General features: G+C 37.2%; 2 protein-coding genes across 2 annotated transcripts; both read right to left on the bottom strand.

Moving 5' to 3' along the window:
- Positions 1-20670: 20670 nt before the first annotated feature.
- LOC134750302 (uncharacterized) lies at positions 20671-24507 on the bottom strand. Its single transcript, XM_063685464.1, has 5 exons — positions 24439-24507; positions 23610-23678; positions 22863-22936; positions 21801-21987; positions 20671-20772 (listed from the first exon to the last, which is right to left on the bottom strand). Exons 1-5 carry the CDS (start codon positions 24499-24501, stop codon positions 20671-20673), a joined length of 495 nt encoding a protein of 164 aa, XP_063541534.1. The 5' UTR covers positions 24502-24507.
- A 4670-nt stretch (positions 24508-29177) lies between these two features.
- LOC134749871 (potassium channel subfamily K member 18) lies at positions 29178-60057 on the bottom strand. Its single transcript, XM_063684869.1, has 11 exons — positions 59917-60057; positions 58808-58908; positions 50918-51062; positions 45651-45787; positions 44125-44226; positions 42966-43066; positions 40640-40767; positions 36082-36267; positions 30327-30416; positions 29983-30112; positions 29178-29316 (listed from the first exon to the last, which is right to left on the bottom strand). Exons 1-11 carry the CDS (start codon positions 59931-59933, stop codon positions 29248-29250), a joined length of 1206 nt encoding a protein of 401 aa, XP_063540939.1. The 5' UTR covers positions 59934-60057; the 3' UTR covers positions 29178-29247.
- Between the last annotated feature and the right edge of the window lie 12032 nt (positions 60058-72089).

Genomic DNA, 72089 nt, shown 5'->3' with positions numbered 1-72089 from the left:
GGTTCTTCAAAAAAGGCGTGTACAGGTTTTTAAAGGGTCGGCAACACGCATGTAATATCTCTGGTGTTGCAGGCGTCCACAGGCTACGGTGACTGCTTATGGCGGGCCGTATGCTTGTTTGCCACCGACGTGGTATTAAAAAAATAAGGTTTGCAGAGATATACTGAAGATACAATATTACTACATAGTTTTAATGCAAGCTTTCATAGGTCCACACGCCATCCTGACGTCGAGTGGCGGGCTGGTGAACTTGTTTTAAATAGCTCGCTTTGGGTAGTGTATCCTGGTTTCGAACTATTAAAGGTACACTAAGGTACACAGCAGGGTACAATTGTATATAAATATTTCGCTGAGATCCACCCGCCACCCTGACGTTCACAATCATTAGGCTGCGTTTCGAACAGAGAGCTGTGCGAGAATGCGTTGCGAGGGATGTGTTTGTTAAGAGCCAATAGAATCAATTGATTTATATTCCTCGCTCAGCATGCAGTGATTCTATTGGTTCTTCATAACACATCACTCGCTGCGCATCACCTCACACCTCTGGTCGAAATGCACCCTAATACCAAAGATTTATGAAGATTTATGTAACTCCGTATATAAGATGGATACAGTCTAAGGAAAAAACGTGCCTCGGAAATCAAGAAAATTTGATGATACCAGTGAAAGAATATGGGTCAAAATTATATAAAAATAATAAATGCAATAATTTATCATTATACATTATTATGGTATTTTTAAACATCTTCATTTTTAGTTTTAATCGTGTGTCGATAGATGGCAGTGAATTTACTGTAGCTACAAAATTTACTATGACAGTACTCCTCGATCCTATATTATGCTCTTTGCTAGTACCATTAGCTAATACACTATCTGAATAATATATCCAACTTTCAGTTTACTATACACGATGTAATAAAAAAAGAGTGGGTATTCGGATAACCAGTTATTAAGAGGCCGGTGTCGATTTTAGTCGCAAAAATGTAAAATTGATAGATTTAGTCGGTGAAATTGTACACCTTTTATTACCTAATTGAAATAACGTATACTTGTTATTGTGGTTTCTAGTAGTACGTCTTCTTATCTTGCCTTTTATCAGATCAATTTTTTAAAAACAGACTCACTAAATTAGTAATGATTTTTTTTCTGATGGACGTTTAGGTAAATGCGCGTAAAGCACTGATTTTGTCGCTCTTATTTGTAAATTTCGTAAAGTTTGGACGGCTAAAAATGGTAAATTTGTATTACACATGTTCTGTTCTTAACCTTTATCAGATTACATTTTTGTTATATGACTTAGAGTTCGAGGAAATGAAAGTTAAACGAATTCAATTTTCTCCAGAAATTACTTCAAAACAAGTGACAATTTCTCTGAAAATCGACTTAACTTCAACGTAATTTTAATACTTAAATAATCTACAACATTTGCTGAAACTATTCTTATACATCAATTTGTATAATTTACCACCATAATTTTTTGATGTTTTGTTAAAAACTGCCCCTTCTCTTCATATATTACCGGTGAAGCACGCTCGCGACCTCATTATTAAAAGGCAAGATGAGAAGACGTGCTAATGCTAATAGAAACCAATACTTGTTATTTAGATATTACGTAACAAAACGTGTATAGTTTCAACGACTAAATCTATCAATTTTACATTTTTGCTCCAAAATCGACTACGGCCTCTTAAAATCAGAATACGCCTGTAACCTACTCGTAAAATTCATAGTTTAATTTTTTTCTTTGTTTTAAACAACTAACGCGATCGTTGTTGATTAAAATTTCAGTAAAATTACTACAGAGGAAGCAACGCTTTGGCAATTTTAATCAAAACTAGACTGACTCGTTTTACGCCATGTTTCAAGTTTTTTAACAAAGAGTGATCCGCGCAACGTATTATTTTTAAGCTGGCGAAATTTCAGTCGGTGACTAATTTCAGCGACCTTTTGCAGTCGAAAATGTCGGTTTTAGCAAAGTTACGTTTAACTTGACTTTTAAAGTATTCAGTAGTATTTAACACATTTTTGAATAAGTACTAACAATAAACTGAAAAAAAGATAAAGTGACCAAGAATAAGAATTAGTTTATTGTTTACCGTGTCAAACATGATGTTAAAATGATACATAGTAAACGGCTACCCTCTTCGGGTATACAATATTTTACATAATTACAATTTATTTCCATTCAAGTCTACCAAGTGAAGTCAAGTGCAGTTAAGTGAGTGATGTTGTAATTTTATTATTAATTTATAACATTATTTTATGATTATTAACTTGAACCAATAACTGACATACTGAAATTGTATTTAATTATATCTATCGTACATTTAAGTCTAATCTTAAAGCACCTGGAAATATGACGTGTAAAAAAATTGTATTATTTTTACCAATAAATAATCTGAATCTGAATCTGTGTCAAGTGAAGTATACTTATAGTAGTGTGGCTTACTACTCAAATAAACAAATCAAAAAATATTTTATTAAATAAGTTGTTTCGTTCCCTATTAGTTAAGAAGGTACTAAACCACTAAACAGTCTTGAGAAAAAAAAATGTTAGGCACATAGTGTTACAAATAATGCCACTGGTAGGTATAACCCTCTGAAAAGCTTCTGTAAAAGTTAAAAATAATTTGTGTCATGTCGATGACAAATCTATTAAACTTGAGTACATCAATAATAGTAAGTAACGCGCTATGCCAATGGGTTCCTGAAGACCTGATCGTCCTTAGCGACGAGTCCACCGAGGGGCTGATTGGACTCAATTTGTATTTTATTTTATTTTCTTCATTGGGGAAAAAACAGATACAGGCCAGTGACAATACACAGATAAACTTATATTGACCGGGATATAGACCGTGATTACCTTTTGTATTATTTGCTCCCGATATTTTGACGCAGTTACATGCATCATGTTCACGGGTGATGCATGTAACTGCGTCGAAATATCGGGAGCTCACAAATAATACAAAAGGTAATCACGGTCTATATCCCGGTCAATATAAGTCTAGTGAAACTAACCGTGAATCATTCAAAACTCTAATACACAGATAAGAGTATAATATGATAGGTTGAGCATGCATCCTAACACAATTCCCACTAGGAGTTCAGGCATTAATTTTAAGACAGCGTTGTAATCAGAACTTAAACAGATATCCTTACTTATACTAAAACTTAACAATAACGACAATTATATTGTCTTCGGTTACCGCGATAGTTACTCATGAAATAAAACTATGACCCGTCACCCGTTGACCACGAACGCTGTAAAGAGTTCGAAACGTCGGGATGTATTATAAATTCAATATACGCGATATAATCCGTTTTCATAGTTTTATTTCATGAATAACGACAATTACTCGTAACACAACTTAAGCAGCTAAACTTACATAAACACAAAAATAATTATGTTTATCGAGTTCGGCCCAAATTACAGTAAACTTTATTGTGTGTATTTATAACTATTTTCTGTTTATCATACTATGCCATACGATTAAATAAATAGTAAGTATTATATTTTCTCGTATATCTAAAGCGAGATAAAATTCTTTTTAATACAGTTGCTCAAAAAGTGGTACTTTTTGTGGCTGCGTAGCGTGCGAGAAGCTCAATTTCTCGAACTAGTGCTTTTTACTTTTTAGTTCCAAACTATACTTTCGAAACGCAGTTAAAATGTAATTTAGCTTGAGCAGGTACCAGGGCCTCATTAGTTATGAGGATGTGTCGTTGACCAACCCGCGCCGGGCCCGCGGCGGCCGCGGCCGGGGCGCGCACGAGTATGAAGGTATCGCGGGCTGCGGCAGCTCAAGTATCGCGGGCTGTATAGGTACTTTTGGTTTTGGTTTGGTTTGGTGGTATGATTCTACTAATGATATATTAATTTATTATTTTTTCGCAATTGTATTAAAAAACGTCGTTTACAACACGTGTGAAATGTCTTTTTACCACTCGTACCTTAGACATTCTTTTCACACTAGTTGTAAAATGTACTATAAAATACTTATACAAGATGCTTTTAAAAAGCCGTAATCCGAGAGATACGAACCGACCTGAATACATTAATCTTGATAATGCTACTTGAAATCCCGAGGCCACGGATGAGGGGCGGACTTTTTGAGGTTACACATACAACTAGGGGTAATTATTTAATACTTTGTGCTATTTAGTATGCTGCAGGGCGAAGTGGGATACAGGGTGCTTTTACAACAATAAATAGGTCGTACTGAGCAACTTTTACTCTAAGAGTAATCCTGATATAATGTTTGGCTCTCCCATAGAAAATGTTTTAAATAGTTATGGCGTCAGAACCCCAGAAGAATAGTGTGAAGCAGAATAGTGTAAGAATAATCAGAATAGTGTAAATTTCATTCGATAGTAAATTAGAAACTGTAATAGACGTCATATGTGGTATCCATATCCATACTAATATTATAAATGCGAAAGTCTGTCTGTCTATCTGTCTGTCTGTCTGTGTGCTCCCTCTTCACGCTTAAACCGCTGAACCGATTTAGATGAAATTTGGCATAGAGATAGGTTGAGTCCCTTAGAAGGACATAGGATAGTTTTTATCCCGAAAATCATCCCTTAAGAAAGTAAAAAGCGGGGTGGAATTGAGATAGTTAACGAAGTGCCTGCTAATTTGTGTGCATAATGTGCTCAAACTTAGATTGCTATGAGAATTTTTCCAGGCACTATTCTTACTCTAGCTGCGGTTACTAAGTCCACGCAGACGAAGTCGCGGGCAAAAGCTAGTTTTCTATAAAAAGGGACCTTATTGTCGATGGCGCTTACGCCATTATTAACGATGCTCCGATATAAATACAATGCCGCGTGGCGCCTTGCGGCGTAAGTGCCATCGACAATAAGGTCCCTTTTCATAGAAAATGCCCCATATATTAAAGAAAAGTGACGAAGCCCTCCAGTGGTGAAGGCCGGATTCGAACCGGCGTCTTTAGCTATCGCGGATAACGCCATGAACCCCTAGGCCACCCCGCCACGGCGGTACCCGTCCCAATTTCTCGACTATATGCCATCTTAGCAAGACTAGGCGTCTTTGACCAGCTGTAAGGCTCTAATAATTTGATTTGTTTCCAAAACTTATTCATTCGATAGCGTGACGTGCGTACGCGTTTGCGTTAAAATTTCATTTTGTATGGGAATGTACAGTTATCATTCTAGAAACGTCATATTATACACTATAAGGGATGATGACACATGTTGAATTTTATAACAAATTCTAGTAACATAGATAGCAAATGAGCAATTTATCATCATAATGTAGATATTAAAATAATATATGGAAATAATACAAAAATACAGGACCTGAGTTTTCAAATTTAAGTAATTTTTTAACTTCCAAAAAGTATGGGTACCATTATATTCCTTACATTTTATCCAAAAAAAGATTGTATGGCAACTATATACATAAACGCAGTATTTCACCGACAAAAACGCAATTTTCTTATTTTGTCCATACATTCAAAATGGGCTCTCAGTGAACTTGACGTCACGTTCACTTATCGTTTTGTTTCAGCGTTTCGCGAGTGAAATACGACTGTCGGACTTTGACTATCATTTCTGACTTTTGTATAGCTATAATGCAATGGGTCCCATATAGACATTTGATCCTAAAAATAAACCTGATCGATTGATACCATTAATGAAAATTTGTCATCTAACCTATTGCAGATGTTAAATAAAATGGTCTTCTGTCATTGTTACTCGTCGGCGGTGGGTCAGCTGCGTCAATAAGTCATACATTTTAGCAAACACTCATTGTTTCGTAGAATCACGGAACGGCGTCAAACTTTTCAGAAAGGAAATTAAAACGTTTCACTTCAAAACTTTTGATCAAATAGGAAACTTGGAACTCGATTCAAAATGACAGAAACAATCTCAAAACAATAATGGAACTAATTTGGAGCGCAAATTCGTGTCCAATCTTAGTTAGACTTGAGTATGACGGAACCTCCTTTATTTTGTTAAAACAAAGTCTTATAAAAATTATATTGTTTTGTGGATTTTTAATTTCATAAAATAGAAGAATTCAACATAATTTAGTGGCTCTGTGAGCTGTAGACCTCGCAATTGTATTTATAGTAAATATGTAAGTACCGTAAAATGGGGTGAGTAGGTTTCACGGGGAGAGTTGGGTTATGAAAGGGGAGAGGTTTGAAAGGGGGGTGAGATGGGTTTTTAGGGCTACTACTACAAAAATAATGTATTCCAATATAAAATGGAGCTATAGTAATAATCATAATGAAAAAAAAATCGATACAACAATCTTCCAAAATCACCTTTGTATGAAAACCCATCTCACCCCAATTACGAGGGACTACGGAGTGAGGTTGTTTTTCTGTTTATCGTCAAAGTTATGAAATGGAACTACCTAAAATAAAATAAGTCCGGAACACTTATTATATACACCACTCAGTTTGCATATGTAAAAATAAAATGTTATCGAGGTCAGTTTTGCTCCTACTCACCCCACTTAACGGTATGTATATTATTATTATCATCTTTATATGTGTATGTGTATAACTATATGTTTTATCGTTTACATAGGTATCTGGATTTGTGTTTCATATATTTCATCTCGATATTTACAATCCAGCACTAACTACAAGTTTTTGTTTGACCCAATGGTTGACTGGTAGAGAATGCCTTAAGGCATCAGGTCCGCCATTTGCTCAATTTTATATCGTGCAATAAAGTTTAAATAAATAAAATAAAATAAATGGTCTTAAGTGCCATAGATCCTATTGTCACTTAAGTCATTTATGGCAATTTACACCATTTTGAACATTTAAAACAAACAAATGATAGAAACCGGCTTACAAAATTTCACGAGAATCGTGATATAAAACTATAAAAAAAGGAATTATATCGCGTATATTGAATTTATAATACATCCCGACGTTTCGAACCCTTCACAGCGTTCGTGGTCAACGGGTGACTGAGGAAAAATTACAAAGTGCAAAACTACCCACATACTAAAAATAATGAACAATCATAGACTATAAACTTTAAGGCTGGTTGTACATGCAAAATCGGGTTGTATCTTCTCGGGTCCGAGGTGTAGGGTTGGAGCCGGCGTAGTTTTTATCGCGTATATACCTATATAATATATCTTTACTTGAAAATAAATGTAGTGTATAACTAGCCTTATGAACCGATTTTGCATGTACAACCAGCCTTAAAGTTTATAGTCTATGATTGTTCATTATTTTTAGTATGTGGGTATTTTTGCACTTTGTAATTTTTCCTCAGTCACCCGTTGACCACGAACGCTGTAAAGGCTTCGAAACGTCGGGATGTATTATAAATACAATATACGCGATGTAATCCGTTTTCATAGTTTTATTTCATGAGTAACTATCGCGGTAACCGAAGACAATATTATTCACGAGAATTGGTTGAGAAATGCAACCTGCAGAGGAGAACATCAGGATATACGAAAGCATTTTTGCTCAAGCTGAAAGTGCTGAAACGCTTCCTTCGCTAACGCTCGGTCAAGAACCAATACTTTATCTATTTAGGTATTTTATTTATCAAATATCAAATAATCGCACTTAAACTATCGTGAGACATATTTCAAAATATTTATCAGTACGGTTTTTACTCACTATTATTTTTAGTCGCTTTTGGCGACATGTTGTAACATGTCGCCAAAAGCGACTAAAAATAATAGTGAGTAAAAACCGTACTGATAAATATTTTGAAATATCAAATATCTTTATTTTGCATAAAATATGGTACAAAAGATGGACTTAGCAACTAAGAAGCACATGCATACTTCACTAGCAACAGGCATGCAAAAAACACAAACGCGAACTATGCTACATAGAATTTATTATTATTATTACGAGCCCATTGTGTCCCACTGCTGGGCAAAGGCCTCCCCCCTCTTTTTCCACTCCTCCCGGTTTTGAGGTACATCTGGCCAGTCGCTCAAAAAGGAGTCCAAGTTATCCCGCCATCGCCGACGAGGTCTGCCGGATCCCCGGTTTGACTCATGGGGCACCCACTCTGTGGTTATTTTGACCCACAAGTCATTCGGCATGCGGCAGACATGACCAGCCTAGTCCCACTTTAACTTGTCCGCTTTCCGAGCTACATCTATTATTTGGGTTTTAGAGCGCAGCGTGGTGTTCCGGATGCGATCCCCGAGTTTCTCCCCTAATATGCTGCGCTCCATACCTCTCTGACAAACCCCGAGTTTGGACTTCTGTGCTTCCGTCAAAGACCAAGTCTGAGCACCGTAGGTGAGGACTGGAAGTATGCACATGTCCATGAGCCTACGTTTGAGTAATAGAGGTAGGTCTCCCTTCATGAGGTGTTTCATGGACCAATAGCTCTTACCAATTTACCAAATTACCAATAGAATTAATAATGCTATTTAATAGTTATGTTGTTTTGTTCCGATAAATCTACAATAAACAACATAATAGCCCTAACAACATACAAAGCAGAACAAAACGTAGGCACTATGTTGATATACACCTCCCCAGAGAGCCGTTCGTCTGATTAATACGCAATATTATTAAATCCAAATTTTACAAGCACATAAAGCGAAATTTACAAGCGTTTTTACTGTGTAATAGTATTTTATGTGTCGCTAGGGAGTTTTACGCGAGTACATTAGTTATTTTCGATACAAGTGCGGAAAAGAGGAAATTCGAAAACGAGTGGCGATAAATTAAAACACGACCGCAGGGAGTGTTTTAAATCGACACGAGTTGCGAATTGCCTATTCGCACGTGTATCGAACAACGTTTTACAGTACATATGGCCCTTTAAACTTTCGACATATGCACAAAAAGTGCACTTTACGCACTAGTGCGAGAAAGTAGCACCATATGGACTGTAATAGTTATTTACGATACAAGTGCGGAAAATAGGAAATCGAAACAAGTGGCGATAAATTAAAACACGACCGCAGGGAGTGTTTTAAATCGACACGAGTTGCGAATTACCTATTCGCACGTGTATCGTCCAACGTTTTACAGTACATATGGCCCTTTAAACTTTCGACATATGCACGAAAAGTGCTATTTGACGCAATAGTGCGAGAAAGTAGCACCATATGTACTGTAAAGTTTTTTTTAAATCAAACTAAAGCAAACAAAAAAAAAGCGACTAAAAATAATAGTGAGTAAAAACCGTACTGATAAATATTTTCAAATAAAGGATTTAAAAAAGTGAAACCTGCTAACGTAACGATATAAAAACGTAATATTTGCTCCTTTCTTTGTAGAAATTAAATTCCGTCTAAACTAACTTTGCACCAACTTGAACAAAGTGATGGTGTGATTATAAACGATAACTTTTCCTAGATATTATTCATTAACGATGACATAGCCACACTTTGTCATTGCATGCCATGCAGAGTTAGTTTGGTCCAACTCTATTGACTTTCCTAATACAGCTAGCTTCGTGCCAGCATGAAGTTTTAGAAACAGTGTTGGCTAATCTCTTGCAGCGGCGAAACGCGCAATTGACAATGACAGCTACAGCTAACTTTGGGTGGCAACGCACTGTGACAGCTACTGCAGCGATTTTTACAAGCTATCATTTAACTTGCAATGTTTGTATGTATGTTCAGGTAATCTTACTAAATGATAGTTTTTAATTGTAACAAAGTCTGATATTAAAATTATAATTGGTTCCCCGCGATACAGGCACTGCCTAGTGCGGAGACCCCTGGAATGTCTGTAACCCTTAGCTGAAAATAAATGATCTTTAAATGATCTTTAATCTTGCAAGTTAAATTAGCCCACTTCCCATTATTCGATTGTGCTGAAACTTCACATAGGTAATCATATATGTAAGTTGGGTGACAATGCGATATTATGGCACCATAGGGCTGATCTAATGATGGACACGGGTGGCCATAGAACTCTGTGATAAAACAATGCAACCTAATTGTGTTTGGGTTTGTTAGAATTGTCTTAATGAGTATTACTTGCCTGTTGAACGTTATTAAACTTAGTATCCATATTGGAGCTAATTTTATTTGTAAAAATCTCTCTAAAATTGAACAGTGCGCGACCATTGAGGCGCATGTAGCGGGAAATTTGGTAGATATGCTTTTTTTATCACTGTTCGCGGATTAGGTATAATTTCTTTGTTGATTTGTACTTACGGTAAAGGAATTAGATTTCTGTGCCATTTTGTACCTTGTCACAGATTGTCCCTGTGCTCATGATATACTCGTACCTAGTGGTTTTTTTATTGATTGTCACTGTAACGAAGTACAAAGTATGTCGGAAATGTAGCTATGCTATAAATTCTAAATATTGCTCTGTATTTTTTATGTAACGTGTTAATATGATATCACTGTAACTATTGTATTGATATGTAAAAGTTGTAAAAGATCCCTATAGGCCTATTTGCGGAATAGATTTTAGAACTTATAACTCCTTGACGGAAATTTTATTATATTTTACTAAAAACGTTGCTGTTTTATCCCAGTGCGTGACTAATTCCGTGTCCGCAAGTGGCAAGTTACTCGACCAACTATTTACTTAGCGGTGCAGAAGGCCTACCGCGAACCACGTTCGACGTGTAGCCTCTCTGTCGTACTTGTAAATTCGTACGTAAGTGTGACAGGGAGGCAACACGTTGAACGTGGTTCGCGGTAGGCCCTCAAGTCCCACTCCCCCAGTTACTGCCCGCTATTGGCGATGACGTGCTGAGACAGATTCAAAACTTGTACTACGTGACTGTTTGATCCAATCAAACTATTATCAAGTTTTAGGTGTGATTGGTTACAGAAGGGCCAGTTGTACTGAACTATAAACGAATCCTTTAACTGCTGAGCCTTTTTAGTAGTTTATGTGACTGCTACATAATGTAAATTGTAAAGCATTAAAACCGGCCGACGACCGGTCTGGCCTAGTGGGCAATGACCCTGCCTGTGAAGCCGATGGTCCTGGGTTCGAATCCCGGTAAGGGCATTTATTTGTCTGATGAGCACAGATTGTTCCTGAGTCATGGATGTTTTCTATGTATTTAAGTATTTGTATAAGTATTATATATATCGTTGTCTGAGTACCCACAACAAAGATATCTGGGACTTTTTTGTGTAGAATTTAATAAGCTTGAATGCCTTACACCATATTTTCATAGAGAACGTATATTTAGAGTAAAACGCAAATTTCTCCAGGATGGTACACATTGTTCAAGATGGCTGCGATTCCTCGAGGTCCCCAAATGTCAAATAGTGTGGACATGGAAAAGAGACCTTTAATTAGCATACATACCAAATTTCATAACTTTGGAAGGATTTCGAGGTTAGACCTAATCCGATTGTACTATAACTCTTTCACATGCAAACAAATAAAAGTTCTTTAAAGTAAGATACTTTAATGAATGTCTAACCAGACATGGAATGATTAATCAACATAATGACTCCATTTTACGAGGAAAAAGTTCTCGACGGATTTATAGCTGCCATTTTTGTAAAACTGCAGAAAAGTGCAATTTTAAGCGGATAATGTTGGGAAGACGACGAACGAAAGGAGCTAGTTTTCTTTTATCTCTAGCGTCCAATTTTGTTTCTTCACATTAAGGTCGCGTTGCACCAGCCAAATAATTATTTGATACAAGCCTCTGCTTGCGACTTCGTTTGCGTATTACTAGTACATCTATTAGTACCTAAGCTCAGAATACTCACTCCATAAAGTTTTAAGGGAGCTTTGCGAAAACTTATTTGTCATAAGATTAAAGCTCAATATGATGTATTAACTTTTAAGCGAGTTTTAATGTTATACGTTATACCATACAACTTATTATTTATTAAGTAAAGAAACTGATGTATGGAGTGAGCACTCTAAGCTTACTTTTCTCTATGCTTTTAAGTAACATAATTTCTAATCTAATGAATAAAATATTTAGCATTAATTAAGGTCAACACGGATAAGTGTATCTGGCCATCATCTGGCCCCAATTTCACCACGGTGACAGGTGCGACAATTGTCGAAATCACTATTACTGACGTCACATGCCCCCATAGGCTACGGTAACCGCTTACCATCGAACGGGCTGTGTGCTTGTTTGCCACCGACATTTTAATTAAAAAAAAAACTCCATTATATCGCCAATAAATAAGTACTTATTTTGCGATGCTAATGACAATTGTCACAAGAAACACGACAATTGTCGCAAAATTCCGACACAGAACTTATTTCCTGTCAAGAATTACCGAAAATTCTTATAAATCTTGTGACAATTGTCATCATCATCGTCATAAACATACCTGTTTTTTGCCGATATAATAAAGTTTTTTTAAATATTACAATGATGGTGGCAAACAGGAATACAGCCCGCCCGATGTTAAGCGGTAACCGTAGCCCATGGATGCCTGTGACGTCAGCAACATTGATGTTTTACAATTGTCGCACCTGTCACCGTGGTGAAATTGGGGCCTGGGGCCTGTTTACACATTCACTAGTGATTAGAGCGAGCTCACACTTATCCCACAGCCACACTTATCCGTATTGATCTTAATTACCTATTATTTTACTGCTCTCACCCTCTTGCCTTACGCAGCGTAATACGTAGGCAAACAACACGTGAACGCGAAGCGAAGCAATGCGGCGCGGGGTGAATCAATCCTTTGATACCTATAGAAGTAGTGTCCTATAAATTATTTTATGTATATAGATTGTCCATCTCGTTTCCCCCGTAATGCTATCACCCCTCTTTACTCCCCGCTTAGAAGATCAGTTTCAGGCTCTATGCACTAACTCCAATATGGTTGTTGTGAGTCACATGAAGTGGTAAAGATGTTACTATGACAACCGACACAATTAAGCGCCGCTTAGTTTCAGAATTAACCCTATCAAAGCGCTTATGTCAGTTAAACGATTAATTCACCGTAAGCTTAATTTAGTAATGAGATTAACTTCATGTTAAATGAACAGAATCAGAGGTGTCAACTCAAACAAACAATTAATTAGCGATAGGCTAGGCTTAATCCACAAGAATTACTTAATTTTAAAGAAGGTTTTCCGGTCCTTGGCTGTGACGAGGCGGAAATGGCCCATCTTAGGCCCTGTCTTCACTTTCCATCAGGTGTAACTAGGGCCAATCGCCGATCAGTTTATAATAATAATAAAAAAAATACACTATGACCCACTAAATAATTTTATAACATCTGTCCGAAAATATTTCTTAAAACATAAATAATTACAAAATAAGTTTAAATTTGGGTATTTCTATAGTTGTTTATTTATTTGTCTTGCATGCGGTGTTTACCTGTAAATAGCGACACCGCTCCTTACATGCTTTGCACATTAGTACGTTTTTATTGTATGGATGTCAACAATTGTTGGTGAATCTTAAATCATCATGTCAGCCGATAGACGTTCACTGCTGGACATAGGCCTCCCCCAAGGCTCGCCACTCCGACCGAACTTGTGCCGCTCGCATCCACCGAATTCCCGCGACCTTCACCAGGTCGTCGCTCCATCTTGTTGGAGGCCTACCGGCAGCTCGTCTTCCGGTACGCGGACGCTATTCTAGAACCTTCCGGCCCCACCGGCCATCAGTTCTGCGAGCAATGTGCCCCGCCCACTGCCACTTAAGATTCGCAATTCTGCGAGATCTTAAATACTTAAATAAAGTAAAAATAAAATCAGAGAGTATCATTTCGTTCCATTTGGAGTTGAAACTAGGTCCGTAGGGTCCCAGCGCGCACAAGTTTGTAGAAATCGCGAAGCGTCTGGTTGACGTAACTGGTGACCGAAGAGCTGGCGGCTTCCTCGCACAGCGTGTCAGCATTGCGATACAGCGAGGAAATGCCGCCAACATCCTTAGTACAATGCCTCAAGGGCCTATTTTAGATTTAAGCTAGTTATTATTTTCGTTTACGTAGTACAACCACTGAATATATCTTGTATGTAAATAAAAAGATTTTAATATTAAAATAAAAGGAATATGTTTTAACGCTACATTTTTTACGCTGTGTAACAGTAGACCTACCTATTGTGCTTTAATAGTACATTATGATACAAGTGTGCTAAGTTGGTCATTACACACGAGGCGATATTGTGCGCGCGAGCTGTAAGCGAGCGCGCAATAAGAAAGTCGATGTGTGTAATGACCAATGCACACGCGTTTCATACGACGTTTTTCAACACACGTGAGAAAAAAAAGAAACTTTCATATTAATCAAATTTTAATAGTTAAAACAGTTAGTATTGTGTGTTTCATCTCATCTGTCATACTCGTACTGCCGGCCGGCCCTCGCTCGCCCCGGCCGCGAGCGGCGCGGCGGGCGGGCCCGTGCCCGCCAGTCCGACCAATTAAAGAAGGCTCCCTCTCCATGCATATTATTAGCAATCAATTAGCTTCTTCACTCAGTCCGATAATATAATGAAAAAGCACGAGTGGAAAAATACACTGAAAGAGCACGCGTGTTTAATATCTAGGATTATGAGCCAAAAATCGGTGGAATAAAAACGTCGTTTTGAGCAAGTGTGTTGAAAAAACTCATAGCTACCCGCCTTGTTCGACTTCAAAGCAATTTTTGGCGATGGAACCCTTCATTCTAGGGTTCCTTTAATTGCCTTAGTTACGGTAACGACTTAATCCTTCGCAGCCCCTCTGGCCGTGCCTTGGGTGACATCTGTACGAAACTTTCTGTTAATGAGTTCGCTATGGTTAAGAGGAAAAGGGGACAATCGGTTCTTCAAACAAACGTAGTCTCCAGTTTTCTTTCTGTATAAGGACACAATGGAAAATATTTTTATACAATTAGATTTTTGCTAACTATAGCTATGCCCCTTCGTGTTTTGATTACTATAAGGATTAGGAGTATAAGACTAATTCCAAACAATTTTTTAAAATCTACAATGTGGTGCTTTATATATTAAAATTTAAAAATGGTGTTCGGCTTTTTTTGAGATAAAAATTCAGGTTTTTTCTCTATCTATACATTATAATTTTCATTGTTTCACGTTGATACGCATTTTTAAAAATTGCAAAAGTAATATTATTTTTTTATTAAATTCCCTATCGAATGCGCTTATTTGTATCGAAATAAGCAATGTCGCACTTTTCTCGATATGTAGCGTGATTGTCCTAGCTTCGTAAGTAGCAACCTACACGTATTTTCGATTCTAAATCCTATCACAACCTATCCTCTCTCGATCACGATTCACGGACCTCGGGTACGAGTAGAACTATTTGTTTTCCCTCAATTGATTGGACTGCCTCTCAAACATAATAGCAATTTATATCGAGAACCCCAATTCTAGGAAAACGTTTCAAATATATAGTAGTGTAATAACCAGTCAAATCGACCCCTGTATGTGACGTATAACAAGGCGATTATTTAACCATAATTTCACTTTTCTGTACATACATACTTAGTGTTCGTTTGTCTGTCATTTTTAATTGTCTACTCTCAGTTGCTCAAAGGTTGACTGGAAGAGATCCCTTACAGGGATAAGTTTGCCTTTGCACATTGTATACTTTCGAAATTAATTTTTAACAAGCAGAAACGTCTGCGAATGATGCTATTAAGCTTAGAATAAATTTAAAAGTGGAAAAATTACTGCCTTGGGTGAGACTTGAACTCACGGCCTCTGGATCGATACTCCAGCGCTCTGCCAACTGAGCCACCAAGATCTCATCCATAGTCAGCAAATCTTCCCACTATATGGGTCTAGGGGACCCTAGCGACATCTACCGTAAGAGTGTTACACTACTTAAACGGCCACCGGAGTTCCAAGTCATATTGGAAATTCACCCGCCGCAGAGGCCGTGAGTTCAAGTCTCACCCAAGGCAGTAATTTTTCCACTTTTAAATTTATTCTAAGCTTAATAGCATCATTCGCAGACGTTTCTGCTTGTTAAAAATTTTAAATGTATACTTTCTGTTTAATTGTATATCTTAACCTGTCTTATGTGCAATAAAGTATTTACATACATACATTACAAGATCTGCCATGGATAAAATGAAAAGAGTTTGGAGAAACCGGAACATCACAAGGGCCACTTAAACCAGAGCCTCATATTTCCCATATTTCTCTATGCTGACGAGCCATGGACACCTAAAGGGGCCCACTGACTATCAGTCCCCCGGACGATATAGGCCTGTCAGTTAGAACAAAAATTGGACAGTTCCGAACAACTGACAGGCCGATATCGTCCGGCGGACTGATAGTCAGTGGGCCCCTTAAGGGTATCCGAAGAACAGAAAGTGAATGCACTAGAGATGTGGTGCTGGAGACAAATGCTGGTTATATCCAACGTATCAATTCTTGAGGGGCTTGGCATTAAAGAGCGTTTGCTTTTTACGGTCAAAACTCGGATCCTCAAGTTCCTCAACCTCTTTGGACACGTGTCTCGGTAAGACGGAACATCCATAGAACGTTTGGTTGTGCAACGTGTCGTTAAACGAGTCGCTCAAAAGTGTACAGTCGAGTTCATAATGTGTACATATTTTCACCTTATTGCAGTGGATTAAGGAGTAGAAATGTATACATATTTATGAACTCGACTGTACATAATGGCCATGATCGCTCTATAAAAGAGTGCAACGAAGAAGAAGAAGATGTGACGTATATACTTATTTTCACCACACCAACTCGTAAAGGCTGCCTTTATTCGTCAAAAACTGATGAAAAAATTATTTTTTCCCATGAGAGTGGTAAAGTAAATAAATGCAAAGTTTTACCTAATAATAAGAGGAAGGATTTTTTTCATTATTCCTTTAAAAAAACTTATTTAATTAAAAAAAACACTTTATAATTGGTAATTCATTTCGATGACTTTTCAGCTTCCACGTGAACTGACCTCATGTACCTACTTATCATGTACATAACTGATAAAGGAAATGAGAACCGAGTAATCAATCGCAAATAACTTTATCCTCGTCTAAATGTACATTAAAATGTACATATTCGTTTCAATCAGTTTTGAAACAAATAAAGTAGCATTTCTATTGTTTCATTGCGTTGTAAAACAAATGAAATTCGTTTCAATTTACTTATAGAACAAGGTTCAAATTAAAAAATGGAAAACTAAGTGTATGGTGGGTCTAACGAGGTTATAAATACAAAATAGAGACTTCCGGTTCGAACGCCATCTTGATAGTAGCCTCGTGATTAATTCCTTTGTTTTTTGCTCATTAATATTGTTTAAAGTGTAATATCGATAGCTTTATTATACAATAATCTAATGTGGTAGTGTGCAGTGAATGGAGAATTAATCTCAAAGCGTGTTTAACCAATATTTTGGAGTCAACGGCCGGTAGTCCACGTGCTTCTCGTAAAATCCAGCTATCGGTTTTACGAGACAACTACAACAACCACCGAACAGCGTCGTGCTCTAAGAACATTTATTTTGTTCCTACCCTTTTACGTGACATTGGCTACGGGCAACACCGCCCTCAAGTCCATCAAGAAAAAGAAAGAAATACAAAATAACCATCAATGATAGCGCCAATTACGTCGGTAATGTTTTAAAATTCTTACATAAAATGAACATGGCATTATGTCCGCCTTTTGTACTTTGTACTTGTTCTTGTGCAATAAAGTTTAAAATAAATAAACATGGCCTCCATCAGCCCATTTTGCAAATATATTGTAAAAATACAGTAACAACTGACGACACACTACAATTATTTATTACGAGTAAATTCAGTAAATTTCACCCTGAGGCGTATTCAGTTTTGAAAAATATAATAGCAACATGATAATCTCAACCAATAATCAAATAAAATATCATATATATTTTCAGGCAACTAAGGCCCATAGATAGAATATACTACACACTAAAAAAACACAAAACAATAGAAAATATACTTATACATATACCCTACAGACTAACGTATATCATTGATCTTCCTCGCGTTGTCCCGGCATTTTGCCACGGCCCATGGGAGCCTGGGGTCCGCTTGGCAAATAATCCCAAGAATTGGCGTAGGCACTAGTTTTTACGAAAGCGACTGCCATCTGTCCTTCCAACCCAGAAGGGAAGGCAACCTAGGCCTTGTTGGGATTAGTCCGGTTTCCTCACGATGTTTTCCTTCACCGAAAAGCGACTGGTAAATATCAAATGATATTTCGTACATAAGTTCCGAAAAACTCATTGGTACGAGCCAGGGTTTGAACCTGCGACCTTCGGATTGCAAGACGCACGCTCTTACCGCTAGGCCACCAGCGCTTCAACGTATATATAAAGTAGTACAAAATATTTAAAGCAAAATCATTTTGCCAGTTTTCTATTATATTTCCAGATTCCAACGGAACTGCCGAAATACCACACCCTTCGGACAGAAGTTCGCGTTCATGATGGTTTCCAGCTGAGGCCGCGCGTCACAAACAATAATATCGTATTGGTATCCTATGTTTATAGCCTGAATAGATGCACCCTCTGTATTCCATTTGCAGTTTTCCATGCTATTTAATCTGCAAAATATGATGTATGCGGGATTATTTTTTGGGATGAATTATTTACAGCATTTGGTGCCGTGAAGAGAATTTTATTAAAATTCTACCTTTTGGGTAATTGAGCAAATGTGTTTCAGTTCATTGAAATTCATTTGAGCTAATGTTAATTATGAGTAAATATAAGTTTAAAGTTTTTAAAGTAGGTACCTACTATTGTGATGAAGATTTTCGCACAGGTTTTTAACGAGTTTTGCAATGATATGAGATATTTTTTCAAATGAAATTTCTTTACAAAGTAAATTTAATTTTTCGGATTTAATTCAGTATTAAGTTTGCCTATTGTCCAAAGTTTAAATAAATAATTATATAAAATCTTCTAGTCTCTTTTAAATTAAACCTTTTAGGTAAAATAGGTGCTATGTTTCTTAAAATAAAACAAAATAATGAGCAACATGGAATTATATTCAGATTGTATGTATAATTTCTTGTTTCACATTATAAGGTAATGATTATCTTAATTTAATACAAATAACAATATTGATTTATAATCGATATTTAATGGACTTTATTGTACTATTTATTAAATTTTATAAATAATTATTTAACCTTTGATTAGCAGCAGCTTATATGAACATTTGTAATAGCACAGCAGCAATGTTTTTTTGCATTTTGCTAAATATACTGAAAGTACTTTTACAAATTTTCAACTAAGTAGGTATATAATATTGTCTTCGGTTACCGCGATAGTTACTCATGAAATAAAACTATGAAAACGGATTATATCGCGTATATTGAATTTATAATACATCCCGACGTTTCGAACTCTTTACAGCGTTCGTGGTCAACTGGTGACTGAGGAAAAATTACAAAGTGCAAAAATACCCACATACTAAAATAATGAACAATCATAGACTACAAACTTTAAGGCTGGTTGTACATGCAATATACGCGATATAATCCGTTTTCATAGTTTTATTTCATAAGTATATAAGTTAATAGTAAATATTTTTAAGCTTTACACACATTCTTATACAATATTTGACTTATAATATAAGTATTAAGGAAATGTGGCGATCCATGCCTAAATGGTCCTTATGCTCCATGTGCATAAGGACCATTTAAGCATGGAATGTCACAAATAATCTAGTTTCAATAAGCTGTTTTTTTAACATGAGCGTGTTCTTTTAGCCCCTTAATCATACACATTAGCAAACTTTTGTTCAATCAATTTATAAAAAAAAAAAAAGTTATTTATTTAGGTATCAACCCATTACATTAAAATAATAATCCTTTTCTAATGAAAATAGATATTAGATACCAAAATGAGAGCCAAGGAATGGGGCTTGTTAGAGTTGGATGGATGTAAAGAGTGTATGAAGTCCTGTGAGAGGATGGATAAACGTGAATCTTCTGTTTTGTATTAGTTTTTCATTTTTGCATTTCTACCTACTGTTTGTCCTCTAATTAAGACCGTATAATGTACCTAGTCTGTATGATACTGTCTGTTTTAAATTTCACAGTGTATTAGTTCGCTGTAATGCTGTGTAATTTTTTGCATCAATAAAAAAATAAAAATAATTGACAGGCGTTCATGAAAAACGTCAATAGTCGTTTAGGTATAAATAAATGAGTCTTAGAAACAATTTACGATAAAAACATGTTTTAAATGTTTAGTCTGCGACATCTTTGTTATTTGCAAGACGAATCAAATAGATTTCATCCCATTTTCTGTTTCTTTATAATTAAGAATTACACAATTTTTTGTTTTTGTTTTTTGTTGTTGTGGACGCTAACACAAAAAGAAGAAAGTCAACTCCTGGTAGCGGAAAGAAAGATCTTTCGTAAGATCCTGGGACCTATCAAGAGAGACAACGTTACGGCACGTGGAGGATACTGAAGAATGCCGAAATCGAGGAGATGGTGGGCGGATCCAATATCATCAGCGAAGCGGAATCCCACAGACTTCGCCGGTTCGGTCAGCTATTAATAATGGATCGGGCTGCCATAAGGGCGTACTTGGGAAGACCGACTGGTGGCCGCCCGGTAGGTCTGCCCAGATACCGCCGGGGAGACAATGTAGAAGCGGATCTGCGTCAGCTTCAAGCCGATAATTGGCAGGAATCGGCGCAGGATCGGGAAAAGTGGAGTGCTCTCGTTTCGGAGGCCAAGACCATCTTTGGGTCGTTGAGCCATTAGTTAGTTAGTTTTGTTTTTCTGTGTGCAGTAGGTTTACGCACCTCGTGGTCTTAGAATACAGTATTGATGAAACTTATATTTGGTACTCCTTATAGTTCCAGTTCCAGGTTTTGTTGACGCTGTTCACCTCGCCCACGCCCACACCCACGCTCCGAAGGGTCCCATGTTCATGAACCTGTCAACAAAATATAGTCCTGCATTTGATAGGCCTCATTTGCATTAAGGTCGAAAGCAAAATTTTTAAGAAACTTTCCATTGCTCTAGTTTGCAAGTACTTAATAAAAATAACCGACTGATCTGAAACTTCACTGGAACTAGAAACAGAAATACTCGTATTAGCAGAGTCCAACTATGTAATTTTATTTTATTCTGTAGGTACTCAAAGGCCTTATCTTTGTGTGAGGTCTTCGTCTGGCACTACGTCTTAAACCTTAAATGCTAATTGGTGACTCACATCAAACGAAAACGGAATAATATTATCATCAATAAATTGCTCTGATAATTAGCTTGAGATAATATAATATATGTACATATTATTCACCATGAATAAGTACGTGTTGGCCTACGTAAATACTTTAGTATTTGAACTTTAACTTGAATGGCTTAAATCGTTCTTCCATCTAATTTTAAACCATCAGTAGTCGTCATACTTTCCACGATACCCATGGCACAGAATAAGTAATAGTATTATCATACAGAACGGCCACCCACCGCCCCGCCCCGACTCGAATTACCTCGCCCCGCGACAGCAGATTGCCGGCCGTTTGCCGGCCGCTCAGTCCTATTTTTAAGCAATACTCACACTATGACGCATGGCTCGTGTACCGACGTGCCGTTCACACATAGAAACGCAAGTGATTTTTAGGATTCCGTACCCAAAGGGTAAACACGGGACCCTATTACTATCACTATGACTTCACTGTCTGTCTGTCTGTCCGTCTGTCTGCCACCAGGTTGTATCTCATGAACCGTGATAGCTAGACAGTTGAGATTTTCCCAGATGATGTGTATTTCTGTTGCCACTATAACAACAAATACTAAAAAGTACGGAACCCTCGGTGGGCGAGTCCGACTCGCACTTGTCCTGTTTTTGATGTATAGCGTGTCTGCCCTGTGCCCATGGACTGAGGTCAGGAAACTGCAACGTTTTAAGGGACCTGGCCTAGAAGGACTCTAAGCACTGGAATGATAATAGTAACTCACATTGAACGGTCCATAATCCCCCTCCTTTCGTCCATCGAAAGGCTTCAAAGGCTCGTACTCCTCAGAAACTCCGCTGTCCGTTGACTCGGGTGACGGCATCGGCAGGGCGTTGAGGTAGCCCTTGGGAGAGCGGGATTTGTTCACGCAGTAGTCACCGGTGAACGGGTTCTGGTAGGCTACTACGGTTCTACAAAAGAAAGTTTATGTAGTCACTGCAATAATACCTAATTACATACATACATACATACATACATACATACATACATACATACATTATATATCATGCCTATTTCCCGGAGGGGCAGGCAGAGACCACGGATTTCCACTTGCTACGATCCTGGCATACCTCTTTCGCTTCCTTCACTTTCATAACATTCCTCATACACGCTCGCCGGTTTAGGGTGGTCTTGACCTGGCCTTTCTTCAGGATTTCCCCGATCTGATCAGAGAAAGTCCGCCGAGGTCTGCCCCTTCCAACCCTAATACCTAATTATGTGGAGCAAAGCGCGTGAAAATATATGAAACGCTCTTTTGGCGCTACAAAGGAGATTATGTCAGACATTTTTGCGCCGTTCGTTGTGCAGGAATCACGGTTACCTATTAAGAGCCTGATAGAAAAAATATTTTGATGTAAATCTCTAATATTTTGTAATGTGTTGAAATATGTAGTCTTAGGAGAGGTAGAGGTACATAATTTTATTTACACACAGGGGTAGTGTGCGAATAATGTTAGGTACCAACACAAATTTGAGTGGCTCAAATTGTGCTAAATATAGTTATAACAGTAGCCTTACCACGAGCTTGCCACTGACATAACAGTGACATATTCGCTAGCGTGTGCGTAACTTACTTTCTATGCATCTCGCTCGTACTGGCATATTAGTGCGAGCGAGATGTATAGAAAGTAAGCTACGCAGACGTTAGCGAATACGTCAGTGTCAGGACAGTGACAAGCTCGTGGTAGCCGTCAGTTATGTATTCGATAGTGAACACTCGACAATATACTTAAAGTACTTATATAAAGTAGTTAATTAGCTTAATTCCTTGTTATTACTCAATTACCTTAACTCTTCCTTTCCACTTTCTTCGTTTTTGTGCGAGAACATAACTTTAGTCGGTCGCAGTAAAATGGTCACCTAAAACAACGGTCACTGTAACACAATCATCATGTAAAGGGAAATGAAATACAACATTACTAACTGCACTTGTGCCAACTTTTTTTACAAACAAATCATTTTGCAAATTTACCGCAAAGAAAGTAGATAAGTACATAATTTAAAAAAAAATTAGGTACCACTAATAAAACTAAAACTAAATTAATCTTTAAAAACTAATCGAATAACCCACCCCGCATCGCTCCCGGCGAAAAGGTGCCCATCACGCTAGCCGCGTTTCCGCGCTGAACCGCGATGGACAACCTCTGCGCCAGGAACGACCCGGAGCGGGGTTCGTGGCCCCTCTCCTGTAGGCGGCGCCCCAGCTCCCCGAGAAAAAAACAAATTTAACTAAAATAAACATCTTCAGCTTATCGTAGGGCTTAAAGTCAATTTGTGTAAGAATCTTCTATAATATTTATTTATTTTAATAGGTACATGTTATTCTGGGAAATGTATAATTGATCATATTATACTGTAAATAGGCATAAGATATTAAACTCCGAACCCTATTTTAAATTAGGTACTTGTTCTGAAACAAGAATTGTAAGAACTGCAAGAAAAATTAGAATCGGACTCTCTGTATCGCTGTTAGTTTTCTAAATAAATAAATAAGTTTGAAGTAAATGTTAATTAGCAATACATAATAAATTACCTGTCCATTTTGCTGCAGCCTACGTATCCGAACTACGCAGTATGTGCACATACATAATATCAGGCAAAGCTGAAACAAGTATACCAAATAGAGCGACCTAAAATGTTTGAAGGAGCTTGCTTTGTATCTACTTGCAATTATTGTTCCTTCGCAATACTATTGTTTGCTTTTAAATATAAATACAGTTTTCTTTTAAACTCTGGAAACCGGAGTGCTTAATTTGTTTACTTACCTATTTAGATCAGTACGGTTTTTACTCACTATTATTATTAGTCGCTTAATATTTTGAAATATGTCTCACGATAGTTTAAGTGCGATTGTTTACTATTGTTACTTATAACAACTATTACACAGGAAAATGTTGGTATTAACTGATCATTAAAGGGGTAAAATGAAAGACGTACTGAAAATTTACTATTTATGAGGTCAAATCGCAAAATAGTCGCTATATGATTCTCCGAAATCCTATCACCAAGATTCGTTTTATATGAATTATATGATATTTACCTCTTAGAGTAGGTATAGTCATAAAAGAAACTTCTTAACGAGCCAGCAAATATTCTAACATACTTACATACCTACACTTACTGTGGTTTATTCATTTTAATATGATTTTAGTACAAATTACCGCATAATTAACATTAGGTTACCCATACGTTCCCAAAACGCGGAAAAAATCACTTGAAAACTTTTTTTTTTTATACCACGTCGGTGGCACTCAAGCATACGGCCCGCCTGATGGTAAGCAGTTACCGTAGCCTATGGACGCCTGCAACACCGGAGATATTACACGCGCGTTGCCGACCCTAAAACTTTGTTACCTACTCACCAAAATCAGTAATAACACAATATCCACATACATAATCACCATATTCGTTAAAACACTGAACATAATTATTTATCATCACCCTATCATTAATTTTACTTTAATGTAAACTATTTAAAAATAGAAAATACTCCGAAATACCAGATTTGAGTCAACACTGCGTATAAATTCGTACGTTTGAAAACAATGCCTCTGGTTCGTTGTTTTTGAAACTGTACAGCGTTTTGATTGGTGGGTTGATGACATGAATTGTTGTGATACGTAGATTCGAAGCTGGGAAATCAATGTTAGCCAATGGGGAGCACCGAGCGAATAGCGACATAGTAGCTTCACTGCCTTCGCCAAAGAATAACGAAGATCATTTTTGGTATGTTATTGCCTACTTTCTTAAATCCAAGTGTGAAGGGTGTCAATAACAGGCAACTTATGATCAATATCAATAATTATAATACTACTACCCAAATATACTAGTTTCGAAAATTATGGTCTAGTAAATATAAAAATTTTATTTTCCTCCTTCCGAGACCTCCAAAGAAACGTATGATTTGCAATTTTTCTTTAATAAATAATACTGCGGAACCTCGCCTCGATAGCCACGAATCTCAAAGAAAACGCTAAATAGTTCATGTAAACGAGTTTCCGTCCTATAGACGGTATCGACTAGGGTTTTTATAACTTTAAACAGGATTTTAAAATAGCATATATTAAAATATTTATCAGTACGGTTTTTACTCACTATTATTTTTAGTCGCTTTTGGCGACATGTTTCGGATTCTTTGGGAATCCATCCTCAGGCACGAGTCTCCGCGGCGGTTGTTCGTCGTGCACTGCACTGCCAGAATCCGAAACATGTCGCCAAAAGCGACTAAAAATAATAGTGAGTAAAAACCGTACTGATAAATATTTTGAAATATGTCTCACGATAGTTTAAGTGCGATAGCATATATTTTACATAAAATGTATATCTGTGTATACAGGGTGGCAAAAAAATAAGTGCGTTCCCGTTGCCAGGGAGGTTTTGGGATTATACTGAGCAACTTTTACCTTAGGAACAATCACGAAATTCTGAAAAAAAATTACCCTCCCATAGAAAATAGACAAGCCAAAATGTATGAAACAGCCAAAAAAATTTTCGCGATTTCGGAGTTGGTTCCATAGTAAAAGTTGCTCAGTATAATCCCAAAACCTCCCTGGCAACGGGAATGCACTTATTTATTAGCCACCGTGAGAATGAGAATGAGAGAATGAGAAATTTATTGATAACATTATTAAATAATTTTACACGTCACACAGCATACACATCATTATCACAATAATACATAATAGAGTAGATTATCACAATATTAAATTATTCAGTTATTTTACATTGTTTTAATTTATTTTTGAAATTACATCAGTTTGGGACATCAGCAGTTCTGAATATAAATTCGTTTATTGTGTAACAAGCTAAACACATTAGCATTTTCTTAAGTTTGCTTACAAATGTATACCTGTACCTACACCTACAGTCTGGCAAAAAAAGAATAGAAATTAAAAAGTGGCAATACTGTAGTGTCGTCCGTTTTTCTTAGATTGATTTGAAAGGGACGAAACTACAGTGTTGCCACTTTTTAATTTCTACTCTCTTTTGCCAGACTGTAACACATATTGTAAAGTGGGAAAGAGTGTCTGAGGGCCTACCGGTAAACACAAAAATCGAAATTTTGTTATCTGCCTCTATCGTTTAACTATATACGTATCGAACGATTCGTTCGAATATGTAAATTTCGGTTTTCTTGATTCACGGCAGGCCCTCTGATCTTCTAATGCTTTGCATGCAACTCCGAGGTCGCGGTACCTTCGTGACTCCTCTACGTTCCGCCTAATCTTTGCCGATATCTCGAGAGTTGGCGCCACGACTGGCGCGCCGTCTGAGCCTGCGATCCATAATCATACTAGCACAACACAACCCCTGAACCTCTGTTATTATAAACAAACCTAAATATTACAATTTAAGAGGAGAGATCTAGAGATTTTATTTAAACTACGATTATTGATTCATAGACGGAATTTAGTTTGTAAATAAATAAAGGGTCGGTGCCTCTTATGGGACGCAACGTGTGTTAGCACCTTTGCCCCGTCCCATCTGAGTCACACCATCGGTGCTGCTGGTTCAGCTGCGGAGTATGCGGCTAAACAGAAGCATACGAAGTACTCTGCCTTGGAACCAATGTATGATTTTATACCAGTTGCGGTGGAGACTGCAGGACCTTGGGGTGCGGAGGCTAAGGAGTTTGTATGGGAATTGGGTCGGCGACTGAGAGATAGGGGTTGCGATCCTCGCTCCGGATCGTACCTGGTCCAACAGATCTCCTTGGCAATTCAACGGGGCAACGCTGCCAGTGTCATGGGGACGTTTGGGCCGGCTACGGTCCGGGGTGGCACCATAGCCTAAATAGTTTAATTTAGTGGAAAAAAAAAAAAAAAATAAATAAATATTTTTTTTTTTTTTAATTAGTAAAATTATACACAGATCGACCTCAGTAAGGCTTATTTATGGGTTACTAGACGACACGATTTTTGTTTTATTTGTAATAAATACATTTTTTTAGCTTAAATGATATTTCGAAACATTATAATTTCTTCATTGGCGATGTGAACAGCAGGGTTTGTCACATGGTAGCAAAAATATTTCCGCCTTGGGCGTTAACACTTAAATTCCTCACTACGCTCGAGATTCTATTACAGAATCCATCGCTTTTTTTCTTCAGGATTCTCTCTTGCTTCTAATTTTGCTCACTTGAATATTGTGTCACGGCCAATTAGAGGAATTTAGTTCCTTGTGACACAAGCTACCTACTACCGTAAAATGGGGTGAGTAGGGAATTGAGGGGGCAGAAGGGACGCGGATGTTTACAGTTACTACTTTGATTTTCTGGTCCCGGTTGCTTTAAGAGTAATTTTATTATACTTTTAGACATATTTCTTTTTTTTGTGGCAACACTAATTAGCCATATTATAATATTTAAAAAAAACTGGAATCACTAGAAGTGAGGTGTAAGATATGGGGCCATGACCGGAACCTGGGTGGCAGGGACCCATTATGCGGAAGAGGAGCGATAAGGATGAGCGGAGTTGGACGGAGAACGGATCAAGGTAAGTTAATCCGAAATTGACAATCAGAAAGTTTTACTCCATACATTTACCCATCTCACCCCATTGCTATCCCCTATAACCCCAACTACGGGTCGAGGTGGGATTTCGCACTATTTTGTGCTCATCTTCAAAATTATCTAATTGAACGAGAGACAATTAAAAAACTAAAATTCACACGGCCGGACTATTTTTTATGCATAAAAATCAACGTGCCACATGTAAAAATATTTTTATATTGAGGTTTGAATACTTTGAATGTCGGTTTTGTCTACTCGCCTCATTTCTCGGTATTTATTTTGTCTAATTTCATCATCATCATCATCATGTCAGCCGATAGACGTCCACTGCTGGACATAGGCCTCCCCCAAGGCTCGCCACTCCGACCGATCCTGTGCCGCTCGCATCCACCGAATTCCCGCGACCTTCACCAGGTCGTCGCTCCATCTCGTCTAATTTACCCCACCCAAAATAACAGTACTTAACTAATTGTTTGTAAAAGCTCCTGTCGGAACAGAAAGTACGAGTACCTACTTACGCCAAACTTAGCACTACCTTGTGCTCGGTGAGGCCATTATTATAAGTCAGAACTCGAGCAAGACTAGTTCTATTCAATATGCTCCCACTTGTGGCTAGTTTCATATTCTTTGTGTATATTCAGAAGTTGGGAATTAACTTTAAATTTAGGGACTAACTGAGCCCACGCAACGCAATGTATGTAATGCATTATGAAATCTGGACCCTGAAATTTGTATGTTTAGAAACTACTTGCCTTGCGTTGAGTTGCGTATGACAAGATTGACAAGTATATTTCTAAACATACAAATTTCAGGGTCCAGATTTCATAATGTATTATAACTGTATGTGTTCATATGTAACGTTGCGTTGCGTGGGCTCAGTTTGTCCCTAAATTTAAAGTTAATTCCCAACTTCTGACTAATCGATATTGAACTTTGAGAGAAATAACGTATTTTAGCAATATCGAAAACTTAATAAATAACAAAATTAGGACAAAATGTAATATGAAATAAAAATTACCTATAACATTTTTGAATACATACGCGCTGGGATGTAACTAACTAATTATAACTAAATTTCAGTTTAACAGTTAAATTTTAGAGTAATATGCTGAGGTGACGAAAGATAGAGAATTTAAAAAAAAAAACATGTTAGGCCGACCCCACATAACGTGGGATAAGGGCAGGAAGAAGGAAGACTAGGACTAGGAGGTGTGACTAGGGCCAATCGCCGATCAGTTTATAAAAAAAAGAAAAAAAAAAAGAAAAAAAAAAGAAAAAAAAAAAAGAAGAGTAGGTAATTTCCCAGCACTAAATAAATTAACCAATGTAAACTTATTTTAATTAGAAATGATAATGTTTGCTTGTTAATCCGGTATATCTCACGTTAGGATGTCCCACGTTAGATTAGAACGGATCGGATCCGGGACGAGGCATTCGACAGTTTGTGTTCTATGATGGGTGTCGCACACTACGTCTCGGTCCGGATCCGGTCCGTCCTAGCGTGTCATGAACGACTGTCAATTTCGTAAAAAACTTCAAATTTTGATGTTGTTACTTATCGGGGGCGTTTGAATAAAACAAAAATTTACAAATAGAAATTATAATTAGCTTAGAATAATGAATAACGTCACATTATATACATTAGTTTAATATTATGTCGTCATCTCTTGCAACGACATATTCTTCTTAAAGCCCGCTTCATCCCCGCGAAGTAGTGACGTACTTGTTCCTGAAAATATAGATTTGTAATGCAGGGCCGATTCTGTTTAAGAATTTGATCTGGTTTTCATTTTATTTTGATACTGCCTTACTCGCCTACCAACTATCGTTAATGACTCGCGCTAAAAAAAACTTATTAGTGCCTAATGACAGGACTCAAGATCGTATCATGACAAGATAAAAGCAGACAAGACAACTGAAATTTTCACAGATGATATATGTCTGTTGCCGCTATAACAACAAATACTAAAAACAGAATAAAAGAAATATTCAAGTGGGGCTCCCATACAACAAACGTGATTTTTTTGCCATTTTTTGCATAATGGTACGGAACCCTTCGTGCACGAGTCCGACTCGCACTTGGCCTGTTTCTTTTGTTTCGTCATCATCATATATTTAAGAGTAAGTCTCTTGTCGGTGGAGCAATTTCCATGTTTCGCTTTCCTCTGCCTTCTCTTTGACAGCCTGATACGACACGACGTTGAGTTTTTCCTTTATTTGATGCATGTACGCTCTCCTCGGTCTTCCCTTCTTCCTCTTTGCTTCAACTTTTCCTTCTACGATGTTTTTGATATATTCGTCGTGTCGTATCAGGTGCCCAAGCATCTTTCCTCTTCTATTATCTATAGTTCTTAACAAACTCCTCTTCTCTCCTTTGTTTTTGATTAAGTTTTACCTGCATGAGATTGAAGCACATGGCTACTAGAGCCATGCCCAGCATGAGGTAGAGGGAGCACACTATGAAGGAGGTCTCTATTCGCTGCGTGTACACTCGCTCGCCGGGCACGAAGTCGCCGAATCCGATGCTGTGGAGTAGAGGTTCGCTTTAGTTTGATTAATCTTTGTTATGGTTAAAAAGGTCACGTAATTTTGGACTAAAAGTACCTAGATTTAATGGGTTACGTGGTTTTCAACAGCTTACACTTAACGTCGACCCAGTATGTACAAAACGTATCTGCTTTTGGCTACAATAATCTGCTATTACGCATCATAGAAGTAATTTTGTAAGTTTAAACTAACCTGCTGAGCGAAATGAAGCAAAAATAGGCCCCGTCCAGCTGGTCCCACTTTTCCCACATGCCGAATATCATGGAGCCGAACATTATGTACCTGTAACCAAACCATACGCCATATTTAGATATTATATCTCTTTTTTTAAGCTGTTAGAGAATGGTAGCGTACAGTCAAGTGTAAAAATATGGGTGCACACATACTCAAAAATATGTCCCATAAAAAAATCATTTATTTCAAGCTGCCAGGCTCATAACCAGTTATTACAAATGTCATAAAATATTACCTATTATACAACAAATATATATAATTATCACTTAAAATTTATCTTATCATTATTCACAAAAAATTTAAGTAAAAATTTAAATTAAAATTGAAAATTAAAAATTAAAATTGAAAATTACAATTGAAAATAGATTTAACCTAGTTATTAATTTAGATTTAAGCTAGTTATTAATTTCGTTTACGTAGTACCACTGTAATAGTTATGATTTTATTAATTAATTTAATTTTAATGTTAATTTTAACTGCTATAATTTTATAATTTTATTATTTAATGTAATGTCCCAATGTAATGTGATATGATCCTAAGTTGGTCGAAATAAATGATTTTATTTATTTATTTATTTACTGTATATATCTTGTAGGTATGTAAATAGTGTTTTTTTATGAAGGTAAAAAAATAATAATTGAAAATTAAAATTTAAAATTAAGATAGAAATTTAAAACCACAACCATACCAACCACAACCATAGCTCGACTGTAGCCGCCGTGCAGGTCTCGACGACAAATAAAAAGACTTCGATTTGAAGTAAACTTATAATTAATAGGTGCTGGTTACTTTACAAGGTACAGTTGACGTAAACGGTTAAAGGTGTAGAAGTGGTGGTAATAGTATGGAGGCTGATGCGAAAGGTGATTAAGCTAATTTTGAATGGTAAAAAGGTAGTCTAAATTTAGGTGCCTCTAATTGGCCGCGATACAGGTTATGTGGAGCGCTCCTATTGGTGCATTTAAATAAGCCTCCGCATAGTAAGCGAGCCCGACGGCTGCGTTTTGCTACTGCATTATACACATAAAAGGTTGCGTTCGCAACATCGACTTATATCAGCGAATTCAAAATCATCAACCTTCGATTGCACCAACCGTCTCCACTTCCGCTTCGAGGAGGGTAGACCTTGACAGTAAGCTGCTCTAAAGGCCCGACCACCTACAGCCAACCTATCACTACGTTGACGGAGTCCTGACATGCCCTCGATGTGGACGAGCACTGCAGACGAAGATTGGATACTACAGTCACATGAGGGCGCACGAGCGGGCGGACCAGCTGAGTTCCCGCTCCTAGACATATACCTATAATGCAGTCGCTGTGGCCGAAATCGGTCAGGAGAGGAGAGAGAGAGAGATCAAGCGAATTAAGAACTATGAGACATATTTTTGAGTGACTTATATGCACCTAGCGATTGCAAATCCGTGAACATTTTTTAAATCCGGATTTTTAGATTTTGGTTTGACCGAAATTCGAAGATCGGATTCAATCCGGATTTTAAGAAATGGGCCAGTCATTTTAAGCCTAAAAAGGGGGTCAACCTCGGAATGTGAGATAATAAGCTGGAAACTCCTCGTTTACACCTTCGTTATGACGTATTAAAGGTTCTCTTAAAAATCTACGCATAGATCGTGGGCGCGTCAAAAGTTATTCAAGGTAAAATGTCATACAAGGTCAAGGTCATAGGTCAAATGGAAAAAATCCGAAAACCGTTTTTTTTTTTCAAAATCCGGATTTTCAAACGCTCCGAAATCCGGATTTTTGAACTTCGAATAATCCGGATTGCAATCACTATATGCACCCCTATTTTTGCACTTGACTGTACCTAGTCTGATCCGTACAATGAGCACCTGCAGAACGAGTAAACGGCATAACGGCATCGGCTATATTTTTAACTCGCCAACAACGTTCTAGCCTCTAAGATAACGAGTTCTCAAGTCGCGTTAGCCTTTTTTCCCCCATTTGTGGAACAAAGAGGGGGGGGGGGTTAATCGATGCGGGGCCATTTGAACTTTCTGTAAGCTCGCTCGATTCCATTATAAAAACGAATGCATTCAACCGTGAGAGACTTATTGGATTTCTAGATAGCGGCAGGGAGGACAACATGTTTGAATAAGGGTTAAACCGGCAGTTAATATATGTAAAGAGCCCATCAACGTGCTCACTAGCGCCACTGCTAAATAATTGTTTTTTTTTTTAATTTAACGATGGATATTTCAGAAAGGGGGCCGCTACGTACTATACTTTAAATTTAATAGCTTTTGAATACATCAAACTAGTTTTTATGTTGCTGGATTCGTAGATCTATGAACTCAAAACAAAACGGCCGTGTTCACTTTGGACGCATGGATTGACGAATCCAGCAACGTACAAACTATTATTGTGTATTCAAAAGCGACTAACAGCGAGTAAGGGATAATGTATCAAGAGTCTGCCTGAAAACCAGCGTTATAGTAAATACACTGCAACATTATGCTGAGGCTGGCTCCTATTTAACACGCATGAATATTTCTCTCTGATATCCTTCTTCCTCGCGTTATCCCGGCATTTTACCACGGCTTCTGGGAGCCTGGGGTCCGCTTGACAACTAATCTTAAGAATCGACGTAGGCACTAGTTTTTACGAAAGCGACTGCCATCTGACCTTTCAACCCAGAGGGGGAACTAGGCCTTGTTAGGATCAGTCCGGTTTCCTCACGATGTTTTCCTTCACCGAAAAGCGACTGGTAAATATCAAATGATATGAATATTTCTCTCTGATATATGCAACTTAATTTCTTAGTTTTTTATGTCTAAATTTAAGATTTATTTGTAAAAAATGTACTACGCTGTCTGTTAACTGCCATTTCATGTGATGTTGAATAAAAATGTTCTATGTCTATGTCTAAAAGGTTTAACCCTTATTCAAGCATGATGTTGTCCTCCCTGCCTGCTACTCCTGCTAGTGAGCACGTTGAAGGGCTCTTAAACGGGCACTTTTAAAGGTCGACCCAATTTAACAATTTCTTATGGTTTTGAACTAGTTTTGACGATCGTCTGGGTGATCGCGTGCATCTCAAAACAATTTGACTTTTAAGGGTTCCGTACCCAAAGGGTAAAAACGGGACCCTATTATTAAGACTCCGCTGTCCGTCTGTTCGTCTGTCCGTCTGTCTGTCACCAGGGTGTATCTCATGAACCGTGATAGCTAGACAGTTGAAATTTTCACAGATGATGTATTTCTGTTGCCGCTATAACATAGAGTAACTTATACTAGAGCGGTACTCGCATAGTAAATTTTGTAACCCCAGTAAATTCACTGCCATCTGTCGACACACTTTAAAACTAAAAATGAAGATTTATAAAAATATGATAAAATGTATAGATAAATGATTTTTTTTATTTGCATTAATTATTTTTATGATTTTGACCCATGTTCTTTCACTGATATGCGTTAAAATTGTTAAATAACAAACGAAACCGTCAACGCCATCTATTCGACAGTAGGCCAAAACTAGTAGCGCCCTCTGAACGAGAATCATTTTTTTTTTTTTTTCGAGGCACGTTTTTTCCTTAGACTGTATCTATCTATTACGGAGTTATGTCTATCTTTGGCTGTAACAACAAATACTAAAAAGTACGGAACCCTCGGTGCGCGAATCCGACTCGCACTAGGCCGGTTTTTTTTACAAATTATTTAATATCACACAAGACCCTCTTTATTCTTTAAAAACATGAGAATTAACTAAATATTTAGATTTGTGTTTTTCTTTCAGTTTATAATAAAACTTTTTACTACACCTTGGCTAATTTTAGCAGTGAACAGGCTGCGCTACCCACCGCGTTGGTAACCACCTATGAAATTGGCAGTCGGTATATTAGTTTTGCTGTTCACCTTGCTTACTTCGAAGTGACACTTAGAGGATAATATTAATAAAAAACCGGCCAAGTGCGAGTCGGACTCGCGCACGAAGGGTTCCGTACCATTACGCAAAAAACGGCAAAAAAATCGCGTTTGTTATATGGGAGCCCCACTTAAATATTTATATTATTCTGTTTTTAGTATTTGTTGTTATAGCGGCATCAGAAATAGATCATCTGTCAAAATTTCAACTGTCTAGCTATCACGGTTCATGAGATACAGCCTGGTGACAGACAGACGGATAGACAGACAGTGAAGTCTTAGTAATAGGGTTCCGTTTTTACCTTTTGGGTACGGAACCCTAACAAAACGGAGACGGCTTGTCTGTAATTTTCTGCACAAAACAGTCTGCCGATTTTTGCGGGGGAGGGGCACGTCAAGTGTATACGTAATGTAAAAACAGCCATGTCAGATAAACGGCAGTCCATATATTGTGTATGACCATTGACCGCCTGTTTTCGTTAGAGGGGAACGCCTGGCTACTCCATTTGGTTGTATCCTCTAAGAAGTGACATGTCATATCGACCGTTAGGCCAATAAGAAGGTATAGAGGGAAATGCTAGGAACACAATTTTTGACGTCGTAGCTTTGTTTGGACTAGTTAGGAGATGAACATATCAAAAGTCCCCGACCGTAACCCTGGTGCTGAGGGGAGAGGGGGGTTTGAAGGTTACATTTTTCGGTTTTTCGATTATATCTCGGAAACTATGCGTCTGAGCGACATGGCCACTTGTACAAAATGAAAAGTGATTTAATTTGTTATAAGTTTTATTAGGTTCCAAGCATTTCCCTCTATAACTTTTTTTTGCATTCATTTCCTGCCCTACGTTTCTATAAATATGGAAACATCTTCAGAGTTGTGATTTTGTTATAAGGCAACAACATTGAATTAGCTTTGCTTATAATAGTGGAGTGGAATTTTTCGGGTTTTGGGTTTTGTGTTTTTTTTTATGAAATAGGAGGCAAACGAGCAGACGGATCACCTGATGGTAAGCGATTACTGCCGCCCATGGACACCCGCAACACCAGGGGGTTAGTTGCATTTATGGTTCAGTATAAAATAAATATTTTGGATTTAGAACAATCCCTGGTAACCAAGCAGTTCTTTATATGATTATTATTTACCGTTAAGGCATTGTTTACCGTTAGAGATTTCTACAGTAAATTTAACCTTAAATGATTTTCATAAATATAGACATTCGTATGAGTTTTAATTATTGTTTTTTTGTGAAATTTGCATTTAATTTTATTATTATTATTTCTTCTTTTATCTCTGATTATGCAATTTAGTGTTAGTTGTGTATTTTGTATTGTTAATTTAGTGTTAGTTGTATATTTTGTATTTTTATTTTATTATAATTTTTGTACATGTGTTATTTCGACATTTTTTTTTTTTTTTTTAATTTATTTGGGACAAGAAACAGTAACACACAGGGTTTAGGAACAGAAATAGAGTACAAACAATAAGAAAGTGAGAGACCAACAACATCGTCCACAGATTACTATATTACGTACTGATAGATCTGCAATATATAGCGCTAGGTAACGATATATAGGATAAAAAGCTAAAATTAACAAAGTTTGTTGAATATTGAAACTGAAATTATAGTTGCAATACTTTTAAAGAAAAAGTTTTGACCTGAAAGCGACTTGTAGGTTTTAAAATGCTAGCTGGAATACTTGTCTGCTTGCTGGAATAATTGTCTGCTTGCTGGAATACTTGTCTGCTTGCTGGAATACTTGTCTGCTTGCTGGAATACTTGTCTGCTTGCTGGAATACTTGTCTGCTTGCTGGAATGCTTAGACTGTACATACCCAACCATGATGGCTACACAGACGCTGATGGGAACAGTAATGTTCTGAGCGTCGAAGGTCACATAGCTGAAGTCACTGGACACACTTTCAGGAGGTTCGGACCACCGGCGCAGTTGCATCGCGGGTTGCATTGCGCGCGGGACGCGGGGAACCGGCATGGATGCGCTACGTAGGTAGTCTGGCCTCCTGTAAAAAATAGTCAATTTTAAGTTTTTTTTAAAGATCGAGGACCACGAACGTCGAGGACATCGTTAAGTATATACGAGTAAAGTCTGGATTCGCCCTGAGAGTCGTGAATTTGGAATCTCGACACAATGCGAATTTCAATTTGTGGTGAGCGTTCCGACTGAACGTCTAGCGACCTTCACCAAGGATGAGTTTTAGCCGAAGGGTGGCAAGTTTCGGCGGTTCCACGGCCCTCTGACATTGCGGGGTTGCGAAGTGTATCGCAGCCATAGCGTGTGTTTTTAGTATTTAAGATATATTATATAATATGTACGCTAGTTTTATAGTATTTATCTATGCCCAATAGTTGCCTGAAAATAAATATTTTTCATTTCAATTCAAGGCCGACAACGTACTTCCAACCCTTCTAGTTGCAGGTGTCCATGGGCTATGGTAATTAGTAATTGCTTATCAACAGGAGATCCTTGTAATCGTTTGCCTTCCATGACTCCCAGATCATAAAAAAATCCTCACTTAGTCCAGTTTCAATACTGCCCGCAATATGAAATTTATTACCAATTATTTTTGATATTTTCCTTAAAATTCATGCTGTATAACATTGTTGCTGTTTTTCATATGTTCTAAAAATTAGTTATTATATACGTCACTGTCATTATAAAACTATAACTGTCCCATTCAGCCACATTAGGCCATTTAAAGGATCCCATTGTCCCATTTAAAGTGTTCAGATCGTCCATTAGGGGTCTTTAGGCCGATTAACCCTGAGACCCAAACCCTTGAACCGGCAGACCACTTCCCTATTAGATGAAGCGTACCTATATGAAACCTCGTGGTCACTACACATTGGCGCTCCCATTAATTTTGCACGAGAGCGTGATTTTTGTTGCGTTCGCCTGTAAACTTTACTACTTTTACTCGTAGTAGTAAAATCAATTAATTAAATTAAATTAGTAAAGTTTAGTATGGGGTCAGCCCATTGTTACTGGTGTATAAGTATTCTTAATATACTTATAACTTGGCCCGGGTCTTTAAGATAAAACATTCTTACAATAGATGTTGCTATGCAAGACTGCGTGTCCCTAAGGCGTGTAAAACAAAAAGGAAATTCCTTCCTTTTCCGTAAAGATTCCACTTCCGCGTGGTTCTGGTTACGAATTTACGATCCGTACCTCAGTTGGTTAAGAGCGATCCGGCCGTGTTTCGAAAGGTCACAAGTCCGAGTCTTGCTCGAAGCGGAGAATTTTTCCGCTTTTCTTTTAATTACTAAAAATTTGTAGTCAATTAATAGTATAGATGGTGCTATCTTTTCCCTTATCCCCTTACACCTGATTTAAATACCAACATTTCGTTTTCTATAATGGGTGACCAGTGATCCCATGATGCTTTCTATGGAAAACGAAGTGTCGGACGGACACCTCGACCCAGACCCGGACCATTTTAGCTTGTTGTTGTTGTGTTGTTGTATATCCTAGGGCACACAACAACAACACAACTTTAGCTTGAGTCATCCTTAAAACGGAGTCTGTCGGAAGTAGTCTATGCTTGAGCCACTCGTCCGATTGTGTGATGTTCTTTTGTTAAGCTCTAACGCTTTCAAATAAGAATTAATATCCGATTGGTGGTAAATTTGCGACGATTTTGTGGGGAAGATGAAAGAAAATTTATTGGAAAATGACGGTAAGATTGAAATACTTATCCATAAGTAAAGGCAAAAATAAAAATATTGACGCTGTTTTCTTGGAAAAATCCAGTATGGATATTATTCGAACTTGTAGGACGGCCACGGTCTTTGAAATATAATGAATAACTATTAATTTTTTTCTTTACTTAAACAAATAGTTTTTCTTAAAAAACTGCTTAAGTAACATTAATTTCAGGGACATTGGGTGTTGACAGCCCCTTAAGTATGATGACGTACATAGTGAAATTAGATATTAGTAACGATTAACAGGATAATATGACTTTTAAGAGTTCTTCAGACCTAATGTACGCTATCGCGTTATTGTATATGTCGGCGGCAAATCGTAAAATAGGGCATATCGAGATATTCCTAGGCATATCATGAAACGCCGCCATTTCACGATCTGACTAAGATTAACCCAGGCATATCATGCCTAATAAAAGAGGCGGCAGATCGATCATACAAATTGCATTCGTTGATATTCCTAGCTTCATACCGGGCGCATCGTAAAATAATTTCATTGAGATATTCCTACGCATATCATGAAATGCCGTCATTTCATGATCTGACTAAGATTAACTAAGGTATATCACGATATGACTTATAAAAGAGGCGGCAGATCGATAGGAGCAAAGATAGATATAACTCCGTAATAGATGGATACAGTCTAAGGAAAAAACGTGCCTCGAAAATCACGAAAATTTGACTCTCGATCAGATGGCGCCACTAGTTTTGGCCTACACTCGTATAGAGGGCGTTGACTGTTTCGTTTGTTATTTATAATTTTAACGCATACCAGTGAAAGAACATGGGTCAAAATCATATAAAAATAATTAATGCAAATAAAAATATAATTTATCCATATTTAAATACATTTTAACGTATTTTTTTAAATTGTCATTTTTAGTTTTAAAGTATGTCGATAGATGGCAGTGAATTTACAGTGGTTACAAAATTTACTATGACAGTACCGCTCTATCTTATTATATCCTCATTGATAGGAGCAATATATTCGTCGAAATTAACATATAACAATGAAGTTGCCTTAAGCTTTATTAAATCTGTTGATAGAATTAATGTTATAAATTCATTATATAGGGCTGACTTAAGCTTCTTAGTAATCTGCTTTATGACATTAGCATTTAAGTTACTATCAAGTTTTTCTAACTATAACCAATGAGGATATAATAAGATAGAGCGGTACTGTCATAGTAAATTTTGTAACCACTGTAAATTCACTGCCATCTATCGGCATACTTTAAAACTAAAAATGAAGATTTAAAAAAATACGTTAAAATGTATTTAAATATGGATAGTTTTTTTTTTGCATTAATTATTTTTATATGATTTTGACCTATGTTCTTTCACTGATATGCGTTAAAATTGTTAAATAACAAACGAAACCGTCAACGCCCTCTATACGAGTGTAGGCCAAAACTAGTGGCGCCATCTGATCGAGAATCAAATTTTCGTGATTTTCGAGGCACGTTTTTTCGTTTGACTGTATCCATCTATTACGGAGTTATATCTATCTTTGCTATAACCTAGTGGCTAACATTTTTTGTTGGTAATATTCTGAGGGCCTTTTTTTAACGATGTGGTCATATTGTTACCCATACTACCTGTGCAAGGTGAATCAACAGGGGTTATGTGGGACTCGTATTAAATTCTGACTATTCTTAGGGAAAATCCAAACTTCTTAATCAGCGTTTTTCACTATCAGGCTATTTTATATATGAATAACATTAAAACGAGAGTTTGGTTTTGGTTTGGTGTGGTGAGTTTTGTAGTCGACATGTTTCATTCAATAATTTTATCTGTCAAATAACCTAAATTTAAAATACCTTAATTTCTTTATCTACACACATATCAATTCATAAAAATATAATGCCTTCAAAATCCGTAAAAAAAACTGTTTTGTTACAACAAATTTCTTATCTGTGAAAATGTTGTAATAGGTAGCTTCATTATCAAAATCGATTTCGTAATGACATTCAAAATTCGAACATCTCTGAAAAGAAAGCAATTTGATTGGACCCCTATTCTAATATCAATCGAGATGACGTTTTATTCGAAATGAAATGTCAATTGCATACAATTTTGACAAATCTCACATATTAGTTGTTATCGACCGATATATGGCAATCGAACCCGACTCTTGTTTGTCTCTGAATTAAAAAAAAACTACGGATGCGTACATGTGTGAAAAAAGTTCTCATTTGCGGCCATTTGACGTACAGTTTATCTTTTAATTATTTTGTAAGTAAAAAAATTATTTGTTTTGTTGTTTTTAAAGTAACTATGGCAAAAGTTTCGTGTAAAATGTGCGATAAAGATATTTATAGTTGGTCAAACCAAATTGTCAGTAAATAAGAACAAAAAAAGTATAGTCATGAAATAAAACTATGAAAACGAATTATATCGCATATATTCGCGTTGGGATGTATTATAAATTAAATATACGCGATATAATCCGTTTTCATAGTTTTATTTTATGAGTAACTATCGCGGTAACCGAAGACAATATTAAGTATACTCATCCTTTTCTTTTGGGTGCTAGTACTAGTGTTAGACAAAGATAGTATGATCATCTCTGTCTATGTTTGAAATGAGACAGTCCTTTGACAAACTATAAGAGACGCCACCTCATATCCATATCTATAATAAGTATAGCTGGGAGAGTTTACGTACCTCGCAAAGTTATATGGATGCGGTATCGGTGGCCCATAGTCCGCAGTATCATCAGATTCGTACACAACTGGCGCCCGCCTTCTCCAGTGCTCCGGGCATTCGATGCTCTCTGCATCGCTCAGCTCCAACTGAAAAAAAAAAAAACATTTAAAAAACTTGCCGCGGAATGCTACTGAGGGGGACCACGGGACACCACAGATGGCTGTCGACGGGGTAAAATTTGGTGGGATTACGTGCCCACAGTCTGCCCTGTTACGGCAAAATAGCGTAAGTATCTACTTATATGTAATTAACTATGATGTTTTGCCGTACCTTAACAGGGCAGTGGAGAAAGAGAAGGCCTTTGCTCAGCAGTGGGACATTAAAGTAGGCTATAAAAGAATTTGACATAATCTTCACCGGCCGGCCAGAGTGGAGTCGTCAGTTATAATCTCCAGGGGTGGAAGTAAAATATGCGTAAGACGCGAGTTGGCACAGTGGCTGTAAGAGCTACTGGGTAGAAATAGAAAGCGGCGCACACCTCTCGACACCCCAGCGCCACTCACAACGGTGTTGCATTTGAGCCATCCTAGATGTCGCTTTTTGTGGGGGCTCATCTTGTGAGCGCAAGTCACCGTCGACTGGTAAGTACCTAAATATCAAAAGCTATTTCAAAAATAAGTACCACGAATCTCAGTAATATTACGAGCAGCCTCGGTGGTGGGCCCCGTAAATATACGTTTTTTATTCGCATTGGGTCCAAAGAAGACGGAATAATAATTACCCCATTAAATTCACTAGCAACGTGCTTTATCATTTCTGATCACGACTTCCCGCACACAAAGCAAATAGCCCTTATATTTATCAACTGACATAGAAAGCAGTTTGGAAAACCAATAGTGCGGGAGTCGGGCAAACTCGGAAAAAATACCCCATGCACCTCGTATTTCACTCAAAATCATCATCAGAAATTCAACCTTAATCTATACAAGGTGATGTTGGTTTTCAAATGCTTTGTCAAGTTTAGATAAGAGGTTGGGAAAGTTGGAATATATTCATGCTCTGGGCGACAAATCGGGCCTCAAATTTATTCAATTCGTTTGTTCCGCGGCCATTTCTCTATTTCGGCCACTGTTTATTTGCCGGTTTGCGTATTTGTTTTTCTACAGATCTAGTTTGTACAGGATTTACATGGCATCGCTTTTAGCAGACTACAAAAAGAATCTTCGGTGGCCTGTATTTTGTAACACTAGCTTTTATTATTTTGTTCCTATCGGTAAAAGTACCTGACGCTTTTACGTTACACGTCGGATTTTGTTTGAAAAAGGGAAAAATAATAAATGATAAAAAAAGTTTGTCGTTGAGACTGAGTGCATGGAGTATATTTTGCTCTTCCGCGGAAGTTTAGCTTACTCTACCACAATAAGTTATTTTAAATAATTACGTTAAGTATTCTGAATATTGGAGCCCGTTAAAATCACGGCATGTGTAATCACATACTTTGCACACTTAACACACTTTTAAAGAGCATTGCCACATCGATGTGATATCGGATGTCGGATACGACTACAAACAAGCAAAGCAAATTGTTGTTGTTGTTGTTAAAATAAAAGGACTTTATCTTCTTCTTCCTCGGTCCCTCATTGCTGAGGATCGCGACCATGTATGCTCCGTCTCCATAGTGTGCGGTCATAAGCCATATGAGTCACGCACTGCATATTGCCGCCAACCACCCTCTTCACACCATCAGACCATCTCGTGGGTGCTTTTCCTCGCCCGCGCTTGCCATCCATTTGACCCAAGATAATCTGCCTTTCTAGGTCATGCTTCTTAGACCGCATGATATGTCCAAAAAAGCTGAGTGCGCGTTCTTGACATATTATAGAGAGCCGTGTGGTGATTTTCGGCTCCTCTAGGATGGACTTATAGGTTCTCATAGCCGTCCAGGGACTAGGACTAAGGACTTTATACCATAGGACATTTTCAAGCAGCTGTTTTTTCTAAAGGTCATCCGACATCCGATATTGGATCGGGCTGTGTGAAAACGCTCTAACGCTTTGAATACTTTCCATACAGCCAATAATTTGAATTACAGCGTTAATTTCAGCTGCCGACGCATCATTACCTGACGTAGCCTGATGACTCGTCTTCTGGTGAACCCCGGACAACCGCGGCACAGGCACACCAACGCATCATTACCTGACGTAGCCTGATGACTCATCTCCTGGTGAACCCTGGACAACCGCGGCACAGGCACACCAACGCATCATTACCTGACGTAGCCTGATGACTCATCTCCTGGTGAACCCTGGACAACCGCGGCACAGGCACACCAACGCATCATTACCTGACGTATCCTGATGACTCGTCTCCTGGTGAACCCTGGACAACCGCGGCACAGGCACACCAGTGCGTAGATGCATTTAAACCACCGTGCTAGTAGCTCTCCTGCAACACAGTCCAATCTACGCTAAGAAAATTTTTATAATAAAAAGCTAAAAAAAAAAAAACAACTAAAAATAAAATAAAACTATGAAAACGGATTATATCGCGTATATTGAATTTATAATACATCCCGACCACCCGTTGACCACGAACGCTGTAAAGAGTTCGAAACGTCGGGATGTATTATAAATTCAATATACGCGATATAATCCGTTTTCATAGTTTTATTTCATGAGTAACTATCGCGGTAACCGAAGACAATATTAACTAAAAATAAAGTAAAAATAAAATAAAATAAAAATAATGCATTTGCATTAATTTCAGACGAATAAGTGCACATAGTTTGTTAGTAACAAGAAAATACTTAAATAACTATATTAGTACCTAACACTAAGTGAAGCGAGGACCAGTGCCTGATTAGGCCACTGTCCCACCTCCCCCCTACAACGCTCAGGAAGCTGTCGCGGACTCTGCCGATCGTCTCGGCGCAGCGCTTGCGCAGCGTCGCTTGAAAGCCGTCAAATCAATTAAATTTAATCGTAATCAGTTAAGTAGCCTCTGTATGTACTACACAACAAATCGATTAATACGTTCTACATCAAAATCGGTTTAAGTAACAAAAGTTTTTAGTTTTTAGTTATGTAAATGTCTTTCGATTGAAATCTCAGTACCATATCAACTGTATGTGTACAATGTCAACTTTATGATCGCAGTCTATTTAGTTAAAATTTTAAGTCTACGACATTTTCAAAGAGCTGCTGGTAACCGTTTTGGAGAATTGGAAATATTTTCATATACCAATAAAAATATTGCAAACACGGCATTTTACAAAAACCGGCCAAGTGCGAGTCGGACTCGCCCACCGAGGGTTCCGTACTATAGTATTTGTTGTTATAGCGGCAACATACATCATCTATGAAAATTTTCAACTGTCTAGTTATCACGGTTCATGAGATACAGCCTGATAACAGACAGACGGACAGACGGACAGCGGAGTCTTAGTAATAGGGTCCTTTTAACCTTTGGGTACGGAACCCTAAAAACGAATATTTAAGACTTACCGACATTAGCGAGGTACAGCAGAAACAGAGGCATTCCCAGCAGAGTATACAGAATGGTGGTCACTTTGCCCCAGCTCGTGCGTGGAGACAGATGCCCGTACCCTGCACAAGGAAACATTAGAGTTTTGAATGATTCACGGTTAGTTTCACTGGACTTATATTGACCGGGATATAGACCAACAAGTGTGAATGCGACCGATGGTAACGTTGAAAGCGAACGCAGCCGACGCGCAAAAATGAGGGTAGACCGAGCGCGGTCTACACAACTTTGACACCCACCCGCTATCTTCAGTCATCCGTGAACATGATGCATGTAATGAGGGCTAACGCGTATGAATTCGCCGCTAGGGGCGCTAGTGTAGATGGTGGTTTTTTCCATACTTCGAAATGTCAAATGTCACTTGTCACTTCAATGACAGACAGCTGTTCTTTAGTCTTTTGGTCCACCATCAACAGAGGCGCCAACTGGTGAACAAAAAAACGATAGCCCTCATTGCGTCCAAATATCGGGAGCTCATAAATAATACAAAAAGGTAATTACGGTCTATATCCCGGTCAATATAAGTCTAGTCACCATCTTGCTAGAGACGGACCAAGCTAACTCTGCAGTTTGCAGCCAGTTAAAAGTGCCTGCTATCATCAACTTCTTCAGGCATATAGGTAAGTTTAAGCATTAAAAAGCATGGCCATTATCTCGCTTTGTTACAAAATACAAATTTTGTTATGCCAGTAAGTCCAAGTGAAAATATTCTACATCCATACTAATATTATAAATGCGAAAGTCTGTCTGTCTTTCTGTCTGTATGTTCCATCTTCACGCTTAAACCGCTGAATCGATTTAGATGAAATTTGGCATAGAGATAGGTTGAGTCCCTGAGAAGGACATAGGATAGTTTTTATCCCGAAAATCATCCCTTAAGAAAGTAAAAAGCGGGGTGGAATTGAGATAATTAATGAAGTGCCTGCTAATTTGTGTGCATAATATGCTCAAATTGAATGATTGCTGTGAGAATTTTTCCAGGCGCTATACTTACTTTAGCTGCTGTTACTAGGTCCACGCAGACGAAGTCGCGGGCAAAAGCTAGTTGACTATAATTAAGGCCACTTTCATTGTATTATTCTGCTTACTGTACCAATCATCTCTCACACGATCAAAAGACGATATAATAGGATAGAGCGGTACTGTCATAGTAAATTTTGTAACCACAGTAAATTCACTGCCATCTATCACTTTGAAAGTAAAAATGAAGATTAAAAACACGATAAAATGTATTTAAATATGGATAAATGATTTTTTATTTGCATTATTAATTTATATATGATTTTGACCCATGTTCTTTCACTGATATGCGTTAAAATTGTTAAATAACAAACGAAACCGTCAACGCCCTCTATACGAAAGTAGGCCAAAGGTAGTGGCGCCATTTGATCGATAACCATATTTTCGTGATTTTCGAGGCACGTTTTTTCCTTAGACTGTATCCATCTATTACGGAGTTCTCTATGACGGGGATCTTTGCTCGTACCTATGGTTGTAATTACAGTGAGGGAATACAGGAAGGCGGACGAGAAGGACCACTGCCTTGAAGATCGGCCACCGTCCCAACCTCGTTTTACTGCGTGCACCACTTTGTCTTGATACTGATGAATTGTGATGCTTATCCTGAAAAGAAATATAGGGTCATTGTGCTAGTTTTCGTCCGGATCGAATTTTCGTCCACTTGACGAAATTTGAATATAAACCTACATTTCTGCACTGTACATAATTTGATTTGTTCTCTAGTTGAGTAGATATTTATAAAAATGATAATATGAATAGGTATTAGATAGTAAGTTAAACATTGTTGTTGTGCCCTAACAGGGTGTCATGAATTTACTAACTTTATTTGTAACACCTTATTTTATGTATCATGACTGTGCAATAAATGAAATGAAATGAAATGATATTTCGCACGAAGAAAATTAAAAATTAACCTAGAGCATGGACGGAAACTAGCACAATGACCCTATTCAATTTAGATTAGAATTGAAGAGATCCGCAATAAACCAAAGCCGTTAACATAAACTAGGCAGTGAGTAGTGTTGGTAGGAAAACGAGTCTTTTGAGTCTTTTGAAGCACTCGACTCGTTTCTACCCTCGCTTCAAAAACTTCTGAATCTTTTAAGTCCAGTCAAGTCTTTTTTAATCTTCACTTAAGGGGACTCGAGCCTCCGAATAGAATGGAATAGAATAGAATAGAATAGAATAGAACAGAACAGAACAGAACAGAACAGAACAGAACAGAACAGAACAGAACAGAACAGAACATAACAGAACAGAACAGAACAGAACAGAACAGAACAGAACAGAATAGGATAGAATAGAATAGAATAGAATAGAATAGAATAGAATAGAATAGAATAGAATATTTTTTATTCGTAAACACACAGACAATAGACTTACATTTAAAGAACATAGTGAAAATAAAGTGTCTGCTGGCGACTTCCAGCGCTGATCTTCCGATGAGACCATCAGGTGAGAATCACGGAAGGTAACAGACAAAAAGAAAGCAACATAAAAGAAAGAGACATAAAATATGGCGAAAAATAAAATTACACATAGTTTACACAAACTAATACAAAAAGAGATACAATATGACGACATAAGAACATAACATGAGTACATAACATTAAGTAGACTAACACGGATCAACTGACCGAACATGTACCGGTCCGGTTGGACCATATCGGGCGCGACATTAAGCCTTCGACGAATAAAGACTTCGTCGCCAATTTTGTAGGTTTTACATTACCTATTTAAATTAACAGTAAAATAATAAGCGTGCATGATTGTACCTATGTACCTAACTCATGAGTTTTATCCAAAGACAATGCGTTTAGATTTTAATGTAAAAAATAAAAAAAAATGAATAGTATCGAATCTCTACAAACGACTGTCGATAACAAGTTGGAAATAACTCAATTCTGCAGAAAAAAAGGTGCGTGTGTAGATAACTTTAACTAGCTCAACCGCTTAGCTAGTTAGCTACTTCTTCTAGCTATATCTTGTAAAAATAAATCTGTGTATTTACTTCGAATACCACGTACAACTACAAAGGTCAATATATTTTCAATCCCGTTCCTTCAGCAATAAAAGTATTATGCACTTATCTAAGTCTATATACAACTAGTTCTCCATTGTCGGACGAGGCCAGAGCACTGTTTAAGCTAGTAAATATAGGCCTTAGTAATCGTAAGTGAGTGTGATTGTATGATGACTATATGGAGCGACATAATCGCTAAGCGATAAAGCTCTTTAATAAAGAAAAAAAAAAGTCTATAATTAGTTTTAGCTCTAATATGTAAAACAAACGAAATAGAACAAAAACAAGTTTTGTATGAAAAACTTAAATACGCTGTATTTTTTAACTATGGTATCTGAAGCTACATACACTAATTACAGACCTAAATATATCTTATGCTATTGTAAGTACAAAGTTTCAGAGCAATCTAGCTAGTCGTTTTAAAATGAGAGCGTAACTACTATTGTATCTGAATGTATTGGAACGGCTTTTTCGCGGCGGTTTTGTGTGACTTAAAAACCGAAAGCTTTTCATTATAGTAATTACCTTAATGGTTACAATTCTTTAAATCCATACTTGACGAAATACTTGGCATAAAGTTCTCGTTTACGAAGTCACGTGGAGAATGTAATGCTCCATTGAGTCTCGAGTGCTCGGATGCCGACGAAATCGCTCGCTAAATTATGTGATGCGATTGCTTGTTGTTTTGAAATGCTCGGAGAATTATTATTACTAATTGTAGAATTGAAGGCATATTAAATATTTTTGTAAATTTTACAAAAACAACAACTAACATTCTAAGAACAAATGAAATTATTTTCTATGAAAATATTTTAATTTGTGGTTGTTATACTTGGAAATTTCGACCCATGCCACCGTGGCCGGATAGCCGAGCGGTTCAGGCACCTGTCCGGTAAACGGGGTACGCTGGTTCGATTCCAGCTCTGGACACTGGAGGCTTTGGTCATTTTTTCCTTCGTATATGACATTTATTTTAGTTTAACAACTAACATTTTGTGCGGATTTCAGTTTTTGGTATCATAGCATTCGTCTAAGCAGGATCTACACGTAGAGCAAAAGATAGTGTCCAAAAATGACCCCAATTGTCCAAAATCAGTAAATCCACTAGTTAAGTAAGATAAATCTGTACCTCTCTGATAGAATACAAAACATAATTTCTATAGAAACTTGTTTTATTTTCTTACAAAAAGAACATAACTAATAAAATTTTACAAAAACAGCATAAGTGAAGAACTCATTTTTCAATTTTTTTTCTGAAAATACTGGTCTTTGAAATGTGTAATCGTATATTTCGGAACTACTGGCCACTTACTAAAATCGCCTATACAATGTTTATGTCAAATAACTAATATATAAGAAGACATTTAGTTTTTTTCGTTTCCTGTAAATTCATGTCTAGTGTAGTTGAAGGCATGTTTACAAAAACAACATAATATGTTGTTTTTGTCAACATGCCTTCAATTATATTTTCTAATAGAATCAGTCCAACTCAACTCTTCACCGATTTGTTAAGATAGTGTGGATTTCTCATAAATATCAAATTCCTCTAAAATATGACATTATCGTGGCCCCGGCACACTTTCTCGTTGTAAAATTTGTGCTAAATCTAAAAAAACCGAAGCGACTAACATTCGTTTTGCTGTAAGGTATAACTAAAAATATACATACGTAGCAACAGGGATACAAATACCTACCTAACTTTCGTGCCCTTATCCCTACTAATATTATAAATGCGAGTTTGTCTGTCTGTTACCTCTTCACAATTTAAACGCTGAACCGATTTAGAAGTTTGGTATGGAGTTAGTTCGAGGGCCAGGGATGGACATAAGATAGTTTTTATCAATCATCATTCTGCGCAGACAAATTCGCGAGCTAGAGTATATATGTGGTATTTTCTATAAAAAGGGACCTTATTGTCGATGGCGCTTACGCCATTATTAACGATGCTCCGATATAAATACAATGCCGCGCGACGCTGTGCGGCGTAAGCGCCAGGTCCCTTTTTATAGAAAATGCCCCATATTATCCTTTCAAGTGGCATACGTTTATTAGAGTTGAAGTAATTTCGATTTTATTTGAAATAATTAATCAAATACAAAATTGTAGGCGAGGCGGTTCCTGCCACTTCACGGGTTATGTACTTGAGAAAAAAGTTAGTGTTTATATATTTCTGCCTCTTAACTGATTTTGAACCCTACAAGTCTAAATTCATAAATAAATGCTAAGCATGCCCACTATAAAGATCTCCATTATGCCGTCACGTGGAGAATGTAATGCTCTATCGAGTCCCGAGTGCTCGGATGCCGATGCAAGCATTACTCGCTAAACTATGCGGTACGATTGCTTGTTGTTTTCAAATGTATGCTAAGGGAATTCTTTTCAGTTGCTTGCGAAGTTGATTAGTTATTTATGAATTTTCTAGCATAAGTACATATTACTAGACATATATATTGACCGGGATATAGACCGTGATTACCTTTTGTATTATTTATGAGCTCCCGATCACGGTCACGGTCTATATCCCGGTCAATATAAGTCTAGTGAAACTAACCGTGAATCATTCAAAACTCCAAGTACATATTATTATTATGCCAGCATAAAGTTGGTCCATCAAATTAGGTGTTTTCGAATAATTAATTTCCAGCAAACTGAAATTCATGTTTACCTTTATTAAGTCCCAAATGCGTGTAGTACGAGTTTGTGCAATCCCAGAAGTGCATAATTTTTTGCTCCTTTTCAGTTTTTTTTACTTGTAGCTGGAAAACGGTGCGTCCTATGGAAAGTTTGCTCTAATCATGATGAAAATTGATATCTGAGTATCTAAAAGATAATATGAATTCCTAAACAAAATGTGTAAAAAATGGCCGTCATTTTGAATTTCTTTAGTTTTGGTATAATCATGTTAACATCCGAAAACTCCTTGTCAACCGTGTCTGGTCCACAAAACCTTGCTGGTAGTGCCATTGTAATTTACGGTGGATTTCTTCTACATCGAGTGGTTTGGTAATCTAAGGAATACAGCTAGCTGGGAATTAATTAATAATCAAATTAGATCCAAAAAACGCTTTTTTGGATCTAATTTGATTGGCCTAAAACTAAATAAAAAATGTTAGAACATTATCTGTGATGATGTTATTATTGCGATATCGATTTAATAATGACATTCGAATTTAATGAAATTCGAAATTTCGAACATCTGAAAAACAAAGATGACGTTTTATTCGAAATTAAATGTTAATGCAAACAATGTGATCAACCGCCGCTGTGGCGGTCGTAAAGTGCGGTTCCTGAACACATCATATAGAGCTTATAATAGGTAGATAAAACAGTCTATTTATGCACCTAACTGAACATAATTAGGTACTTACTTATAAACACTCGTGTAATGTTTTTATGAAACGAGCTGAGAGCGAGAGCCCACACACTCGTATTTTAATTTTCATTATGTAGCAGTCACATAAACTTCTACATTATTATTGGTGTATGCGAGATGCAATGCAAGTTGTATAATGTTCGTAAATATAATGTCAATAACTGTGTCGTTTTACAAAATGTACCACATTGTCGCTTACCAAAAGGACGAAATTTTCTTGTATCTTTATACGAATGGCAGAACATTCGTATGGCAAGTGTGTGGTACCTTTTGCTTGAAAATTACACAACTAATCAAATTAAAAATTTAAACACTAGGACTCTTGTATGTTTCTTACCTGTGTTTAAGATATGTGTCATTAAATATGTTGACTTTGAGCACGTCCTGCCATAGACACTGCGCCGTGTTGTCTCGCTCTAGAGTCATGTTGTGCGCTCGCTCCATCTCGCTCGCACCTTCTATCGCCCGAAACATAAATGCACCTGTAACAGAAAAATAAAGTATTTTACATAAAAAAGTTCATAAACAGAGTCAGACCAAGCTAACTCTACGTTGCATTTGCAATAACGAAGTGTGGCAATGTCGCCATTAATGTCAAATTTGTATGAAATATGGCGCTTATAACACTCCTCACTTTCTACTATTCAAGTTAGGTTAGACTGGCAGGCCAATTCGAGTTTAAGTTATTCGATCTGTATCCGATATGATACACATTGCAGTCTAGCATGCACTGGGCCCAAGACAGAGCGGCTTGGAGAGCACTGGTGAAGAGTGTCCACATTCGTCACGTCCCTCAGCTATGAGACGACAAGGAAGGAAGGCAGGATCCGATATGATACTGATCTCTCTGTGTCAAAAGTGACATTTCTGCAACTAAAAAACGACACTTCTGACACTGACAGATCAGTATCATATCGGAAACAGATCGAATAACTAAAACTCCAATTGGCCTAGGATTCCATAGACCTTTTTTTTTTTATTAAAAAAAAAGGCAAGCATTTGACCGCAATCTCACCTGATGGTAAGTGCCGAAGCAGTCTAGGATGGATCATGCTTACCTAAAAGATGTCTATTCACTCTTGATTTAAAAAGATCCAAGTTATAGTGGACTGGGAATATATTTGCAGGAAGTGAATTCCACTCCTTAGCCGTTCGCTTGATAAAGCTGGATGCATAGCGCTTAGTACGAATCAGTGGCAGAGTAACGACGTAAGGGTGAAACGCAAGTCCGCGTCTAGTCCCACGGTGGCAGAATGGAGATGGGGGGATTAAATTATGTAATCCCATCGCGCACTCCCCGAAATGTATCCTGTAGAACACCGATAAACTAGCTACCTTTCTACGGTGTTCAAGGCTCTGCAGTCTAGCCTCTACTAATCCCGCATCTCCAATAAGCTTCCTAGCGCATTTGTCTATGGAATCTAAGGCGGCTAACTGATATTTGGCGGACCCATCCCAAAGGTGGCTGCAGTACTCCATACACGACCGGACTTGAGCTACGTAAAGCTGAAGAAGCTGCCCCGGTGTGAAGTACCGCTTGACCTTAGAGAGGACGCCCAATCGTCTAGCTGCAGATTTGGCCAGAGATTCAACCTATTTACTATGCGTGCAGTCAATGGGTAAACTGGTGTCAAAAATGATTCGCACAATTATTCTCTTAAATGTTTAAAATGTAGGGAAAAATTGAAAATATCACTACCTCGGACAAGATAGTGATATTTTCCATTTTTCACGTCGCTTTACCTATTGAGCTACCGAGACTCACGTCGGCAGCGAATGTTCCCACTAGGTATATCCATCAACGTCTTTTAATCCTTTGTTCAGATAAATTTGAACTGACTGCACGCGTATTTGATACGATGTGAATAAAACCCTATTTTCTGTGTTAAAATATATTTGAACTATTTCTGAACTAATAAATTTTTCAGACTAATAATTTTTGTTTAGTCATCTATGAGCAAAATTCATTCAAACCTTAATTTCCTTTCAAGCCAATACAACCTGTGAAAAGACAAAGGAGGCAAAGATGAGGCTTCATTAGCCCTGAATGGTTTTCAAGCCACTGATGACTCCTTTCATTTATTTCATTTCATTTATTTATTTCTATAATCTGTTAGAAAACTTTCGAACTCGTCACAGTGATAATAGTATGAGGTCTCTAGCGACTTTCATATTGATTGTCACTGTGACAGGGTACAAAATGGGTCGGAAATAAAAAAGATTGACTGACTTTGTCAAGTGTAAAATATACACGTCATATTTACTCAAGAATATATGGCCCATAGCTTTTAGGTCAGCGAATTAAGAACGGGACATATTTTTGAGTTATTTATATGCGCCCATATTTTTATACTTGACTGTACAATGCTAGGTGTACCCAGTTTTTCATTAAGAGCTAGGCTTAATACTAAAAAGCCAATAGTTTTTATGTAAAGTATAAACAGTCAATAAAACAAGGGACGATTTTCATTAGGACATAAATTGCCACGGCCTTTCAAGTAAAATACGGGCTCCGACGGACCGAACGGGAAGTTACGGGCAACTTTGGCCCGCCTATATACAAATTAATACTTTAAAAGGGTTTCGATATTTACAGATCTTTTCAGCTAGATACAGCAAATTCAACAAAGAGGCAACATTCATACAAACGTATTTTTGACCGAGAGCTAGCGAAGGTTTTCGATTCTGCTTGGGCAAAAATGCTTTCATATGTCAGGATGTTCTCCTCTGCAGTCGCATTTCTCAACCGTTTCTCGCGAAATTGTGTGATTCGGTAGTTGGATAAAAAATTTCTGTCGTTTCAGTTTTTGTTAAATATTCAAAATGGTAGAAGTTGGCATTAAGGACTTAAGCGTCAGTAGGGTATATGCCTCTTAAAACCACTGTGAGTACTCTGTGGTAATGACTCAACGAAGTAAACTGTATTTTTTATTTGTACGTTTTTAAGCTTATGAAGCTTATCACGCGGTCTCTACAGCTCACACAGCGACTAGTCTTGATCGAGTCTCACGGGAGTACAAAAGCGATGTTTCCCATCACTTATGTACATATGCAAAATTCGACATGATATGATATGATATGATATGATTTATTTATCTCACAATATACAATTGCACTTAAAATTACACATGGTAGATTCTTAGGAATTTATATTGTGATTGTCGGTTTTTTACATTATGAATAATTGAATATGAAAAATAACAGAGACAATCAAAATTACATTCAAAATTATTAAATTACAATAGTATGTCAGCAGTTTCGTTAAATTCTACATAATAGATTAAAAAACATTCAATAAATTAAACAATTATCTAGAAAATAAATTCGCCAGGAATGGTTCGTTATTAACTCTATAAAATAAATAAACAAAATTGAGAACTTATGTCACAGAAATTAAGGTCACCATTAAACTAACAAATAAGTAAATTACAATTAACCTTACAATTCCGATGTCAGCAAAGTACTATTTAAATAAATCTAATTAGTGATTTCATAAAACTCCTTTATAGAATACAGTGGATTATCCAATAAAAAGTTTCTCAAACGGCTCTTAAATTTTCTGTCAGAGGGCTCGTCTCTCAAGTCTTGGGGTAGTCGCTCGTAATAAGTAGGGCCGATGACACGCGGGTTTTTTCCTGCAAGTGCCATGCGACGCGGGACAGTTCTAAGACGCCCTGTTGAGCGAATCACCTTGCCAGAGACTTCTACTTTAGAAAACGACGACATGTTATTTCTGACATACATCAAAACTTCAAACATATGTAGCGAGTAGTGCGTCATTATTCGGTAGTCTACGAAAATACCCCTACACGAATGTCTTGTTTTAACGCCAGCCATGGCGCGGAGGGCACGCTTTTGTAGTATTAAGACTCGATTCGCATCCGTCGAATTCCCCCACATTATAACCCACCGTAAGACATTCGCGAATGAAAAATGGCAAAGTAAACCGATTTTAATGCAATTTGCGATATAAGAGGTTTTAATTTTCGTAGTACATAGACGGCACTACTCAGCTTATCACACAATTTGTCGACATGGCACTTCCAGTTCAGGTTCGCGTCTATAATAAAACCAAGAAACCTGCACTCAGTACATAGCGGCATCGGGACGTCAGATATACATGGTGGTAGTGAGACGTGTCGTCCCGAAAAAACCATAACGTTGGACTTGCTCACATTCAGCAGCAGCCCGTTAACTGTAAACCACCGCTGCAGCTGCCTGCAAGTGTCATTGATTTTTTCACCAAGCTGCTCATAGGTTTGCGCGCTTACTATTACGGTGGTGTCGTCTGCGAACAGCACTGGCAATCCTGTTGTGATAGCGGATGGAAGGTCGTTGATAAATGTCAAAAATAAGGTATTTCCTAGTGCCGAACCTTGAGGGATGCCTAAGTGTATGAATCCAGTGTTAGATTTAAGTGTGCCACTACCATTCATTGACAGCTTTACCACTTGTCTCCGGTCTGATAAAAATGATTTGAACAATCTGTAAGCTGCATCTGTGATGCCGTAACTACAGAGTTTGTTCAGTAATAAATTATGGTCAATAACGTCAAAAGCCTTTGACAAATCACACATAACACCCGCCACCTTATACCTATCATCCAGAGCCGTTACGATATGGTCATAGAATTTGTGTGCGGCTGTAATTGTTGACAACTTTTTTCTATAGGCAAACTGGTTTTCCGTGAGCAAATCATTGTCCTCAAGGTGAGTCATTAAGCTGGATGACAGGATTGATTCTACAATTTTGGAGATGGTGGGTACTATGGTGATAGGTCTATAGCTTGTCACGTCACTCCTGTCCCCTTTGCCTTTAAAAACCGGACACACCCTAGTACTTTTAAGCACTTGCGGGTATACACCGGTTGCAAACATGCTTCATGTTACTTCCTACATCTAGTTTAATCTATGGTCTGTTCACTTTTTTGGTAGCTTGAAAAGGGTAATTGTTTTTACCACGACCCGCGACATCCAAGAGTGAGTGATAGGGTCGAATTCGAACCAGCAGGGGTCCCGTAATCATGATTAACTGATGGGAAAAGCCTTTTAGGTTGCTATTGTTTTTTGCGGGGAAAACTTGCACATGTTGGCATCTGCACCAGCCCTTAGACTGTCCCCTGAACACTTCTTTATAACAGACTAATACAAGTAATAATAAAAAGTAAATTTAAGTATATTGTATATTTGAGAGTAGCAATGCTTGAAAGAGCTTATGTTTTGAACTTACTCGTAAGCTTTAAGATATATTATCTTTTGCACAAAAAGGAATGCTAGTTATCTATCAAATCAGGAACTGTAATAAAAACAAGTAGCAATTAAAATCATTGCATAATATAATATGTAGGTGACACAGCTCAGGTAAGAAAGCACATCAAATTTATGTAGGTATTTCATAACAATCAGTCACATTTATATAATATATATTCTCATTTCTTTTTTTCCTTTTGTGAGAATTTGATGTTTTCTGATAAAGCTACGTATTTGTATGATTTGATATATTTACATATGTATATATTTTTAAATCAAATTTATATAAATAAAGTACCGAACTGCATGTAATCGCATGAATTCTATAGTAATTTAAATTCTTATTTACTCGTAAATCTCGTAATGCATGTTAATTATAAGCATCACACCTCAAACATTTATTCAACAAATAAGCCGCAGGGGCACTTTTACAAGTCAAATAATAATATCCAAAAATTACAAAATACAATTACAAATATGGAATCAATGAAATACCTATTAGATACTTTGTTAGAGATGTCGCTCACTTAGTGATAAACGGGAACAATATTTCATAAAAATATTTGATTTGTTCCCTAATTGATTGAATATTCTATCCAGAGATTTGGACATTGATGTCTTTAATAGTTCCATTCCTTCAGTGAAGCGAAAATTAGCGAATCTATTTTTGAACTCACTGATCCTAACTAATTGTTTTGTTTTCACAAGTAACAGGTTTGCGATTTGTCTGAGTGCTTAAGTATTTACGTAACCTTTATTTTTACTGTTAGTATTATTAGCAGTTTTATATTCTAGATAAGCTTTGAGATGTACCTATAAAACTTTGAGTTGTATAAAATTGAGTTTTTTTGTATAATCTTTTAATTTATAAATCGTGATAGTATTGTGTGAAATGCGCGCAAAGTTTGATATATTGTTTATTTAATTTCTATTTGTGAGAACCTGTAATTGGCTTTGTATTGTTACCTAAATAAGCATAATGTTTTTGTAGCTGTTGGTACTCCTTAAATAATATCCATACTAATATTATAAATGCGAAAGTCTGTCTGTCTGTCTGTCTGTGTGTTCCCTCTTCACGCTTAAACCGCTGATTCGATTTAGATGAAATTTGGCATAGAGATAGGTTGAGTCCCTGAGAAGGACATAGGATAGTTTTTATCCCGAAAATCATCCCTTAAGAAAGTAAAAAGCGGGGTGGAATTGAGATAATTAACGAAGTGCCTGCTAATTTGTGTGCATAATATGCTTAAATTTAGATTGCTATGAGAATTTTTCCAGGCGCTATTCTTACTCTAGCTGCGGTTACTAAGTCCACGCAGACGAAGTCGCGGGCAAAAGCTAGTAATAAAATAAAATAAAATGGAATCTTCTGTAACAACTAATAGCCCCCCCTCCAAACATTTCAAATTACGAACACCAAGCACAAGCTAGGTAATAACCACTCATAAATCAAATTTTCTAACAATAAAAGACTTAAAATACTTTTCAGAGCCCGCCATTCTTTGTATGTTAAATTGAAAGAACTTGGCTTCTTTTTTACTGGGCATCGTGTGGCATTAGGGACGGGCTATGGGAACATTCCACAAATCGTTTTTTTTTTTTATTTAAACAGAGGAACATCTTATCGAATTGGCAAGTTGTTCCTGTTGTTCGTAGTTTCTTAAGATTTTGGCTATACAAGTAGAAATAAGAACGAGTGTTCTAATAGTTTACTAAGAAATTATTCCTTGACACATTTTGTTTCTTTCTGTACCAAATCATTTGTTATAAGGTCAGGTGGGGTAAGAGAAGCATAATTTATTTTGCTCAATTATTTTTAAGTTAAGTTTTTTTAGTATTATTAATTAATTTAGTTACTAATATCTAAAAGTAATCTTTAACTGTTTATTTTCCCTACAAGTGTTTCTTTTGACTCATAGTTTCTCTTACTCCTAACCTTACTTAAGAATGTTTATAACAAAATTATAACCTAGTTTCGGTACTTTATATTGCATTAAGTCGGGAAATTCCTCAATACGGTACATCCCTATTACCCCCCATTAATTATAGCGCGTGATGAATTGACTCCAAAACTGTGTTCACGACAATCGCTATCATTCTCTCCAATTACTTGTAAAATATTAATGCGATTCTAGAACAAATTGACTGTGTCGGTGGAGATATTTCAATTCATTTTGAAGATTAGGAATGATTAACGATACAATGAGCGCTAACTAATTTCGAAATATTGTACGTTACAATATAAAGTTATCATCATTTAAGGCGGTTATAAGTTATAACTTATAACTACGTAGGTTTTAGTTAAATCGCCAGATAAGTGGCTCTTTTACCTGCCGAGTGCTAATCCGAATTGCTATCTTATGCAGTCATCATTAATGTCATATTTGAATTAATAAACAAATATTATAGGACATTCTTACACAAATTGACTAAGCCGCACGGTAAGCTCAAGAATTAAAGCTTGTGTTATGAGTACTCAGACAAATATACTCGTAATATACAAATACTTAAATACATAGTAAACACTCATGAAATCATGACTCAGGAATAAATATATGTGCTCGAACACAGGACCATCGGCTTCATAGGCAGGGTCACAACCAACTTGGGTCTGGCCTAGTCGACAAATTTGTTTGAAAACACTTTCAAATTTCTGTGAAGACACTCTAAGGGAGTTGTTGTATTCAAGTCAGTGCAAAGTTAGCTTAGATAGACTCTATTCATCTATACAACTTCCGAGCTTATGAAGCTCGTACAAAAGTGTTGTTGAAGATAGGAAAGTATCACGCGACTTGAAGGCTCAATGTCCCTCATCTATGCCAAGTGCTAACTGAGCGGAGCGTGCAGCGGGGCGTGCAGCGTTCATATCAAATGAATGCAAACGTTTGCAGGCGGCCACAAGGATCGCTTGACGCTCTGCTGCCTGCCCCACCGTACGCTCCGCTGAACTACTAAAGCCATTGGAACATACAACTTACCAGCCACAGTATAAGCGACGACCAGCACCACCACGCCGACGTTGCTGAACAGGAAGGCCAGGAAGTTGCGCAGGTACTCCCTCAGGCGCGACGCCAGTCTCCTGCAATTTAATATGTAACAATTTATTTATTGTATTGTGTTTTTGTGTAAGAATGTCCCTATAATAATATAATATAATATATAATACAATTTAGGTTTTTTTTATGATTTAGGAGGCAAGCAAGCAGACGATGGTAAGCGATTACCATTGCCCATGGACAACGACAGAGGAGTTGTGTGCGTTGCCGGCCTTGGGCTTTAAGATGGGACTACGATTTTTTCTTGAAGCTTTGAAGGTCGTGTCGGTCCGGAAATACCGCAGGCGACAGATCATTTTACATTTTAGCTGTGGCAGGAAGTTTCTGGAGAAACGCACAGTTGAGGACTGCCAACCATCGAAGTGGTAAAGATAGACACTATTCGGTCTTATTTGGGGCGTTTTCTTTGAACTGTGGGGTTGGGTAGGGTAGTGGGGGTATAGATTTTTATGGGTATAGAAGCGTCGGTAGTCATATGGGAACACTTCAGAAAGATCTGGGGGACTATTAAGCCTAACTCCAGGCGTGTCACATGCGAGTTTATTGGTCCTTTCAAACTTTTACATTCCTTTTTTGAATTATTCCATACTGTATTCCCTAGAGAAAACTAGCCTCCTCCTATCTACCTATTTTTAAGTAATTTTATACCTATTTAATGTCAATGTATTTTTAGTTTTAGTTTTACAGTACGGGGTTCTTCGAAAAAGGAGTGTACAGGTTTTTAAAGGGTCGGCAACGCGCATGTAATATCTCTGGTGTTGCAGGCTTCCATAGGCTACGGTGACTGCTTACCATCAGGCGGGCCGTATGCTTGTTTGCCACCGTCGTGGTATAAAAAAAAGTCTAGTCAAGTGATAGATATATTTTAGTATGATACTGTTCTACGCATAAAAACCGTAAGTGACATAGAAAAACAAATTTATAACGCAAAAATACAGGAAACTGTTAAATTAATTTTCGAATGTTCCTACGCGGCATCAATTTTGTTCTTACGATCGTTTTGCTTGGTCACGTAGTGTTAAAATACTGACCTCCTGCGCCGGGGCATACTGTCATCCTGTCACGTCTAGAGCCGCCATCTTGGATTCACCACATATCAAAACTCTTTCTATCTATGAGCATTTCTGAGCGATGCGTTGAAAAGCACTTAGTAATAAATTGAACATAAGTAGTATTTGCTAATAGCCATGTTTAAATTTCAGCTTGTTTTTGGGTTAATCAGACTGCGGCAGGATCTGAAACAATTAAATATTTTATATTAACTATTTACCAATATATACAGTGTGTTAGTGTTTAGCATAGGAACTAAGAAGTGTATTGAGATAAATTTTGCTTAGAAATACAATTAAAATATTAACCGTAGTCAAAATAATTCGGCCCGCAATATAAACACACAGGTTACGACGTTACGAGATACGAGCTTTTTAGGGTTCCGTACCCAAAGGGTAAAAACGGGACTTCGCTGTCCGTCTGTCCGTCTGTCTGTCCGTCTGTCACCAGGCTGTATCTCATGAACCGTGATAGCTAGACAGTTGAAATTTTCACAGATGGTGTATTTCTGTTGCCGCTATAACAACAAATACTAAAAACAGAATAAAATGAATATTTAAGGGGGGCTCCCATACAACAAACATGATTTTTTGCCGTTTTTTGCGTAATGGTACGGAACGCTTCGTGCGCGAGTCCGACTCGCACTTGGCCGGTTTTTAATGTAACTGTCAACGCTTGTTGGTAGTTACTATAAAAAGCTCTTAATGTCATATCATGTTATGTCTTGTAATGTTTGCAGTACATTGCTGCTCGGTAAATTAAAAAAAAATTACGGGTCATAATTAATGGACCCTTACAAAAACTTCTTAATTAATGATTATACGGGATAAAATCTATATATCTGGTTTAATTTATCGCCCGTATTGGATTTACACACTGTATAATACAAAGTTAAGCACCGTATAATACACTGTATAATACAAAGTAATACAAGAACCAGGTGTGGAGCATCCACATCCACTGATGTCCACGATCCTCAGTCATGAGGGAGCGACCACAGAGAGAATACAAAGTTATCACCATACCAAGATTATCGTTACGGTCGCATCAAAACCACATTGAGTTATTATATTATTGACGCAAGAGGGTAGCCCCTTTGCAGAGACGAGTGAGAGACAGCAGTAACAGCATCCTGAGGATGGTAGCTGGACGCCTCGACTGCCCTATATTATGGCACTATGCTAATATTGTAATAGGCAGTACACATAACTAAGTAAGTAGGGATTTGTTTGTATTTGTATTATTTGTTTTTGTTTTTATGGCTAGCTCTTAATTGTATAGTAAATGTTGTAAATGTTATAATTAGACTAACACTTAGTTTATAGGTTGCCCTAGTTTAAGTTTACTAACAAAATATGGACTTTTTTGAAAGTCTGAATTAAATATTTTTTATTTTATTTTATTTATTTATTATAACTACAGAGACGACATACCAAACAATGAAATTGTCGCAATCACAACCCGTACCACGCGACCAAAACGTCGTAAGCGTCGTCAGAGCACAGAGGTACATAGTTTGTATGGCGAGAATCGGGTATTCCCGGTTCGGGCACTGTATTTGTATAGAAAACCAGTAACGGAGCACTCCCTATTTAGAATTGACATAGAGTAACTTATACTAGAGCGGTACTGTCATAGTAAATTTTGTAACCCCAGTAAATTCACTGCCATCTGTCGACACACTTTAAAACTAAAAATAAATATTTATAAAAATACGATAAAATGTATTTAAATATGGATAAATGTTTTTTTTTATTTGCATTAATTATTTTCGTGATTTTGACCCATGTTCTTTCACTGGTATGCGTTAAAATTGTTAAATAACAAACGAAACCGTCAACGCCATCTATACGACAGTAGGCCAAAGCTAGTAGCGCCCTCTGAACGAGAATCAAATTTTCTTGATTTTCGAGGCACGTTTTTTCCTTAGACTGTATCCATCTATTACGGAGTTATATCTATCTTTGGAATTGATAATCATATTGGTATTTTGCGCGCATCTCAAGCACGACTTTCACTTCACTTCCCATGCACCAATCAGCGTAAGCGATCTTCAATGTTGTATCAAAACCGTAACAAACCGTAGAATCAGAATCGGACTCCATTCCTATTTATATCTGTTCGTGTTGCCCACACAAAGCCATTCCTCACAGAATAACCCCATTATTTACTCTATCCATTAATTACCCTTTCCACACTACAAAGAGAAACACGTATAAATGGTCGATAGTATACCTTATCTCTTTGCAGTAAGGGTTAGAAATGGGTTGATAAAAATACAACCCATTTTTGCCCGTATTGCATTATTAAATTTTCTCTGTATCTTATCTGCGTCATTTACAGTGTAATATCGACAGTTAAATAATGTATAGAATTATTCACGAGACTTTTCATAGCCTTTGTCGTTTCGTATAGCTATTAATTGATTAAGCCAATAGGGGATATTACTGCAATATTCTTCCACCAGAGTGCAGGACTAGCCTTTTTAGTAAACCATAGTGTAACTTATACATACTGTACCTTTAACAGGTTTTTGACAAGTTTTCAGACATAATAAAATATGACATTGATGCATCAAGGCGGTTTGTTTACAAAGGACCTACCGGGAACAGCGAATCCGAAAAATCGCTATCTGCCTCTTTATCGCTCGAATATGCAAGAGTGACAGAGATGTTAGATAATGAAATTTCGATTTTCTTGTTTCGCGATAGATTCAGATTTTGGTGGTGGCGCCCCCTACGCAGAGTTTCGCGTAATATTCCCTATTGTCATATTGGTTAAGCCCCCGTCAAATACTGCACTTAATAGGGAGGATTGGAAACCTAGTCTAGGAGGAGGCCATTGCCCGGCGAAGAGACAGTTTACTAGTATAAGCTTTTTTATAAATTTGACGAACGTTCACAGATAATTTTTGTTAAAAATATAAAACAAAGTTAAAAATCAGAGCTTCCCACGTCCTACTCTATTTCTCAGAAAATTCAGAGCAGTAATCTTTAAAGAAAACTGTAGATTTAAAGTTTTGCCAAATATTTGAATTTAATTTATAAGTAGGTCACATAAAGTTGTCGAGATTCTACTACTTATAATACTTCAAACACGCCAAGATAATTGGTAAAACTTAGGCTCAATGTCGACACAGTTTTCAATTATTTTCGTTATTAAGGTCCGCACCAACCATATGTGTGTGACTCGTATACCTACTGGCCCGCCACGCGTAATAACAGCAAACAGTTACAAGCCAATTTGATCGTACGCTGACATAAGAATTACATCTAAATCATTTAGTTTTATTTTACCGTTTAATTTTTCGCTGTTCAGTTATCGTGCATTTCGCTCGTACTTATCTGTACATTTATTTGGCTATTGGCCTGTAATTTTCAATGAACTGCAATAACTGCTAAAATTTTGTCCCTTTCAAACAAAGACAAATGTCAAAATGACAGATAAGGACAAACAATTATTAACTTGATAGGCGTTAATGAATATCGCTACTAGTCTTTGCCATAGTCGAGCAGGTGTCACAGACAGTCCCCTGTGCAGAGGATGCATGGAGACAGAAGAAACAGCCTCTCACGTGGTGCTGGAATGCAGTGGAGTGGCCCCATACAGAGCAAAACATCTCGGATCCCCGAGGTCCTACTGAACATCAAAGGTTTGATCAGGATTCCTCGAGGAGCTTGGCTGGCAGGACTAGCCCACCCCCCGCGTGTCACGCAAAATAGGCGCCAGTCGTCGGGTTGCGGAAAATCCCCCGAACTACAATACATAGTCGATCAATAAGATTTCTCGAGTAACTATGTATGGCGAGGCCATCCGGTCGGTGTGCACCCGCCAGTTAATCCACACATTAGTTGATCAAATGAAGATATTTATAAACATCATATTTTACCAGTGAATAAATTATCGCTGCTGACATTCATTTCCTGCGACGCCTTTGAAATATTCACTATTTCGGTTATACAGCTGACTAATTATTGAACCCGTTTTATGATATTATTGGAAGGAGCGAGGTATTCAAGTATATTTTGATGTGTACGAGTAAGATTAATAAAACCGGCTAAGTGCAAGACGGACTCGCGTACGAAGGGTTCCGTACCATTACGCAAAAACTGCAAAAAATCACGTTTGTTATATGGGAGCCCCCTTAAATATTTATTTTATTCTGCTTTTAGTATTTGTTGTTATAGCGGCAGCAGAAATACATCATCTGTGAAAATTTCAACTGTCTAACTATCACGGTTCATGAGATACAGCCTTGTGACAGACGGACAGACAGACAGCGGAGTCTTAGTAATACGTCTGACACGGCAGAATAGGGTCCCGTTTTTACCTTTTGGGTACGGAACCCTAAAAAAGCTTCAAAATCAGATTGGAGACGGTAATTGCCGACCATCATTGTTTGTGTTCTATATCATGAAAAGAAAAGAAGCTAGTTATGAACGTTAAAATTGAAAGGCACAACAGAAAACAATGATTAATTATACATCGGTGAAGTGAAGCTAAGCGTTCGCACTTCATTAGTCATTCGTTCACTATTATTTAGATTTACTAACGAATCGATGTGTTGCAAGCAGTGAACAGAAATTTCCGTTCACTGGTTGCAAGCAAGTCAAGTAAAAACTTTACACCTATCTCATAAGAAGTATTAACCTCCTAAGTCCTGCGGTACCAAATTTTGTACATAATAAAAGTCACCCTTCAGTCCCAGCATTAAGTACATTACACGTAAAATAAGTTTTAAATTTACCTCCGACGTTGAGCGAGATATCGAAGAGCGAGATGTCGCATATTCAGGAGGTACTTAGGTGGAACGGGTATAAGGTGAGAAAGTGGCAACCCAGACGAAAAGCAAGAGTGAAGCGTCCTGATGTCTCCAGGCAACCGGCATTTTTACCTTATGTGAAAGGAGTAACGGATAAGGTTGGCACAGTAGTACTTGAGAGGTACTCTATAAAGACGGTATACACTCCTTTATCCAAAATTGCAGGAAACCTAAGCGAAAACAAATATCGAAAGTTAAAAAATCCAATATTGGGAGTGTTGTGTGTCGACCCGGTGACATCCCTAGTGCGAAAAACGTTCAAGTTAAAAAACAAGACCAAGTGCGGGTAGTTCGAAAAACTCGCGCGCCTAGAAGATGTTGATGTCAACTTTAGCCAGTCTTCTCCGAGACCACGGGGACAACGCCGTCCTCGAAACGTCGGAGGTAAATTTAAAACTTATTTTACGCGATTAAGTCCCGTCGTTTTTGAATAATAACGAGTAAAAATCGTGAAAGTTTAAATCAGTGTATTACTATAGTAATATGTAAATACCGATAGTACATATTTCGGTACAAAATGTTTAGACGCCCCCCGCATTCTTTGAATGCTCGCGCGGAATATTCTGACAGTCCATAGAGTTGTAAATAGTCTGTTCAGGACTGACAGCAAACATTTATTATGCAAAAAAATTAACAAGAGGCCTCTTAGTCATACTTGTTATGAACAAAATGCTGCACTTCATGATAAAAGCAAGCCGCTCTGCACAGTGATAGCAGGGACCAAACTGAGCAATTTTACCCGCAGCAGCGGCAGTTTCACCCCTTAAAAACAGAGATGGCGCCACTTCTTTAAAAAATATTTCAAAAAATTCTACAAGCTAAACCAATGAACCGATTTAAATGTTTAATATCTCAAATGAAAGCGCATTATATAAATTACTTTTAAAAAAATACACAGAAAATATATACTCAATACTTTTGATAAAAACAGGAATTTTAAGTTTGTTTTTTTACTCGAGTGATAATTTTTACTTGATTTCTCAAAAAAATTGTATGGAATATGAATATTTTAATGCATGTATATATTACTGAATAAATAACAAGTATTATAAAAAAAACCCGACACCGATATATCTCATACTTCTCGAAATATGAAAGTTTGAATGTGAGTGTAAATTTCTTCAAGATATATTCCAAATAATTCTACAAGCTAAACTATTCGACCGATTTTAATGTTTAATATCTCAAATAAAAGCTCATTATATATACTACTTATAAAAAAATATTCAAACAACATATACTGAATACTTTTAACAAAAAACGGCATCTTAAGTTTTTTTTCTTACTCGATTGATAGTTTTTACTTGATTTAATAAAAAAAAATATGGAACATGAATAGTTTAATAAATATATATATAGTACTGAGTATATAAAAGTATTACGAAAAAATCCGACACCGATACCTTTTATTCTTCGCGAAATATTTAAGTTCAATTATGCATGTTCTTACAAATAAATTCTTTAAAAGAAATCTTCAACCGCAGTAAGTGCACTGATTTTAATATGAAATGTGTCATATGAAAGAAATCACCCAATTTATTTTAATAAATAAAAAAAATTAATAAATAAAAACTGAATAAAGTTTTTTCCTGGTGCTGAATTACAAAAAAATATAACAAATCTAAAATTAGGAATTATTTTTATTTAAAGTGACTACATTTGTAAACAAAAAACTTAAATGTCCTCTTCGGGTTCACCGGTAGATGTAGAACTAAAAAAAAAGTCGTTTTAAGAAGTACTCGTACCATTCCAATACTACAAAATCACCGATCATACATGAACTGGTTGCTGTATGTTACTGTTGGATAATTTTTGTGCCTGTACATTTAATGTTGAATTATTTTTGTGCCTAGTTGATTACCATTAAACCTATAATTTTGTGCCAGACCTATAATCAGTGGTCAGCATGCAAAATAACTCTGGATTGAAAATTACATTAACTTACTTTTGATTTGTACAGCCACCTTTGCATGATTTACACTGGGCTGTGCATGGTAAGCTGACGCGACGACACTCACAACGCATAGTTTCGCAGCCAGATTTGCAGCCACAATGGTCCAAGAGGCTTAATTGCGACCAAATCGCTGTAACTGCCGACCATTCCGGAGTCCAACTCTCTTTTTCCTCAGTCCATCCCCAAGAAGATGGACATGGTATGGAAACTTCTGGTTTCATAGCGTTTCCCCATATATGGCCCGCTTGGTAAGCCGCTCGAAGTGCATGTTTATAGAGAGCAGCTGATGTAGGTGGCAGGCTTGTCACAAGCTTGTTTTTTGAAACAAACAAATATTTGTGAACTTCATTTACGTTTATGTGTTTCGTTTGGCCAAACAATAACACAAATCTAGGGTAACTTTATACTATAATTAAAATATGTAGTTACACACCTGACAACTGACAAAATCAAAAACTTAAAAGTTGACATACTCCTATTTTCCCGTCTTTTTATAGTGGCCAGAGAAAGGCAGCTTGATCTGAATGAATTCTTCCAGTACGAAAACCAAATTTGTCCACCTTCGTTGTCAGTCAATGGAGGGCGTCGTTCAGGGAACAAATCTGATTTGGCCGAGAAATTAGAACCTGCCAACCCTGCCACCTACATCAGCTGCTCTCTATAAACATGCACTTCGAGCAGCTTACCAAGAGGGCCATATATGGGGAAACGCTCTGAAACCAGAAGTTTCCATACCATGTACATCTTTTCGGGGATGGACTGAGGAAAAAGAGAGTTGGACTCCGGAATGGTCGGCAGTTACAGTGATTTGGTCTCAATTAAGCCTCTTGGACCATTGTGGCTGCAAATCTGGCTGCGAAACTATGCATTGTGGGTGTCGTCGCGTCAGCTGGCCATGCACAGCCCAGTGTAAATCATGCAAATGTGGCTGTACAAATCAAAAGTAAGTTAATGTAATTTTCAATCCAGGGTTATTTTGCATGCTGACCACTAATTATAGGTCTGGCACAAAATTATAGGTTTAATGGTTATCAACTAGGCACAAAAATAATTCAACAGTAATCTACAGCAACCAGTTCATGTATGATCAGTGATTTTGTAGTATTGGAATGGTACGAGTACGACTATTCTTTTTCAGTTTTACATCTACCGGTGAACCATATAATTTGACATCACCTAATAATAATTAGTTGCCCGTTTATTTTTCGACTTATATGTATAAAAACTACTAAATTTACCTACTTTTATATTATACACATAGATTTAAGATTAGATCCTAAGTATGCATGTAATATTGGTATGCCCCCACGGGGTCCATGTGGCACTACCAAGAATTTGTAATACCTATAAAACCATGGTTGCAATAAATAAATATGAAATATGAACCCGAAGAGGACATTTAAGTTTTTTGTTTACAAATGTAGTCACTTTAAATAAAAATAATGCCTAATTTTAGATGTTATATTTTTTTTGTAATTCACCACCAGGAAAAAACTTTATTCAGTTTTTATTTATAATTTTTTTATTTATTAAAATAAATTGGGTGATTTCTTTTGATATGACACATTTCATATTAAAATCAGTGCACTTACTGCGGTTGAAGATTTCTTTTAAAGGATTTATTTGTAAGAACGTGCATAATTGAACTTAAATATTTCGTGAAGAATGAAAGGTATCGGTGTCGGGTTTTTTTGTAATACTTTTATATACTCAGTACTATATATAGGTATATATTTATTAAACTATTCATGTTCCATAATATTTTTTTTAAGAAATCAAGTAAAAACGATCAATCGAGTAAGAAAAAAAACTTAAGATGCCGTTTTTTGCCAAAAGGGTTCAGTATATGTTTTATGAGTATTTTTTTATAAGTAATGTATATAATGAGCTTTTATTTGAGATATTAAACATTGAAATCGGTCAAATAGTTAAGCTTGTAGAATTTTTTGAAATATATTTTGAAGAAATTTACACTCACATTCAAACTTTTATATTTCGTGAAGTATGAGATGTATCGGTGTCGGGTTTTTTTTATAATACTTATTATTTATTCAGTAATATATACATGCATTAAGCTATTCATGTTTCATACATTTTTTTTGAGAAACCAAGTTGTTATACCTATTTTGTGTTATATATGAGACCTACGGCCACTGAAGAAAGAGTGAATTGTCTTGTCACTCGTGTCAATGTCATTCAATAAAATAACGTAAACATTTACATATGTTATTATTAATATAAATTATGAATACATAAAACTGGCGACGAGGATGGAGGAATTAGAACGCTTTACGCGCCTGCGGGCATCGGTACGTGGTCAACTTACAAAATTAGACCAACAACTACAACAATTACACATAACATCAGACTTTGAAATATGTCAACGGCTTACAAGCCTTGAAAATTACGAGAAAAAGTTTGACAACATCCAGAATGAAATAGAGTCACGAACAGATAGTATAGAAACCGAAATCGATCAACGCCACACAACAGAGGAAAGTATTTTGCAATTAAAATTGAAGTTACACGGCTTACGCCCTACCCCCGCTGTCGATGCATCCTCAACTTACGTGTCGGTATCGCAGCACGCTCGGAGTCTTGAAAGCACGCGCGATAATACGTCCGTGGCTGTACACCGACCCAAGATCACATTTCAACCATACAATGATCGCGAAGACTTCACAAATTTCATACGAAGGTTGGAAACATACATGAAATTAAATATCTGTGAAGATTCAAGAACCCGGACGCTAATGCTTTTAAGCTCTATACCACCAGACTTACACCAAAAAGCCTACGACTTATGTGCACCCGACGATCCATGTGAAATGGATTTCAATCATATTGCCAAAATGTTGAAAGATTATGTAGATCCAAAGTCTAGCGTATGGGCTTGCCAGCATAAATTTATTACGCGAGTACAAGATACACATGAATCAGTCATGCTTTATACCTCTGAATTGAAACGTTTGTGTCAAGATTGCGAGTTTTCGTGTATTCACTGCAAGAAATCAATCTGCGATCAATTTCTTACTCTACAATTTATAAGAGGTTTACGCGACAACGATATAAGAACAAAACTCTTACAGGAAGTAAAAGTATCAAGTTTCACAGACGTAGTAAAAAATGCAACTACACTCGAACTGGCAAAATCGGACAGTAGTTACATGTCGCCTGCACACTGCTCTACGCAAGAACCGAAAGATCAACACTTCATTAAAACTGGATTCAATAATTTTAAACGTAAAATGGATAACAAACCTCTTTCGATTAAAGATTTAAAGGGGAAATGTTTCCGTTGCGGAAGTCAAGAACATCAAGCGAATACGTGTCGAAGCATAAATGACATATGTACCAAGTGCAAACGAAAAGGCCATCTTGCTCGAGTTTGTTTACGATCTATGCAAGCCAGCAAACAAATAGAACATGAACTTGCGGAAGAACACGACGTGGATAGCTCGTCTGAAACAGTCGATGACAACACACCCTGGGATATGAACTTGATACAATCGTGTAGGACAGACAAGTTCATGATAAACGTGTCTCTCAACAACAGGGACACCGTCATGGAAGTAGATACAGGTGCGGCCCTGTCGTCCATGTCTTACAAGGATTTTAAGAAATTAAATACAGGGTGTAAAATATACAAAACTAAAATTACAATGAGAACATATACGAAGGAAGTCTTCGTACCATTTGGCGTAGCTTATGTTACATGCAAATACAAGGATAAAATTTTTGACGGAAAACTTTACATTATGAAGCAAGACTTGGACGCTATCTTTGGTCGAACATGGATACGCGCAATAAACCTATTTGACATGGACAATATCAATCAAGTCAACTTAGAAACACATCCAGAAGTCGAAAAACTTATGTCTGAATATTCCAATGTATTTGATGGTACCCTAGGTTGTATACCTAACTACAAAGGTCGTCTCACCTTGAATGAAAATTCAACGCCAATCTTTGTCAAACCTAGACGCATTCCATATGCGCTAAAGGATAAGGTAGATGACGAAATAGAACGATTATGTAAACAAGGAGTCATTACAAAGATTGACAACTCAGAATGGGGAACACCTGTTGTACCGATTGTCAAACCTAACGGTAGCATACGCTTATGCGCAGATTATAAAGTTACCCTAAATAAAGTCATTAAAGATGAACAGTACCCCATCCCTATCATAGAAGACATCCTTGTAGAGATGAATGGCGGAGAGTTGTTCTGTACATTAGACCTTAGCCAAGCCTATTTACACATGATGATGGACGAAGAAAGTGCCATGATGCAGACCCTCAGCACACACAAGGGAACTTTTAAAGTAAACAGACTCATGTTTGGGGTCAAAGTAGCCCCAAATTTATGGCAAAAGTTCATGGATCGACTCCTACAAGGAATCACTGGCGTTAAATGCTTTTTCGATGACATCATCATCCAAGGAGCTACAGAAAAACAACTGCTGGCTAGACTACGACAAGTATTACAAAAACTAAACGAAAACAACTTGAAACTTAACAAAGAAAAATGCCATTTTATGAAGGCGAGCATCGAATATTTAGGACATATTATAGATAAAAATGGTTTACACAAAAATAAAAACAAAGTAAAGGCTATTACAGATACTAAACCACCCAGTAACGTAAATGAATTAAGGATTTTTTTAGGCATGGCTAATTATTATAACAAATTCATACCGAACTTAGCTTCAATATCTACGCCTTTGAATAACCTGCTTAAGAAAAACGCACACTTCGTGTGGACTCGCCAATGTAACGAAAGTTTCAATAGGATCAAAAAAGAAATACTCAGCGATAGGGTTTTGACCCACTTCAATCCAGAACATCCACTGGTTTTAGCTACAGATGCATCACCTACGGGACTTGGAGCTGTTCTATCGCACCGCTTACCCGATGGTTCTGATAGACCTATAGCATTCGCATCCCGCTCATTAACAAGTAGCGAAAAAAAGTACAGCCAAATAGACAAGGAAGCTACATCGCTGTTCTGGGGCCTTAAAAAGTTCTTCCACTATTGCTACGGACGAAAATTCATACTTGTGACTGATCACAAGCCACTAACTACTATTTTTCATCCACACAAGACTTTGCCAGCAATGAGCACAATGAGGCTTTTCCACTACGCGCATTTTCTATCCGGCTTCAATTACACAATCGAGTACCGGACTTCGAACGATAACAGCAATGCTGACTATTTGTCAAGATTCCCAGTAGATACAATAGCTCCCAATATAATTGATGTACATACTGCATTTCAACTAAATCAAATAAATACAATCACGGTTGACCGGGGGAAAATTGCTGAAGAAACCTTAAAAGATACCGAATACAGCAGCCTGTTACAAGCGTTGATGGCG

The sequence above is a fragment of the Cydia strobilella genome, chromosome 19 (genome assembly GCF_947568885.1).
Source record: "Cydia strobilella chromosome 19, ilCydStro3.1, whole genome shotgun sequence".
Lineage (NCBI taxonomy): Eukaryota > Metazoa > Arthropoda > Insecta > Lepidoptera > Tortricidae > Cydia > Cydia strobilella.
This window is presented reverse-complemented; position numbering and strand designations above follow the sequence as displayed.

Bases quoted from the DNA above. Each gene is read 5' to 3' on its own strand.
- LOC134750302 (XM_063685464.1), bottom strand. From the start codon at position 24,501: ATGTTCAGTGTTTTAACGAATATGGTGATTATGTATGTGGATATTGTG. The intron at 23,679-24,438 runs GTGAGTAGGTAA...TACTTGTTTCAG, and splicing joins TTGTGTTATTACTGATTTTG to CTTTGCCTGATATTATGTAT. The intron at 20,773-21,800 runs GTGAGTTACTAT...TTTTGTTGACAG, and splicing joins GGGATTATGGACCGTTCAAT to GTTCATGAACATGGGACCCT.
- LOC134749871 (XM_063684869.1), bottom strand. The intron at 45,788-50,917 runs GTAAGAAACATA...ATTTCTTTTCAG, and splicing joins GACACATATCTTAAACACAG to GATAAGCATCACAATTCATC. The intron at 43,067-44,124 runs GTAAGTCTTAAA...ACTGTGTTGCAG, and splicing joins GCTGTACCTCGCTAATGTCG to GAGAGCTACTAGCACGGTGG.